Source organism: Molothrus aeneus, chromosome Z (genome assembly GCF_037042795.1).
Source record: "Molothrus aeneus isolate 106 chromosome Z, BPBGC_Maene_1.0, whole genome shotgun sequence".
Taxonomy (NCBI): Eukaryota; Metazoa; Chordata; class Aves; order Passeriformes; family Icteridae; genus Molothrus; species Molothrus aeneus.
Genome location: NC_089680.1, coordinates 58,153,368 through 58,225,456, shown reverse-complemented (window position 1 = coordinate 58,225,456; position 72,089 = coordinate 58,153,368).

The following is a 72,089-nucleotide window of genomic DNA, read 5'->3' as shown; positions in this document are numbered from 1 at the left end:
TGCAGCTGATAACAAAACTCCATGCTTCTTCTCTCCGCCTTCGCTCTCAGCCAGTTTTGAAGGCACAAAATATGGTATCCAGCATATACAGAACACACGATTGGGGATAGAAGCATCATAACATCACCCTCAGACAGATACCTACATAAACTTTATATAATTTAGTACTTCCTTCTTTTTAATTAAAATTTTGACACACATAATGTAACTCAGGAATATTTACTTAATATTCATATTCAAAACTTGCTGTCAAAACTTTAACAAAATAGTGTGTAGAGAGGTTGCTAGAGCATTATTATATAAACCTGCTAATGTAATCTAAATGTCAAACCCCAGAATAAATTTATTGGGGTTTTTTGGTTATTCGTTTTGTATTTTTATTCCTCTTCGTATTTTGTGAAATAGGCATTTAAAAGCTCCATTCAGACCTATTGGGAGAATTGCTCTGTAGCAGGATATTTTGTTTTGGTAGATTCTTGTTGTTCTCAATAGGTTTTTCCCCTGTAAATAGTGCTTTTTAATTGTTTTGTGTAAAAATGAAGAAAACAACTCTCAAAGACTCTGTGTGGTCATGACAGAATTCCCATTCTTGCCTTCACCATTTTATATTAGAAAATTCAGCTATAGCAGAATGAGGATAGAGCCAGTACTATACTAGACTTTGGACCATACCTATTAGTTTAGGATACATCTGACATTTAGTCAGAGAAAACGGAATCCTCGACGTGGGATCAGGATCCTCTGATATGTTTTTTTTCTCATTTTTATATTAATAGAGGGAAAAATGGGTGAATAATGTGCCAGTATTTAACCATGACAATTAAAGTATGCAATGTGTTCAGGCAGTCCTCATCAGTGTTTTTAAGTGTGTTTGTCTTGTTTATTTTATTGTGCAATTGCTGAAAGATATTTTTCCCTTTTAATATTACTCAGCTACCTTTAAGAATGGATGAAATGATACCTTTTTATTCCATTTTTCTTCTCTGCAACTTCTCAAAACCACCTGTCAGATTTCAGATGACTAATATTTAATTTCCTTGGCCTTCTGAGATTTATTTAATTCAAATTCATTAATTTGTAGAAATTGCCTTTTCTTGTATCTATCCATATCTTTCTTCTTCCTCTTTTTTTTTTTTCTTACATTAGTAGTCCTCTTACATTAGTAGCCATAAATGTTACTGTACATGTTCTGTGCATTGTTGATCAGCTCCACAGTCTATATAATAGTTTAAGGTAATTTTTACAGGACTAGAGAATTTGGTATTGGCTGTATTTCATTTTGATTCTCCATATCTTACTTTCTCAAGTGAGCAGTTTTGACTATGGTACTGTTTGTTTTACATCTTGAACTACTGTTCTCTTCTCCAGAAAGCCTATGGCTATTTTGCAATAAAATATTCAGAGCTTATCACACTGATTTTATAAATTTTGTGCTAGTAGTTTGGTTATCAGTTGCATTCCTAAATGTTTACAACAAAGTGTGATTCCAACACAAAACTAAAAGAAAAAGATGGAATTAATAAAAAAACCTTTGATGTTAATAAAATAAACACAAATCCTTTGACTTAAATACCACTGTTTTGCCTTTGGAGGAGATACATACAGAATTATTTGACCTGTTTCCCAGCAGAAACTGTCTACAGTGGCAGCCCTCTCTGGCTAGAGATCGTGGAAAACACAGATTGGAGCCTGATCATCACAAGCAGCTTTTGTGCGCATGCTCCTTATTTTAAAACATGTTAAAACCTCATACACAGTGCTTGGCAGAAGAGCATGGTGGTCTTCCCCCTTCCTACTGCCCAAGACAAGGACAAGGCATGCTGCTGTGCACTGAAGGGTGAATACTGCTGCCCAGCTGACATCCAGAGCACGGCAAATCCTTCACTTATTTTCTTGCCCAAGCACATATCTCATAGAGCAGATAGTCCTAAGCAGCTTGCCAAGGGGTGATTGAAAGAAACAGCCATTTCTGATATCCCAAATGTCCAATAACACCATTCTACAAATTACTTTTATCTCCCGTTCAGTGCACCACTTTGTTTGTTACAATCTCAGCAATTTATGTTTTACCCAGACCCTTTGCAGGATCATGTGAAATATTTATGACTGTCAAGAAGGATTTAGAAGACATGCTTTGCAAGTACCACAATATGATCTGTACAGTGGAAACTCACCATTTTCATTAGAATTGTGCTAAATATTGCTCTTTACATGAAACTGCTGGTGGGGAAGTTTCTATTTCTGCTGTCAGAACCTACATAGAATAATATTATTCATGCCTCAGGGACTGTAATTACACCAATGTCAAAAGGTTTACTGAAACAATTTTTCAGTTATTTGTTTGGTTTGATTTTTTGTTTGTGTTTGTTTGTTTGTTTGTTTGTTTGTTTGTTTGTTTGTTTGTTTGTAACTGAGGTCGATTGATTCAGAAGGTAAAAGAACCAGACTGGAAGGGGAAAAACCTGAATTCCCATCCATACAAACATTTTGTGACACCAAGAAATGTGTCAAATGACCAAGCTGTGGGGTCCCAGATGAATAGTGTAGACTTATTTACACTTGCAGGTTTAAAATGGTTGGGACCAGCATCTACCACTGCAGCCAGGAAGAAGAAAAAAAATCCTTATCCATTTGCTTAAACCCTCCAAGCCTTCAAAACAGGCAAATTGTGTAAAAATTGCTTCCTAACATTTTTCCTTTCCCATCTAACTCAGCAACAGTACCCAGCTATTGTCTGGGAAACCAAACCCATTGCTTTTGAAGTATAAATATTTGAGATTCTGTGCCCAGGAACATTGGAACATTTCCTCAGGAAGTCTGGTTTACAGAGGTGAGGATGCTCTGCAAGACTTGTGAGTAGAGGCCAAATCTTACAGCAGCAGTAGGAACTGGAGGATGGAACTGGCTTGTTTTGGGGGATAAGACTTTTGTAAATGATATTCTCTTTTCCCAATGCAGATAAAGTTTCAAGCCTGTCCATAAAAAATGCAAGAATTAATTTTAATGAACTATGACGATGAAACATTTAACATTTCACAATTTAAAATTTTGTTTTGTTTTGTTTTTTTAAAATGAAGCTTGTTTCATTCTGGTTTTCCTTTTTAATTTTTAGATTTTTACCTTTGCAAAGTGAAAGGATTGTATTTGAGGGCTAAAATTTTTCAAGGATTTTTTGATTTGAACCAACCAAATTGCTCTATCGTGTAACAGAACAGTACTTATACACCACTGTGTATCTTTTTATGGCATGCATTTATATAAGTTGGGATGAAAACATGCACCCAACATATCTTGAAAACTACTCTAAATACAGTAACACAAAAATAAAAACCACTAAATGGAAAGCAAGACAGCAGGTGTACTTTAGTGGCCAAAGAGATCCAGGCTTCTTTTGCTGGACTGAAGAAACAACTTTTGTTTAATATATAGCCCAGAACAAAAAATGTTTTTCTGCAACTCCACAAAACTAAAAAATATTTTTACACAACTTAGCCAATCTAAATTCAACACATGAGTGCTAGTGGCCTGGTTAGCAGCCACTTCTGTTCAGACAGGGTATCTTGTGCCCAACACAGATATCATAAGGAAAACAGTGGGACTGATATTAACATGTCATAACAGAAAAAATAGTTTTATATGAAACAAAGCTTCACATTTTTGTTTGCCATGAACATTTCAATAATATTCAATATTGTCCTCTAGAGAAATATTTTTGCAGTAATATTATCCCCTTTCCATCTTTTCAAGACATCTTTTGATGTTTATATACAGTAAATAAATACATATTTTTCCAAGCAGAGACAGGCCTTGGAACATAATGTATTTTTTTATAGCACTATTCACCCACTCAGAAGAGAACAATTCACAAACATGAAGTTTAAAATACAACATAAAATTCATGCTTCTTGCAGTATTGATTTAACTCCATACACCCCCTGCATTAATAACTGTAACACTTAGAAATAGATATAAAAGAATTTAAAATTGCAGAGTCCAAAAATATGTGCTCTTAATCCTAAGAGATTGGAGATAAGACAATCTGAAACAGGTCTGGGAAATAGGTTTTGTTAGCCAGTGACTTGACAAACAGACTTGGAGACACTGTCAATGTGAGAAATGTAGTATTTACAGGTCCTCATGCTAGTACCAGGACAAAGTCATCTACCTCTTGCTGAGCACCACACCAGTTTCCTCCCCGAAGAGCTCGGCATTTTATTGATCATCTTTCCAAGACACATCCTTTCTGAAGTCACAGAAGTCTTAAATGAAAACCTCTCCTTGCCTACCTTCAGGTCCACCTGATTACTGATGTCCACTGTGAATATAGTTGCACTTGCCCAGAATCTGCTCTGATCAATGCCCCACCAAAATGCTCCTGGGATGAAGTGAAAACTAGAGTCATGATCCCAAGGTATTTCCTAAATTGTTTCCTTGAGCAGAGAAATACCATTGCATCTTTTAAAAAGTAATTAAGCTTTTAATTCCTGCTCTTGAGATGGGCTATACATTTCCATAGCTAGGTGCTTGTAACTGCCTTTTTTCTATCAGACAATTCAAACAAGGTTTCAATCTGTCCAAACCTTGAAATCTGTGACAGAGTATCTCAATGCCTGCACTACATAAAAATGCTTGAGAACAAATTCCTTCCTCATATAATGAAGAAAATGTACTCAATCAAAAGAGGAAGCAACTTTCAATGCTTGTCAAGCTGTCTCTGTACAGGTTCCATTTCTGAAAATATTGGCTTGTAGGAAGGAGCCTTAGTCCTTTAATGAGCTGTTTAATGAGCCTTAGTCCCTTAATCCCTGCTGGTGGAGGCAAGGTAGGAAACATTTTCTGAAGGATCAGTTCTCCACAAGCACATGGCTTGTGTGAAGTGAAAGGGCAGCAATCTGTAACGGTACTGATAATTCTCACTTTGTAAAATTTTTTATTGGGGTGTAACTCACAAACCTTATCCTGTGCTCATTTGCAGATCTTCTCTGGAACCAGCATTTTTGGAGATTATGAACCATTGGAGAAACATCCTTCTTTTTTTCTTTTTTTCTTTTCATCTGATCCAGCAATTCTGTCTGTAGCTAAAAGCAGGACTCTGAGCTCCAGCATGAGACATTCTATGTGCATTAGCAAGTTTCTTACTCTTTCTCTTGTTTCTGAGAGTGGAAACAAAAGCAGTTGGCACCAATCCTTTGCTCTAAGGTTATACATAAGTGATAGTTCAATTTTTTGTCCTTATCTACAAGAAATGTATCATTTATAATTAAGTATATGCTTAAACATGAGTACAAATTTCTATATAGATGTGATCAGATACATTTGTATTTTTATTTTTTCCTCCTTTTTTTTACATATTACAAAAGCCATTTGATTTTCAAGAATAAAATAAGAATCCTGCCAAAATTCCAGGTAATTTCTAATGCACAAATCATAAGTAGTCACATTAATCATAAATATCACATTACTAACAGCCACAGATAGCTAGCTGATATGTGTACAACTAAACAAAAAACCCTAACCAAATGTTGAAGAAGTGCTTATACTTCATAAAAAGCCTCAGTGGTGAGGACATCTCTTATGCCAAATTTTAGCATATATAAAATAACATTTTTTCCTCTTGTATATTTGGGTCAGAACATATTTTATATTTTTTTTTTCCTTTTATAATGAAAAAATTCAGTGAACAGATAACTAACCTCCAAGTAGGTATGATTCATGACTATTATTTAAGAAGAAGCTATCCTTTCCAGGCACAAATATAGACACTTTAGGAAAAATCAAAAAAAGGTATGTTTTGTTTGGATAAGAATTACTGTGTGTGCATTTTTAAAGACAGGGTGTATTTCTTAGGCATTCACTTGATCAGGGAGCAAAAGAAACAGCCTCAGAAGAAGTATAGGGGATTTCTATGCTAGTCAATAGCTAGCAAAGGAGAAATGGCAACAACCATGTTGCATGGTCTCAAACCACTTGCATGCAGACATAGAGAGAAACAGGATACTGGAGTGGGATGATGCTTTGCCCTGAACATCCAGACAAAGATTTAGTCTTTGTTTAGAGAAACTTAGATTCCTAGTCTACAATAAGAAGCATCAGTAATCTATTTCCAAAGACACTAAGTAAACCTCATGAAGGCAGAAATATCTTGGCAAAATCTACAGGCATCATAGCTTTAAATAGATTGTGATTTGTAAAATAATGAAGACAAAGGAAAGACAAATTTTGTGTCCAAAAAGTAGGAGTGCTGGAGTGGTCACTAAAGGAAAACAGGAGTTTACACTAGGGTTTGTTTGTTTGTTTTGTTTGGTTGGGTTTTTTTAATAAAAAAAAAAAAGGTGTGGGTTAAGATGAACAGATAAGAGCACATCTGGAAAAAAAACCAGGAACTATGAAATGTTGCCAAGTTCAAACTTGGAAGAGACTTCAGTGGTGGACTTTGTGAATTTTGTTGCAGTATTTCACCCATTTGCAATTAACCTGAATCTATGCATCACATTGTTTAAAAGCTGTAAACTTCTTTAGGTTACGCATCTAAATTCTCACATATTTAAATATGCAGAACACTGACAATGCATGCTTTACATTACAAAAGTTTCTACCTGTTTCTGACAAGGAATTAGTTTTAAAAATTTTACTAGGTAGGTAATTACATAGAGATGTTTTATCATATTTCTTTTACTGATGTATTCAGTGTAGAGGCAGCTTGGTAGCATTTGGTGTTTCATAAAATTCATAGTAAGCAGAGTTGAAATAACCTGAACAGAGTAACACATAGTCTTTGTGCTTTGAAGTCAAATGCAGATCAGATTTTGCTCTCTGTTAAATCTGATCTTTAGTACTATTTATAAATATGCAATATGCTTTTCTACATCAGTAGTATTAAACATATTTTTTATTTGCACTTTTTCTTTTTTGCTACTGCATAGGTGAAATAATCATGGTTTAGATATACCCTGCAGCTTCATTCATCTGAAATTGAAATTGATCTCTAAAATTTATCTGTTGAAGGGTTCAACTTCAATTTTTTTTTAATCCATGTAATGGAATGAAGAACCACATTTGGGGAAACACCAAATGTCTGTTTTGCCTGTCTTTATCCAGGGCAGGAGGACAAAGGCATTGCGAATCCTAGTGGGGTGCATTTAAGGTTGAAACAAAGTTTGAGAAGAATTATTGCATCTATGTACTATTCTCTGAGCAGCTGCACTAAAAAAATAGACATGGGAGTGATGTGGAATGAAATTCATGATTCTAGTGATCTTAAAGGTGTCAGGCTGAGATAAAGACACCAAATCAGAAAACAGGTACTGTTTTTTTACAGACCTGAACATTGTCTTTTCATACCATTTTGGTGCATGAAGTTCTGAAGTAAATTGCAGTCCCTAGAAAGAGAAGAAATGGGGGAAGGGTGCATTCACCATCCCTGTATGTGTTCAAAAAATGTGAATACAATTGAGACATGATTTAGCACTGGACATGGTGGGAGTGATGCGTTAATCGTTAGACTCAATGATCTTACAGGACTTTTCCAACCTTGATGAGTCTGTGGTTGCCTGGCTTGCATGCTTTGGCTTGAATGCTTGAGTGATTTTCAAAGCAGTTTCAGATTACATCACAACTTTGCCTGAAGTTGTCCACATTTGGATAGAAGGTGCTGCAGCTGACATGTACACCTATATAATTCAAACATATATTATATCTTCCATTTACTGAAAATATATTGCTTTGTTTTTTTTCAAAATATCTGATGCCTCTCAAAAAGCTATATTCTTCCCTTCTAAGGAAATTAATCATTTTTATCACTACAATCGAAGAGTATTAAATTAATTCCACAAAGTTTGAGGAATTATCTAATGTACTTGGTGTCAGTTTTGCTCACTATCATTAAACATATTGTTCTACAGTACACTCCACTCTAAAATGTTAAATTATCTTCATATATGTTCTTTCAACTTTTCAAATGTGATGCTTCTAAAATTCCAATTACAGTAGCAGAGCTGATGGAAATTTCTTTAGCCCATCCTCAAAAATTCAATTTTTAGTTTAGAGACACTCCCATTAAAGGATTCTTTGCTTACATCCTTAGCAAAGACAATTTCCAGTGACAACATGGCTGATTTAGACTACCATGGAATGTTACAGTTGTGCTAAAGTTTTCTCAAATTCTTATTGTTTCCACCACATTCATCTTTCTTTTTTATTCAACCACTCCAAAATGAGGCCTAAGTAAATGACTCAATACTGGTTCCTGGGTAGGATGGAATTTTGTATGTTGTTCCTATCCTGACAAACCTCCATTCACTTATGCTATTGCCACCCTTTGATTTATGTTTGTTTAGCTCATTACAACTGTCACAGCCACAGCTTATGACTCAACTAGGCTACATGACACACACAGTGATCACAGCACCTGCAAATGTGCAAATACATCAAAGCTGCTAAAAATATTTCCCTGCCTTGAGTGGAGAATTTTTGACTTCCAAAGTCAGAAATTGAAATCAAGGGAAGTAAATATATCCCAATTTCCAATTACAACTGATAGTAATAAAGATCTTGTTGAGATTCAGACTAGGGTTTATGTCTACATGAGCATTGAATCCAAGCTTTTCCTCCATCTTCTCAATATTATCAAATTGTCCCTTTTCCCCCCTTTCTTTGAATGCATCAGAGACACTGAGAAATAGCATTAAGACTGACCATAAACATAGTAGGTATCATTTCCACCTACCTTCTGTCCACCTCAGAAATTGTGGAGTCTATTAACCCAGTGTACTAACTCACAAGGCATGGCTGGGTGTGCAGGGTCCTACATGCTTCAGAGGCTTGCCAGCCATGCTTAAAGCAGTCTTTGTAGTCTTGCAGTCTTCAAGGCTAACATGTATCTTCAAATGATCTGAGGACTGCTTTTAACACAAATTAGTCTGTGTCTCTATTCTGTTCAATGACGGCTTGGAAATACTAAATTCCAGAGAAGCTGCTTGTATATATTCCCTTCCAACACAGAGCTCAGCTCCCAGCAGTAACCTACAAATGCTTCCGGATCATGTTAGCACTTCAGCAAACTGCTTTCCACAGATGACTGTTTCAAGACTGATTCTTCTGCACTAGTGGCTTAGTGTGTTTCCTCTACTAGTGAGACAATCCAACACCTAATGCTTCTAACTCAAAATTCTCTCCTCCTGTTCAGACAGAAGGGTTTTCAGTGCTGAAATTCTACCATTTTGATTTTTTTTTTTACGTTGAAGCATCCCTTGCAACTTTTGCACACTGCCACAAAGCTGTTGAGTCAGTTTTTGTGCATCAGTGGGAAACAAAAAAAGACAGAATGCATACCAGAAGTTTTCAACAGTGACACCCACCAATGTGATTGCTTTTATCCAGTACACTGAAATACATCCATTATGGACTACAAGAGAACAAGTTTCTGAAAAGCAAATCCACACTCTTTAATTTGTATTAATAAGGGGATTTTTTTTCTTTTTGTAGAAACGTGGTGAGTCAACATTGTTATGGAGAAATTTCTTCCTGCAACAAATCAACAGTGATGAATTTTCTGTGGTTAGAAGTAACTAGTTCTAAATATAAACTCATAAGTATTCATGTCTCACTGAACTTAATATAGCTGTGTTCTTGCTGTTGTTACTGGACTTGATTTCTTGTTTCTTTCAACTTTTAGAAGTAATGAAAATATGCACACTCCAGATTAAGACTTGCATGAAAATGGCAAAAGGATGAGAACTCCGTCCTGTGATACATCTCCATTCTGTGCAAGACTGTGGGCTGTATTTATTTCATTTTTTCTTTGTCACAAAAGAATTTTGAGAAATCAACTTTCTTTCGTTCATTTTTCTTTTGCTCTGATTATTATTTTGTATTGCATTTGAAATCCTCACGTCAGCTTGATCTACTGCAGTAAAGAAGTGATGAAAATACATGTTCAAACTTAAAATCTTAATATCACTTTTAAATGAAATAACATTAAATAATAAATTTTTGGTCCATCAGCAATAGTCACAGTAACATAAAAAGGAGAAGTGCAAGCAGGGATGTCAATTCTCTGTCAGAGATATTTGGATTTTCATAAGTAAATGTACAGTATGTACTTGCTTTGATATCACTTAGGAAATATTAAAAAACAAACAAACAAAAAAAAAAACCAACAAACTCACCCCAAAACCAGCCTATACTTGATAGAAAATTATGTATTTATTAAAGATATTTTTGTACTTGAGTTCAGTGGAATCTAAACCTAGAACTTCACTGATGTGGATTGCACTCAGATTTACCAGCTGGTATGTTTGGGGGGGGGAGGGTGGGGTGGTTTATAGAAACAGCTGGCAAATCAGCAGGAAAATTATGATTTTCAACAACTATTATTTTTTCACCTTTTTAACATACCTAAGTCACAATGCAAAGCAGGAAAAATTTATGAATAACTTAAATACTTGTATATTTCTAAGGATGGACACAATTTATATTGGCTTCAACAAATCTTACAGTTTTTAAATTCTTTGAGGTAGGATTGTCAGAATGGGTTCTTTTCATGATATACACTATTAGTTAATCTGATTGGTTAATTCTTGTGCTGGCTATCAGTAATATGCCACTCAGGAGTATCCAAGAGACCCTTCTTTTTCTTCTTCTTCCTAAACAAACTTAGTGAACAGATGAAAGATCAACAGCTACAATCTATGAATGTAGTGGTTTTGAACAGATTGTTCTATTAAAATACTCTCTATTGTAATTTTTTTCAAGATCTTCATCTACATCTTGGCAATCAGTGATATGTTAGGAATGATGATTTGTTTTCTCATCTGAATAGAAAATTTTTTTCAATTGTTAGCACTTTACTAATTTATCTGTATCGACACAGTACCTGAACTCCTGGTTTTCTCTGCCAACAAAGATAGCTGACAGAGAAAAACAGGAGTATTAAAAGTATTAAAGCTTTTTTAAGTATTAAAACTTTTCAAGCATACAATAATTTATTATTATTGTATGCTTTAAAAGTTTTAATACTTAAGAAGAATATCTAAAGGTACACATTGAAATTATTTACCATTTGTAAGACATTTCTATGTATAGCAGGCACAAAAAAAAAAATTGGCTCTTGAAGTTAAATTAGAATGTATTTCTAAAGTTGCAGAGAAAATATTTCACCCCCATACCAAAAAGTATAGATGTTTTAAGTCTAGAGGTATCTATGATTTAAGCCAGAATTCTTCTCATGCCTAAATATTTTGACTTCTGCATCAGGGAAGTTTAAATTTAGTTAGGCAGAGCTGAGGCGCTAAGCTGATATCTGTTAAGTTTGACTGTAGACTCACAAAAATGCATTTTGCAGTTTAAGCTTCATGGCTGGTCAATCTACAAAGTGAAAAGGACCCACAAATACTGAGACTGATCCATCAAAGATGAGTGTCTGGAACCATCTCTAAAACACATGAAGAAATGTTTTCTTCAGCTTTTGATGGTTTAAGATTATTTTTCTATAGAAGTAGTTACAACAAAGGATGTTGGAGGAAAAAATCGAAGGAGAAAAGTGAAAGAATCACCTGCAGTCATTTCTATGTGGGAAAGGTTTTGCCTCTAGATGTATGTATAACTGATTAATATAATCTTGTTTGATGTAAGTGCAGTTTCAACATATTTTCCCAGTTACAAAAGGGAGCATTCAGGCTCTCCATTTTCCTCCTTCTTCTGTACATAGTCTACTTTGCAATTAATTCAGTCACAAGCCCAGTGCTCTTCTCAGTGTGTGATGATTATTGATCCTGGCACATGGGATAAGGACTTACTGCAGCTTTTCTATCCCAAAATATTTTATGTGGGCTTGTTACAAGTGGCTGAATGAGATTACTGCCTTTTGGGTTGTCATAATGGCTTATTGAAATGTTTTAAAATTCATTTTCCATGTACTGCTTTCTAACAAACGCATGTCACACGTTCGAAATGAAGAAATAAATAAAACACAAATGGTAATTAATAGCAAATTGTTAGTCAAATTAGCAGAATTTGGAAAAAACTGCTACTATTTTTTAAATAATCCTGTAGCTGGCCCCTGTAACTTTGATTGCATATTTGACATTACACCATAATAGCATTTCAAGGGGCTTTTCTCAACATGCATTGAAATCTTGTTGCCATTTAAAACTAAATCCCAACAGAGTTCACTTGAAATTGGTTTACTTTGATAATGGCTTTATTAATGTGGTCTCAGTGGACTTGAAATGAGATTGTTTGACTATTGTAATGTGGTTTTCAGAGGCTTGCAGTAAAATAATTTACTCATGTAATGTGGTTTCCATTAACTTGCACTAAAATCATTTCCCTCTGGTAATCATGTTCTTATGGATATTCACTTAAACTATTCTGTCTTCAAAATGTTAAAAGGGCCATCCTTATGGTAAAGGACTCAGAGTATAAAGGCAGATACAGCTATTGCTAAATCTGATGTGTCAGACAGGTCCACTGAAGCAAAGACAATATTTAGCACCACATTTTGCCCAGGTTCAACCACATTTTTCTTAACTGACATTTTTATTAACTGCCTCACAATTTCCCTCGTCTTTTTCCATACAACTTAATGAGGACATCTCTGAATCCATAAATCCCCATCTAAATTTTTTTTCATGTTTCAGTTGTTCCTGATTCTCAAGAAAAAGATACAAGGGACTTAGTAATAGCTATTTTTCCAGAAGAGGTGATTTCCAGGTCAACTGTTTGACACTCTAAGGCAATACAGAGTTCTGGGTTGTTCACAAATGGAACAAAATTACCATTGCTCTACAGGTTCATCTTCCACTCACAGATAACAGCAGAGAACAGCCATGTTCTTTTTTATTAATAATGTACCCTGTGTTCCAAAACCCATAGGAGATAACTAGAAATGGGATATACTGTTATATTAGGTGTTGTCTCACACTGGGAAAATTCACACTGGAAATCTCAGACAGATATGTAATGATTTTACACCTTTCAGATTTGTACATAAAATATGAGTACTCATTTTCCCCTTCCCTCACTCCCAGATACTTTTCCTACCTGTCACACAGTCAATAAAATAAATATCTTTCAACAGTACTTTGGGAGTCTTTATCTTGTGAACGTTCATTTCCTGCTCAGTGCAGTGACTCTATTTCTGTCAAAATTAGAAGCCAAGTGAAATTATTCCCATCAATGCCAGACAACATTTGGGAGATTATGTTACTGTTCCACTCATTCTGTGGGTACAGGAGGGTTCAGGACTGTCAATCTGGCACATTAAATGAGTAACAAAATTCATACACCATTTAAAAATAAAAAAAATTCTGTAATGTTTAACAGTGAACTAAGCTTTTCAAAGTAAGGCCAGCACAGCTTAAATTTTAATTAAAATTGGGTTCAGCAGGATGTCTAGAATTCCAGTGATGCTGGGAACTTCTTATTCATCCCTGAATATTGTGGTTTGCAGTCCAATAGGATCCAAACCATCTGGAAAAAATTGTATATTGTTCCAGATCATCATATTTACATGTCTTTTGTTCAAGAGTGAGAAATAAAAGTCTAAGTCCTGAAATTAGTATTACACACTCACTGTTACAAGTAAGATATTGTCTCATGTTTAAAGAAAAGAGCTGCAAATACGACAGGCTTCTTGCAGAGGTTTTCCACAGGATGGTATTTCTATTATAGATTTCATCCAAATAAGCATCAGGTTACTGTGTAACTAGAAAAAGCTGATTCATTTACTTCTTTTTATTTGCATAAATCCATCACTAAAGAAAGGAGAAAAGGCTGAGTTTAGAAGCTGATAGTCTATGGAGAAAAATCTTCTTTGCTGTTAAGACGAAAATCTTCTTTGCTCTTTCTGTAAATCTCCATAAAGAAATGGAATATGGTGTCTAGATGTCTGAACTACTGATGGCAGTTTTAACGATTGTAATGTAAATTATACTGGACTCAGTTTTGATTGCAGTTAGACTATTTCCTTGTGATGGAAAGATGAAAAGGAATAGGCAAGGCCTTCTTGGAATTAAATGCACAGAGAACTTAAGTTTTGACAAATATGAAATTCAATACCGGTTACAGTATTAAGTTAATGAATTATTTAAGTTGACATTTCTCTAATAAGCCAATATCATACTCACAACCAGTAGAGCATAATTTTGGGTGTGTAGATGAACACAGATTTCCTGTCCCTTTATATCCCTATGATGGGAGAACATTTCAGTGATATTGCAGGTCTGTCTAGAAGAAACTTAAGTGAGGACCTTAAAGCTTCATTACCCTTCCAAATAAATTAACAAAAGAGGGGGAGGAGTCTTATGCCTACGGCAGGGTGTGGAGGGGGGACTTGTGCTGTGATAAAGGATCCTCTTTCAAGTTTCTGATAATGCTGAATATCCTGGATTCCTGAGGATATATAACAGCACAGCAGACAAAGCTTGATAAAAGGTTGGGGATTACTAAGGGCAGGGAGCTTAAATGTTAGAGATGTCTAGCTTTTAAGGCCAGAGCACATTAAGTAAGTTAATGTGGCTATCTAAGGAGACTGAGCATGCCCAGTAAGTGGTGTTAGATTGTTAAGGACTCAGAGCATGCTTTTCTGCGCAGCTCCTTATGCCTCATAATCCCTAAAGATGCCATTTTATGCCATCTGGCTTTTGTTGTTATTCCCAGTCAGCACTTCTAGATTGTTTTGTGGGTTTTTTCCACTATGAAACATATTTCCCTTTCATTTCAGAGATTTTTTTTTTTTGCTCAAAGCTTATCCTGCATACTAATGAACCAAACCATATTTCAAATATTTTTTCTTATATTTTAGCTGTGTCCATAGATCTAATTATTTAGCACCATTAGTTTCCTTTTCCCCTTTTCCTTTCACTTTCTCAAATCACAGCTTCTACTGATGTCCAAGGATCACTGCCTCCAGAGGAATCTGTATATGTAACATATATCTCCCATGGCAAAGGAGTCCATAATTCTCCTCTTGTATTTTTTTCAGAATTCCTAGTTTTGTTTGCCCACCCATATCCATGAGTGCCTGTGGGTGATGTGTCCTATCTGCTGGAGTCCAGCAATGATGGTGATCTGGTACAGAAGGAAGGAGGCATTTGGCTTCAGACACCTCTCTTGAGGCTGATGGTCAGTGGATATAGGAGAACACAAAATTGTAGATTCTATTTTGATGCCTAAACCAAAATTCAGTGACGTTCTTGAAGCCACATAATTTCCATTTTACTCTGATTTTCATCATTTTGCTGTATACTAGCAAAACCCACAGCTCAAACTTGAGGCATCTAGATGCTAAAAGAAGACACAAATTAAAATTCATCATAAATACGCCGCTGTTTCAAAGTACCCCATGTGTATTCCATATGTTATTTTGGGGTTTGTGTGTTTAAGCCAGGGACACAGGGAAAACCAGAATCTTATAGAGACTGTGCCTTTGGGTGTCAATCATCATGTCGACATGATGTGTCGGTAATGCAATTGTTCATAAAAAGCATGATTACAAATAAAGCATTATTAAACATTATTCATTTACTTCTATGATTGGTTATTTTTCCCAGACATAAACAAAAAACACCACATATAAAATCAGAGAATACAAGTGGATGTGTGGGGGTTCTGTACCAAAAAGGAGATGAGTGCCAGAAAAAGATTTGGTTTTTCCCTGCATTAGTACTTGCCAGAGTGTACAGAGGGTGAAGAGGATGCTCAATGTGAATGTAGTACTGAGGTTCTCTGAACTGTTGGTGTTTTTTTTTTTTTTGTTTAATTAATTGGAATCCAATAATTCAGGCAAAAGAATGACATTGCTGAGTAAACTTACAAAATATATTTTATTTAAACATATATATAACAAGGGAGAAAGCCTCACTCATATATTCACCCCCTGCTCCCACTGAAGAGTGAACTTACATCCCTTTTTCCCCAGGCAAGAGGAATATGGGAGCAGAGAATATTCTCTACCATCACCTGCAAGGCCTCAGTGGCAGAAACTGTAAGCAGACCATCAACACAATCTCTGACCGTCAACACGTACAGAGAAGGCGTATAGCAGACAGTTCCTGCAGGAAGTGGAAGACTTTGGCTGATGGTTATCAGAAAAGTCCTTGCTAACTCATGCTTAGTTTTGGATTCACAGCTATGAACTCTCACCAACTCTTCCACTTTCCTTTCACTTCTATATATTCCTATTATCCACCATTTTTTGGCCATCTAAATGTTGAAGTGGTACTTCTAGGAAACAGAATATTTCCCTGTCTTGACAGACAATGCCTAGGTCATAACATCATAGGATCATAGAAAGGATTGGTTGGAAGGGACTCTAAAGATCATTTTATCCCAACCCCATGCCATCATAGGGATACCTTTTACTAGACCAGCTTGCTCAGAACTCCACCCAGACTGATCTCCAACACTTCCAGGGATGCGGCAGCCACAGCTTCTCTGGGCAACCAGCCCCAGTGCAATACTACTTACATATAATAAGAGATAATAGATATAGTCATGTGCTGTACTATTCCATTTTGTTTTTCTGATAGGGAAAAGGTTTGTTGCTGGGGTTTTTGGCAGCCTTCCGAAATCAGAAATCTGGGTTGGTTTAAGAATTTCCATGATGCTGGAAAGCTTTGGCTGACATGCTTCTCAGAAATTGTGTAGCAACCCACATCTCAGTGTGGGACAATCTGAAGATAAACTCCTTTACAACAGCTATTTCAGATGCATTAATCAGTTAGTGTATAGATCTGTACCATTCAAGAACAAGTAACACAAATTTTGTGTATTACTCACATATCAAAATGCAAAAGTGGGTGATCTGCTGATCTGAAATTATTTTACAGAGCACAATTTTAATTATCTAATAAACTTCAGAAAGATGTGAGTTCCTTGGCAACATTTTTGCAAATAGAAACAGAAATAAGGCCTAGATTTTCAACTCCAGTGGGACTCCAAACTAAGAACTCGAAAACTAAGGTCCTATATTCACATGTAGGTATCTGTTTTTTAAAAAAAATTCTTTTCAATTTGCTGTGCACCTAGTATCTCACTTTGATTTGCATTCCAGAAAATCAAGGTCAAAACCAAGCCTGACTTTCTTTCATCTTTTGCGGACTATTTATTACAAGAGATGTACCATTGCCTCTTGAAGTGTTAGCCCTCTGTAGGTCAAATTTTCATAATTTAAATCTGGTTTTTAGTCCTCTTGACATAATTTTGATACATATACACACACAGAGACATATATATATAAATATATCTCTCTATATATATGTAGCTAATAAGCAATTACCTGTCAGTTACTTTGAAGTTTACTGTGCTAGGTGGGAACCACATCATTACAATATTTTGGAAGAGTTGCAATAAAAGCTGAAGAAAAAGTGGTTTGAATTTCTAAGTGCTACTGACCTTTGGTGTGTAGGTGAAACTTTATTTGCAGTTGCTGTCCTGCCTGGGCTCTCTCTGAGGTGTGTTGGTGAGGAGGAAGTTTAGATGCATGTATTTTCAGTTACTGCCTGAGAGGAGGGAAAAGGAAGGAGAAGTTGTATGTAACACTTCAAGGCTTAAATTAATGTAAAATAAATCATACCTGGGATGGTGTTTTAGAAGAGAAACCTGTCAGTAACAGAGAGGAGATGTTGGATCTGGAAACATATTTGTCTTTTTTAAATGCTCACTTTCAAGTATGTCTGGTTTCCAGCCCAGTTTGCATCAGAAGGGATCAATTTTTTCCCCATTTTCCTGTTCTACTTTTGTGCTGGTATTGTCTGAATCCCAGAGTGAACAGTAATACATCATCCTGCTTCAACATCTGCTAGAGCCCCCTCTCTTTCTAATCTGCCCAGATCCCCAAAGCCTTTCCCACCTGCTATAGCACCAAATGCTCATTAAAGCACGGAGCTACACCCTTCACTGTCCTTTCCCCCTTACTCTCAAGGTTAACATGGCACAGTGACTATTATGAAATGGGGGCTTTAATAATATAAAGGCAGCCCAAACTAAAGAAGGGGGAGGGGGTGAAGAAAGGGAGCTGGGAGGAATTGGGTAGCATGCCAGCTTTTGCTGGCAGCAAAGATCTGCAAGAAAGCTGTGGCCAACTTTCCAGTCGAAACATGACTCACTGCTCAGAGATGCACCCAAAATAAATAGCTTCCCTGTTCTGCTCCCAGCAGAAGCAGGAACCTCACCCTCCTGTGGTTTTATATCAGGGTACTGTGGGGACCACTGCAAGCTGCTTGGTGGAGCAGCACAGATAAAAATGGCAATTTTAAAGGCTATAGTGCCTCTGGGGTTTTGTTTACCTCTTGGCAAAGTGAAAATCATAAGGAATTAGAAGACTTTTCTCTCTCCTCATTTCCCACCCCCCCACCCCCCACAATCAACCTGTCTGTTATGTTTGGATCATCAGATCCATTGCAAGTGTTGTACCTGGCACAGATGCATGTGGGTTGTGGGAGGAGATGCAAGTGAGCAGCAAGGCAGAGGGCCAGGCTCACATGCATTCCTATGAACAGGGCTTGATTCTGTGGTGCAAAATGACTGTTGTATTGGAGGATAGGGACTCAGCGTGAACGCTGCATTCCCTTGCTTTGCTTGTGTTCTGTCTTAAGATAACTTCAGTGATGTGGCATGTTGGAAGGTCTGGATAGTTTTGACCTTAAATAAATGAAGAGGAACCTTTTTTGGTGGTATCTTTCCTTGCATTCTAAGGAGTGAATTGGACTGCATCCTACCATAAGGATTTCAGATACAGTTTTGTGAAGTCTGAGGTGACTGCACATCTCTGCATTCATCTCTAAGGCACAATCTTGGCTTCCATTCGCATAACGCACATTATGCATTTCCATTTCTTAATAGATAACTCTACTGGCCTTCCCTCATTCTCTAAACCCCGTAGCATAGTATAACATGTCGAGCAGAGCAAGACTTTGGAAGCAGCACACACAGCACTGGGTTATGTTTTCTCATGTGCAGTGGCAGACAGAGGGGCTTGGAAAGGATAGGAAGAAGAGGATGGCTTGTGTTAGTGATAGCTGTTGCTGTCATATGTTATTGCTGTCAGATGGCAGCTTTCCTGGTCTCTGGGTAGATGGAAACATGCTATGTATCTTTTTTGCAACTGAGCTTTTGAGTCCATAGTTCTTTTAACAAGCCACTGAAGGTAACAACTTGTTGGAATTAAGAACTTCATTTATTCACTTGCTTGCTCATTCAAACTGAACTGTTTCTTCCACAAATGACTTAAAAATCCATTTTTAGCTGGACCTTATGTAAGTATAGCTGCACTGAATGCAAATACACAGAAAAAAATCACACAGGAAGAGGGCAGAACACATTGAGTGAAATAGATTTTTTTCAAAGAAATGTCAACAACTTATGCTTTCAGCTTACTGCATTGAAATTCATCAAAAGTGGTCTTATAGTTATCTGAAAATGGCACCTGAGCAGTGTTCTTCTAATGAAACTTAGAGCAGGCTAGCTACATACTTAGCTGAAAATATATTATCCAGCTAGAGCAGTTAAGCCTCTGAGTCTCACATCCAGATATCCAATGATAAGCTTTTAAATAAAAACTACGACAAAGAGAGCAAGAACAAATGAGGACTTGGCCCCAGACTGTAAAAGTGAAATACAGTCTTGATTATATTTCTGCTGATGCCAGCTGTGGTTGAGACCAAGGGCCCAAGATCATGGTATCTGTATTAGCCAAGTCATGACTGTGATTCAACTCCTCCTAGAGGAGGATGGACTTTTAATTCAGTATTTGTGTGGATGAAATTGTTTTGTGGGACATCTTATTTTAGAACAGGGACAGGATAAAGGACAAAAAGTACATATCTTCTCTCTCTCTTTATGCATTTATATAGACATATACATGAAGGTTAGAGCTTATGACTACAAGTCAAAAAGCAAAACAGGAGGGGAAAAAAACCCCAAAGCACTATTAAGAAAAACCTCACACAAATTGGTCTAATGACCGTTGTGGGTGGCTATGCTTCAGGGATCCCATAAACCCCCTTCAGCTGCATGAGGTTTTGGTGAAGTTGGGTGTGGGTGATGGCATATTTCCATATGCACTTCCTTTCAGTTAGAGTCTTCTGGTGAGACTTCCTTTATACTGCAAAGACCACCCTTTCCACTTTCCACCCACAGACTTGTTTCCTGGCATGAGTAGGACAAGTGGATTGCAGTCGGCATTTTGTCACACTCTCAACACCTGCAAAAGATAAGACCACTGCATCAGGCATGATGGCACACACAGAGGACACTGATCATTGCTGACACTGACACTGATACATCATGAAGGTAAAAGCTACCAGTGCCTAACAAACAAAAGCTTGAAAACCCACTTTTCATAACAAGCAATGTGAGATGCTCAAATTGTAGGTGCATATGTTTATGTCAAGGTTTGCAGTAATTATTGAACATTTCAGCATGCATTAAAGTACAAAACAGAGAATGTTTAGAAAGAGCAAGCCCTGGAAAATAACTAGCTGGCATTTAAGCACATGTTTTTTCACACACCTAGATCAAAAAAACGAGCAAGATAAAAAATCCTACCAATTAATCACGTGAGAGGAACAAGAAAAGAGGAGGTAGAAAGTCAAAGCAACAACCTGGTAAAAATCTGCCTGCCTTGCTGGCCTTACCACCTCAGAGGCTGACTCAGAGCTGCAGATCTTGAATCCCTTCAATGCTGCAAGAATTTAGATATATTTCTGTAATATAGATATATTACAAAATTCATAACTTTATCTCTTTTCTAAAATAAACAAAAAACAAACAAATGCACTTTAAATAACATTAACAGTACAACAAAAATGAAACAGCTCAAGAAATGCAAAATTATGTTAATAGAAGACCTGACACTAAATGCCCTTTAATCACCATCTGGCCTCCTCCATCTATCAAAGCTAGGAGTTAAGGTTAGGGTCACCCTCCACTTTGAGAGTCTGGTTTTTCTGTTTCTACCATATCTTCATGTCTCTGAAACATGTTGGGGCAAATATACCAGGATTTGCCCCAAAACTGAAGGGTCCTTGGTGTACAGACCACACCCTGAGTGACTGAGACACCCCAGTCCAATGGTATGTGCAGGTATACCACTAAGTGCGTGCATCCATACCAACATGTGTGTGCACTTCCTTTTATTTCTGCAGGAACAGTATCAGCCCTTAGGTTTGAATTAGATCAATTGAGCCATGGGATCAGCACTCAGAAATCTCTCTGTACCTCTGGGAGATCATACTTTACATTTAATTACACATGCATGTACATGCATTCATCCAAGTGTCATAAAAAGCACAGTGTTTAAAATACTGAATGATTATCAAAAAAGGTGCTGGAATAATTTAGGCATCTTATGAACATTGAATTCAATCAATGCAAATATATATAGGCATGCTATGGAACTGACTGAATGTCATGGACACTTTTTTTCACATGACTTCCACCTCACTTACTAAATCAAAGGAAGGATGCTTATTTAACGATGAGCCTCTTGATGTTTAGCTTTTCCCTTAATCTATGTGTCCTTATGCTCCCTGACTTCCCGCAATTCAGAATTCTGCTTTCTGCAATGCATACTTTCTAGCTGAGCTGTGCCACCATTGAAAAAAAGCTCCTACACATGGCAGTTGCCCGAAATTTGTTGTAGCGGTGCAGACTCTATCCCAGACTTACTCCTCCATCTCTGAGCTATCACAGTCCAGCGCCTTCCCACTTTCCTTTCCCAAATGCTTTTATTTCATCACCCAGTCAGTCACAATTTCCACTGCGGAAGCCCAACCACTCTTCTTCTCACCACCATCTGGTCATACACTAAAGCAAAAGCTTCTAAAATTCCACTCCATAAATCTTGCTATACTCTTATTACTTACTGGAAATATGAGCAGCCTCATTATCTGTCCTCACAGATCTTTATAATGTGCTAATTCTACCAAGTCTACTTTTAGACACAGAGCTAGAACCCTAAAAGAAACACCTTGCAGCCTTGTTCATTGCTCCTTTGGGACAACCTTACAGCATTTTCCCGAACTCTGTTGTAGTGGTTTTGGTTCACCAGTTTGAGATTTCCCAGCCAATGCACCAATTAGTGTGGTGGGTTCAGAGCTGGCCAATCACCAATGCACTCACTAGAATGTACTTACTTATTTCCTGCTGTGATATAGGATTAAGGGAAAGGCAAAGCAGGCTCACAATTTTAAAATGGTATAAAGAAAAATTTATTAACAGTAACTAAAAGAAAGAGTAATAAGAATCAGAAAAAAACCTTCAGGACACACTCCCCCTACAACCTTTTCTTTCTCAATGACAATGTAAAGAAACAAAACTTAAAATTTCAGTCAGTTTACCACCTCTAGAACAGTCTTTCTTCAGTTCACTTAAGGAGAGAAGTCCTTCTTGTTAATGTTATGGAGACTTCTCTACAATAAAACAGTTCTCTCATGGGTCTCAATTTCTTCAAGAATAGCAGCCACCTGGGGAAATCTGCAATTGTGAAATCCTTCCCATTTTCCACATGCTGTTCCCACAGCTGTGTTTATGGAGTACATCAACTTATGGGATACTGTTAAAGATGAGCTGTTCAAAGGCAAAGGTTCTCATAATCTATCTCTGAAATTATCTTCCTCTCTAGGAATAGAGGTCTTCTCTTCTTGCTGGCACAGGAACTTCATCATTTTCTCACCTTCTCTATTCAAACTTCTCATAGGATCACAGCTACTTTAACATCTATTTACTTTAGCTTGGAGGCCTTTGCTCGATATCTACAGTTTAAACACTTTTATTTCCCCATACCTTCATGCGTTATAGGGAAAAAGGGTCCTTCTCTATAGCTTTACAAGAGGACTTCGGCCCCAAGATCAAGGCATCTCCTCATCCCTCCATCTAGGACTTGGTCGCTGACCTTGGTGTCTTCATGTTGTTCCTTTACATTGCCTGCATTTTGTTCTTTTCTCTCACTCGTGCGAGGATTGAAGCACTGACAAAGTTTATATCCCGCCCACGGCCTGCAGGGGGTCACCTGACTCCGGCCAGGCTCAGCAGCTTGCTCCGGAGCTGGGGCTGGGGGGGCCGCCAGCTTCTCCTCCTCCTGCCCGGTGGTTGTGGAAAAATCTCAGTGGTGGTAGGATCTTGGCTGAGCCGGCCTGGTCCCGGGTTGCTCCTGGGGACTGGTGGACCCAGGTCAGCCTCAGGCTAGTGGCAGGGCAGGGCTTAGTAGCAGCAAGATGTTAGAAATCACAGCCATAGCCCAGCCTGGCCTCGGCCCGCAGCCTCTCCTCTCACTGCCCAGCAGCCGGTTGGAGCGGAGGGGCGGGGGGGTGCCCCAGGAAAGGAGTCCGGGCCTACGGCAGGGGCCCGGCCTTGCCCCTGTTGCCTCTTTGGCGACCCAATAAGAAAGCGAACGTTCCCAGGTTTCTTTCATCTTTAACATGTGTTTTTCACAGAGGCATTTAGAGCTTTCCAGTGGTTCATATTGTCAATCACACAGATGCTTTGCATCACTTCCATGAATGCCTCCCATGCAAAATCACCACATTCCACCTCACATCTGCAAAATACATGTCAAAAATTATTATCAAAACTACATTCCATATACAGCCTCTACATAAAACAATAAAAACTACTAAAATTACAACAGAAATTACACCATTATTACAACAGAAACTTTTCACTATCATTCTGCTTAATCTTATGTTGTAATATATACCTTGCCATTCATTTCTCCCAATAAATCCCTATCTTACAGCATTCTTCCATTGCCCGCATTCTCCACCCGAATGATGTGGTTGTTTCAGTTCGAAACTGAGCAGAAAAAAAAATTTTGTGTAGTGGTTTTGGTTTGCCAGTTTGAGATTTCCCAGCCAATGCACCCCTTAGTGTAGTGGGTGCAGTGCTGGCCAGTCACCAGTGCACTCACTAAAATATACTTGTCCTGGTGTAGGGCAAATTTGGGAGAAAACCTCCAAAGGCATTTCCTCTAGAAAGCAAATTCACGGGGCCCCTCCCCCAACTGGTTCAGGAAAAAGATTTCGTTGGAGAAAAGTGGAAAAAACTGTTTATTTAACAGGTAAAGTATTCACCAGCTCAAAAATTGAACGTTATTAAACAATAAAACCTCTTGCTTCTCCAAAAGAGATGACAAACTCAGAAAGTCCCCTTTGTGGGATTTAGCTTGGCTCACCGGTCTGTTATCAGCCCCTCCTGTGCTGGAAATACCACAGCCCAGACCCTGCCCAGTGGGCCAGAGGTGTGAGCTGCCAGTGCTTTTCTGGGTGTTCAGTCCAGAACATGTTTAAACAGGTCCAAAGAAAAAGAAAAACCACCATCCAGGGAACTTCTCTGCCTCAGCTAGCTAAAAACTAACTAAAAGCAAAGGAGAGCTGTGTCCCACTGTCTGTCTATGCTGCAGACAGCACAGTCCAGGAGCAGGAATGTGGAGGAATGAGTGCAGTGTCTGAAAACAAACTGCACGCTTCTTCTCTCCCCTCCCCCCCAGCCGTCATTCTCAGAACCAGTCTTAAAGATGCAAAACTAATTTCTGGGCTAAACAGATGAATGGGGGTACGAGCATCATAAAGTCACCCTAAGACATCTGTAGATGGGGTATGTTCTCAAATGTTCAGGTAGAGTGTCAGTTGTATTGACATCAGTCCAGGTAATAACAGAACTGCCCATACAGGTAAGGCTTGCACTGTCCAAGCAAAGTTAAAGAAACATACTCTTTTTATTAAAAAACCATATAATATTTATCTTTTTCAGATCTGTGGGATTTTTGTCAGACTCACAACCAGGCGTTTTGGCACTCTGTTGTTGGAAATTTCCCAAACACATGTAAGAAAAACAAAGTCAGTTTAATACAATTATCAGCTTTTTCTCAGTCTGTGTTGAGTCTGTGTTTGTCTAATGTCCATGTAGATAGTCTCTGCTTAATAAAGTCAATAAATCTGCTACTTTGAAGATAAAGGCACACTTCTTGTGACACTACTGTATACTGCTCTCTAACACTGCATCTTGTCCACCGTGTTCAACAGCAGAGAGCAAATAAAATTGATAGCATACCAAACCATTTAAAAGACATATTCTGAGGAAAAATCCAGGGGAACTATGTGTCCTCCTATTTTCTACCACTATAAAGCATGTATCTAGGAACATTATTGGACTATCTTCTTAGGTAGAAATAGTCTCCTCACAAGCAGATTCAGCAGTACTTGCATATTCCTGACTTTGCAGAAGATTAATTTAGACTTCTTAGGTAGAGCATTTATTCTTGCAATTTTATGTTAGTTACTTAAAATTGTCAGTTCTCTGTTTATCTTTGGATTTGACAATGCCTTCATCTTTATTACTTCTTTCACCTGTAACTAAGTTGTCACTTAAATATGTCACACTTGTATATTTTATTTTACTGACTATGACAAATTGTTGTTTTACTTTGAGCACATCACTAATCTAACAACATTCACTTTTCTTGGAACATACCTCCTCACTCTTATGGGTGTCTGTGGTCCAAATAGGTTTCTTTCTTTTTGTGTCCATGCTGGGAGAGCTAAGACATGCTAAGATTTGCTTCTGGATACAAGTCCTGTGGTATCAATAATGTAATGGAAATGACACAAATGGTCACTTTGCTTTCAAGTTTACTAAGATAAACAGGTTCTGTGTTGCATGAATGTAGAATGCATGTTCTCTGCATTCTAGCCCAGTTCCCATTTTTAACTAGAGAAGTACTTGGATATGTTGAAAACACAGAGAGATCAGCTTTTCAACTTTGGAGAGAATTATCCTGCTTTCTATTTAACATACTCTGTTAACATACTGTACTTCTCTCTGACTTATTTTTGCCCTCTCTTCCCCTCTGGCTTTCAGCTTGCCCTTTTCCTTCCTTTGATTTTTCCTCAACCCTTTTTCCTTTCTCTTCCTTGTGAATGCAGACCTGGCTTTCCCCCCCTTCTTAGCTTAAGGCTTAAGTCTTTTCTTCCCTTTGGCACTCGGTTTAACCTTCTGTTTCTCTCCTTTTTTTTATATTTGACTTTCACTCCCTGACTTCGCACACATAATTCATTTTCTCCTGGAGGTGGTAGGAGTGGTGGGGTCGGAGTGTTCAAATACCTGCCTTTCTTGAAGAGAAGGGCCATCATCTCCTGTATCACCATGTCTGCCAGATACTCTCTGCAACTCTGGTAACAGACCTTGCTAGCCACGCTTTCTCACTGACCTGTCTTGCATCTTTATAAGCAGTTATAGAGCCTTGACTGCAGCATCTCCTCAGGAAGCACAAAGAGGGTGTAGGTCTTTCCCTAGATGCTGATCCTCCCTCATACAGGTTATTTGTGCATTTTGGTCAAGCTTGTTAAGCATCCACTTTCTTTAACAATTGTATTGTTAAAGCCCTCCCGATATGTTAAGTCATCTCTATTTCACAGCCTGCAATATATACCTCAGGGTGTTTACTCAAAACCTCTTCCTCCTACTAACAAACACAATGGCTGCCCACAAAAAAAAAAAAAAATTTCTTGTATCCAAGGAAAGATGTAGCATTTCAGAGCGATTGTTGAAAATACTAAAGCCATTGCCCTTGAAAAATAGCATCTGTTCCTTTGCAAGTTTTTTTAAAAAAAAACATATTTCTATTATCTCCATGACCTAAGAGCAGCTTTCTCACTTTCTGCTGTTGAGGAGGTGGTTGACATACTCACCTCCTCAATGTATCTGCATTTCTGTCCTCAAGTCCTGCCAGCTTGATGTTTCCATTTAGCACTGGTTGCTTCCATTTCAGAGGTCTTATCCCTAACCATCCATTCAATGCCCATCCTCTATAGGAAGAGTACCTTGTCAGCTCTGTTCAGACTTGGGTCTCTCTAATCTATTTTAATTTAATTCTTGGTGGTGTAGCATAGGCATAGCATGGGTCTTCTCCAGTGATTTTTAGAAGGGGAAGTAACTTACTGGGCTATACAGAAAGTTTCACTTGGTCTTTTCTTACTTCTTCCTTTTCTCTTCTGTCTCCCCTGCAACAGATTCACCCAGCTGAATTTGTGTCTTATTCAAAGCACATTGACATGAAGCTGAGAGGAATATTTATTAAGGACAATGTAATCCTCAATACAGTATGGTGTACATGATAAAGGAAGTCGAAATAATATAGAAAATCCAGATTTTATCAAGGGCTCTGATTCTGACTTCTGACTCAATAGAAATTGTGAATGCCGATGTCCAGTAGAGAGCAATGGTCATACATGGAGCAATGGTCAGACATGGAGCCATGGCTGTGTTGAAGAGAAGTTGCAGTTAAAAAGAAGGAAAAAAAAAAGATAAAGAAAAAAAGGTCTGGATGGAAATACAATGTACAAAGCAATGGAAAAACACACACTAGTCTGTGAGAACTAATGCTATGCAAATTAATTCAATTCAGCATTAACTTCATGCAGATCCATCTGCATAGCATGTTGCAGGATCTTTAGAGGTGCTGTAGCCATTCCAGATTGCTGAACAAGACCCCGCCACTTTAGAAATGTTGACCAAAGTCAGGATTTCAAAAGTCTGGTGTTGCTGGTTTTGATGATGTCCTTGTGCTACTCCTGTTCCTGCAGTTGTGGAAGTTGCAGTGTCCTGCAAAGGTTCCAATTAGACTGTGTTTTCACTGAGCTTTTTCTGCATCTCTCCTGTAGATAGTTAATTTCTTGAGTTTAGTGTGTCTATAAAATTCTCTTTTACAGACACAAACTTCTTCCATGTGATTTTTGAGATCTGTGCCAAAATAGATTGTCAATGCAAACCTCAATCTATTATTCCCCTGAGTATATAAATTTTCACATGCAAATAAAGCTGCTTGTGTTCATTTAAAAATATACTTTATAATTATTTTTACTTTATTTCCCCCCCCCTCCCCAAAATAGAAAGCAATCAAAATTAAAGCAGCCAGTCAGGAAAATGTTTAATTGAGCGTAATAGCAATTCTTACCAGTTTCAGAATAGAGTCTGCACAAAATCTTTTGAAACACCATCACTTTTACCAGATAGATTGACAATTGTCTCAATCTTCATTCACCTTATGTGCATGGCTGTCAGTATCTGAGAAGTATCAGTTTAGTGCAGTGGGAAGTAAGCAAGGAATTAATGCCAGAATTTTCAAGCTTAGGGAAAAATATGAGAAATAATATCACTTTGCATAAATGTCATTCACTCTGCTGTGCTGCCTAAATTCAGTATCTAAATAAGAAAGTAAAAAAAAGCTCCGATTGCTCATGAGACACAGATGAGCTCCCTTTCACAAAGGAGCCAGGCAGGGAAGGTCAATGTTAAGATTACTTCCTACATGGTGAGGCTGCCCTAAGCTATGCTTGCCAGAACAGGATTTCTACTTACCTAGGTAGGCTGAATGAACAAAGAAAGACAGACAGAATGGTTCTTTACCATCACCCGCCTCCACAAACAAAGAAGCTCTAAAGTCATCTCAAAAGATTCGCTGCAACTCTGCAGTGGTGGACAGAAAAAAATGGACTATCACCTTCCTGCTCAGCCAGGCTGCTTCCATGCAAGACGTGGCTCAACTTCAGCTGTCTCCCATGGTCAGACACCCAAAAGCCCCAAAAGAAAATATAGCAACTCTGAAAAACTGCAGTCAGACTACAGGCAATATCAGCCCATTAAAGGCATCTCATCTTCATGCTTTGGAGTCATGCCAAAGCACATCAAGGTCCCTAAAGGGAACCCCTCCCTCCCTTACCCAACTGTAAATCAAGTACAATTCCTCTGCTATGAACCTTTCTTGCAAAGTTACATGAGTCATGTCCCACTTGTCTATTCAGCTTAACGTAGTCCAGGTATCTCACATGAGTTTTGCATGAGGAGAATGCTGCCTCTGATGCATCGACAACAAGACTGACAGTAAACCCACAGGTCTCACTAAGGAAAAATGGCACAAAAATTAGCTGTGCAATTTCCAGTGGAGAAAGTTTGTCAAGAATTTCTTACTGAGAGCAAAACTATCTACCAATGTGAGGCAATATATGGACCCACATCTACCAATGTGAGGCAATATATGGACCCACATAAATGGGAAACTCTGAAAAGATGTGCTACATGCTGTTCCTTTCAAGACCTCTAAAATAACTTGGAAAATATCTTTAATTTTCAAAGGTAAGACAAACCAAATAGCTTAATGTATTTTCAGTATTGCATCCAAGCTAGATAAAATTATCATGTAAAACATAACATCAATGCTGGCTTGTAAAGGCTTTTAACCGTTTGGTTTTTTTTTAATAATGACAAATTGCTAACTACCACTGTAGATGCTTTAGCTAATATTACCAAAATGTAAGCTACTTTTAGGAACCTCCTCTTGTGAATTATGTCTCTTTTGGGATGGAAGAGAGAAAAAAAAAAGGAAAAAAAGATAAATATTTTGAAATTTGGATTCAAAGTTTCCTCATGTAAGCTGCATGCAAAACATGATACAAGAGCTGCAGAAAACTACCTGAATTAAATCCCAGTCATAGTGCACATCATATCTGAGATTTTGCATTCTTTTTCTGGGAGAAGGGTGGTGGAATTAAGTCATTGCATATCATGGGGGCTCCGAAGCTGTGATTCCTTGCACCTGATGGCATTAAAGCAATGGGAAAAAAGAGCCCTGCTGAGCTTGAAGGCAATTTGTAAAATTTGCTTTTTCTGTTGAATAAAATCTATTTGACTTTTTATGGTCTTGTTTTCACCTTAACTTGGACAGAGGCCTCTCTTTAATAATTTTAATAACTGGATCATAAAACTTATTAAATTGAAAATAATTGAAAATATTCTTAATTTACATTTTGGGGTGCTCTAAAGCTTGGGATACCTTTATTTCTGAGTTACAACAAAGTCTGACAGAGATCAATTCTTTATGTTAAATTTAATACAACTCATTCTTAATTGGAGGTGTAATAAGACAAGTGCTGGAAGAACAAATATGTAACTATAGAAATATTGACTTTTGTTCTCTACCTCTAAGTGAAATGCTTTCCAAAATATGACTCCTCTCTGCACTTTGTCTCTTCTGGTCAGCTGCAGTTCACATAGACCTTCTCAGAGGTATTGGTTACCCAGAGACGGTTCCAATTTATATCCACTGAAAGAGTGGAATGATGCATATTCCAGGTATCATCAAGTTAACAGTGTGAGAAAAAGAGAAAATGCGGTATTCATTACAGCTGGTATCCTTTTTCTGTGGTACTCCAGATAAATAAATATGGTGCTGAGCTCTCAAGCCTGAGGTCATGGCTGTTTCTGAACCAACGTGGTTTAGAGTATTTTAGCCTGTATTCATTACAAGGTACCAGTGTTCAGTTAAGAAACATTCTTGTGACGGAAGTGTGTGATTATGGCAAGACAGACTGACCACTGGGAAATTGCTGAGCTAACAGGGAGAGGAGCCAGGCTGAGCAAGGCCAGAGCCAAGTTTGCAGGCAGCCATCATACCAGGACACCTTGTAATGGCAGATCTGCAGCACTCTGTCTTGGAATGCTGCTCAAAGGGATGGTGTGTTTTCCTAAGGGAAAGAGATCTTGTGTTTTCAGGGACTATTTATGAATCCTCTGCAATCCTATTTTTTTAAATCTTTGGCAGGCCTGTGTGGGGTGTCAGTGTGTGTAAATTGTCCTTTCTATCTTTCCACATCTCTGGGCTATTTCTTTTTCTTTCCATCTCTCTGCCTTTTTTTTTTTTTTTTTTTACTCCACAGTAGATGTTTGAAAGCCTAACCACAATGTAAAACAAATAAAAATATGAAAAATCAAGTTCATATATTAATGGCCAACCAACTGCACTCTGAAAATCCTTTTCAGAGTGACCATTTTGTGAGGCAGATAGAAGCCAGATACCTTTAAAATAGTGACCTTTTGGTCACAGTACACAGCCTGTTTGTCTATGGAGGGTTTTTTGTGCATCAAAAATGTTTTTCAGCCCCTTGTGAACATTATTCTCTGCACACAAATGCTCCCTTCCCGCTTCTCCCACTCCAGTTTCAAGCAGCCCATTTATTCAGGCTGAAAAAGGAGAGTACAAGAGTTGTTAAATAGGAAAAGCTTTTAGAGAGGATGTCAGATGATAACCATGACAGCATAAGGAGCAATAATGAGGAAAAAAGTCCAGGCCCTGGCAACCCAAGCTTCATCTCTCAAACCTGAAAATACATAAACTGAAGTGGACAGTGCTCTTCTGCAGGTACTTGGCCCTGAGACATTTATAGAGACATAGAGGCCTGTCTTTACATCAAAGTCTTGCAGTAGCAAAAAGTACTGTAGGTTGACGACAGGAAGCTTTGGTAGAGATACAGAAGAGATACAAAGATTTCCCTGAAGCTTTAGGCAAAATTCTTCTCCTAATTTGCTGTTCACATAGTGAATAAAGTATTTTATACACAATGCAGAAGTGCAAAAGGGAGTAAAACCTGGCATATTTGTTTAAAAATTGTTTCTTCAAATAATAGGAAACTTCCCCCCCCATCCCTCCCCTGCATCATTCCAAGTGTTCTGTTATAAAAAGTTGGGCTGCAGTAAGAGCCATATTTAATCTGACCACAAACTTCTTGTCCCCCATCCTTCTAGGATGGTGGTTTCCTCAGCCCAATTATATTTTTAAAACATTTTTTTATAAACTTCCTTCATGGTATTAAACCAGTCCCTCCCTTGCTTAGATGACTCTCTTGAGCTTACCATCACCACATTTTGATGTTTTCTGAGTATAGTTAAATCAGCTACTGATAACAAAATATGTAAAAGAGAATGAAAATGCTAAGGACAAGGCCATTATAAAAGCCTAACTCTCCATACCTCTAAGAAATCTGGCAAAATAATCTGTCTGAACAAGAATAGTGCAGTAACAGGGACTTCCTGCTTACTGACTCACCTCAAGATGTGTTGCCTCTAATAAGACTATTACCTTACTTTGGGCTTGGTTTTGCATTTGTAAATAAAACACACTACCTGAATATGCATTTTTGAGGCCCATATTGGTGTGGCATTTTGTGAGACAACTGTAAGACACTGGAATTGATAGTGTCCCAGCTGTGCTACTGCCATCTGGAAGATCTAGGGGAAGTCAAGGTCAAAAATAAATAACTTTATGTATCCATTTGAAATCTACCAAGGGAAGCTGGCCTCACAGAGCTTCATTCATAAAGCTTGGAGAACAACACAAGGCTGTTAACAAAAGCAAGTTTTAGAAAGCTTTAAAAGCAAGCTTTTAGCAAGCTTAGACTATTGAACTAGGGTTTGTAAAATTCATGCTGAATTTGATACATGTAAATTTATTCTTCATTTTCAGTGCACAGAGGGCTAAACAACCCTCAAATGCAATTGAAACATCCTCATGTCACCTATTGTCACCCACGTCTTTAGTCTTCTTAGCATCCTCTTCAGAAATCTCCTCTGCCAAAAGCAGGTCCTCTGTCCTCCCCCACAAAGTTCTTCTTTTCATCTTCTTTTCCCCTTATGCTCTCCATGTATCAAAGAGTGTCTTCTGCTACCCAGTTAAAGGCTTTACAATCAGAAGATTTTCAGAATCCCAGAAGTTTGCTGAGGCACAGTTCTTGAAAAAGCTTTAGTTGTTTTACTTTTATCCAAATTAAGCAACTTTAAAGGGTACTTTATTATGTGTTTCGGTACTTAAGTGATCCAGGTTTTGGTGCATAGCTCCTAAATGGCATTAACAGCACCTAGACAACTAATTCTTATTTTTACATTGCAGGGGTACATAGAGGTAATCCCAATGGACTACAAAGACTCCTCCAATTCATAACAATTTCCATCTTATTCTGAAATTTCTAAGTTAGATTTTTTTTAATGCTGCTGCCATGAAAACTATTCTGAGCTTTATTTTAAATAGGAAGGTTTTTAATAGTGGAATTCTTAGTTATTTAAATTGGAAGTCACAATCTCTATTTTTCACAACAGATGCTCTGTGAATTGTATGAACTTGTGAATTTCAGAGCTTCTCTGAAGAATTCAGAAGCACAGTTAAAACTTGTAAAGTTTAACGTGATAAAAGTGAAAATATCCCTGGGTCCTGACAGCTATTTTTTCTAAACTTTACTTATGTAAAAAATGCCAGGCATTTCTTTTTCCAAGCACTTTAAAAGCTATGAGGTTTTGTTAGTAGGGCAAACATAAGCCATTTATGTTATATAAAGATGGCATTTTAAAGCCCTGCACAAACAAAAAGTTCAATAAAAATTAGAATTACCTGCACAAGGACATTGCCATTGATAAAAGTCCTTTAGGAACAACGGTTTATAATGCAAGGATCCCAATAGTTGCTGCTGTGAACAGGTAAGATGTGATATTTTTTGTGTACAGCTACTTCCTCTCCTAACATATTCTCTGCACTGAAAATCATCCCTTGCCTGACCACAATTCAGTTGGCTTGGAGCGTTTTCTTAATGAAACAACAGCATGTAGTTTTGTGTTCACTCTGCATCATTTTTGTAGTATGTTGCTTCTGTGAATTTTTCTGCTCCTAACACTGTAGTCTACTTCTCTAGGGAAGAGATCTGAAGTCTTTTCTTTGCCTTCAGCCCCAGAAGCGATTACAAAAGCCAGTTCTCCCTGTAGGATGTCAGAGTGAGATGGAAAGTGGGTGTAAGAACAGCCATAGTGAGGAAGAAATGGAGTGTAGGAGTCATGTGGGACTGCTGTTTTCCTAAAACTTCCCTGAAGTGATAAATGAGGCTGTGCAATACTTGTTTTCAAGTGTTGTGTTGGTACCTTTTACACCCAAGTTGTTCCATGAACCCTTACTGGACCCCTTTATTTATAAGTTATTTATACAATTATTTTTTTCCAGTGGGCTTTACTCCCTTCTCTCTGCTGTCTGAATTCCCCTGTCTGCAGGATTACTTTCTACTTGCTGCAGTAAATAAAGGAACAAATAACTGCTGCCACTGCCATGCACACAGCTGCCACAGTGACAAACACAAGAAGGACCACGTCTCCTGTTACAGCAAGCCATACAAGGGATGCACTCAAACAAATACTTTGATTGTCAGATTCTCAGATGTGTCATATATTTCTCTGGAGTTTCTTTGGAGCTGTTACAACAGCTGTTTGTAAACACTGTGAATCTAGCATTAAGACTGAAGAAAGGAAATATTTTTTTCACTTCTAGCTTTCTGAACTATCCTTTAAAATGTTGCAAATACACTGGCATCTATACTGTTGTTCTAAATAGCAACCAGTATTGGTTTTCAGCTGCACGGGCCAGTGGCAGGCTTGGGCTCTGTCCCAGAGTCCTCTTGTGTCTGGTGACTCATCAGCGAGTCTGAGAATGTGCATCAGGCTGTGGCTCCAGCAGGAAAACCCAGCTAGCAGCTAGAAAAGCACTTGTGAGTTGGAGGATATTTGATCATATCCAGTCTGAGGCTAAAAACAAAATTTAAAAGTGTATTGCTAAAATTGGTGAGCAGCATTCCACAGGGGTATGCTAGGCAATGAAAGATGGGCCTCCTCTGATTCACAGAGGATTACTTGGTAAAGAATAAGCATGTAAAAGGGCTCAAATGATAAAATTTAAAAATTTTATCAGTAGCTTTGTAGGTGTGTATAAAATAACTCACAGGCCTGTGATAGCTGTTCTGCAGGCTGCAGGCTTCCCCCTCGCCTTCCCAGGCAACAAAAACTATGCAAAGGTGGAAAACAAAAGTCTCATGGGATTGACTGAAAAATGGTCTTCTCCCACTCAGTAAATGAGAGTGTGCAGGTAGGAGCCAAAAATGCCACCTTTTGCTTGTTCCAGATACACTTTGACTGATGTAAAATTTTATTGATGTTTAACTCATACATCAGAGCTAGACTCAACTTAAAAGACAGTCTTTTCTCTGGGTTTGTGCTTGAATGAAAACTAACCAATCCTAGCCCCTTTAGTGCTATAATGTTTAGTAGGATTTTTCTCAGAGGCATGTCAAGAATAAGGTTAAAATTCCTGTCCAATCTAACCAAATAAAAATCTGAAGCTATAAGAAGGAAGGCCAGCTTCCATCATAACATTTTTTTGTCCCAATGAAGTAAAAAGACCTCAGCTTAATATTGTAATTTGAAAACCTTCCTTTGGTAATATTTTCCTGGACCAACTACTGATATAGAAAAACTACTTCTCCAGCTACAAGGTAATGTGTTTCAGTGTGGGAAATCTGAAAACAAGCATTAAAATATGCTATTACATAGGTACCTAAATAAACAATTTTTAGGAGAAAAGTTAAGAAGAAATATAGGGGTTGACATTTCCAAAATATATCATCATAACAGATATAGTAGTTTCTGCCAAATACATTGAATATGAGCTTATAAAATTTCCTCAAGTGTTCTGCGTAATCCACACAGCACTAGACCAACATCAGAAACAGGGACAGAATCTGAGAGCCTTAATTCACAGGACTGATTTTAGAACATGTTTCACTTACAAAGGAAATATTGTTAACAGTTGTCTGTAGCAAATAACTATAAATATAAAGAAAATTATGATTGGTTAGTGAGCATGGTTCCATTTGGTTTACCATGACATCTTTTGGGATGAATAAACCTGAAGGAGTTTTGATCTCTCTGGCAAATACCCCTTGGAGATACAGTTTGCTCTTTGGCAAATTTAGAGATGTTATGGATTCTAATGTAAAAGCTTGTGGAAAATGAGGAACACAGATTTGATCAGAATAATCACTGGAAGGAAAAAAAGATCTATACTTAAAGGCAAGGTGTTTTATGCTTGCTAGTATTTTGCTTGTCTCCAGTATGTCACACTTTAACAGAATCCACTGAGAAAGGAAGCGCTGATCTACAAAGGAGTAATATTATTACCTGCATAGCATCCAGCTATCCCTTTTTCACCAATGTGTAAGGCAGATGCTTGTCGCAGAGCATATCAGTCAAGATTCCCCTACTTTCTCTCTGTATTAATTCTCTTGTCAGGGCCCTAAAAATCAACCAGTTATCTCCATGCTTGCCCATAAAGCAAAACATCTCTCTTGTTCTTAGCAGCATTAGTAGGGGTTTCACTCTTAACAGTGGGAGCACTCCATCAGCAAGAGGAGAAAGACCTGATAAATCTAAAATTGTATGAAGCGTGGACTCAGTTACGATCATTATTTTTGTGTGAGTCTATATTTTCTAATACACAATTGCTACAAATATATAATAATTTAGGCTTATACACCACACTGGTCCCAAAGTAATATTAAAGTTAGACATACAGAGATTGGGAATCTACATATACTACTTAAGCTCAACAGAACCCACCTACAGTAAATACTCTGTCTTCATTGATTTTTATAAGCAGCTAAACTAATACACATCAAGGCTGCCATTATTGGCCAAATAAGATCTTTATTGAAAATATAGGACTACTGACTTTTCACTGTGCCTTAATAGCACTGCAAATTCTATTGTTGATTCTTTTTTTAACATAATGAAAACCATCATATTGCCCTTGATGACCTAAGAAAAAAATAAATAAAAATGATAAGAAATACTGTTAATATGTTAATATGACAGGAAATACTGGAAATACTGTTAATACGGTTAATACTGTTAAAATACCTAACTTGACAGTAGACCATTCTATTTTTAATTACAATTGGATTCTTCTGAGAAAGATTTGTAGAGAACTAACTTGACTACAATAATAACTTACATACATCCTTTCTTTTTTCAACATATTTACTTTTTTGTTTTTGTGTTGTTTTTTTTTACTTCAGGATACACCATGCAACAAGTCAACTGATTAGAAACATTTACTGGAGTAAAAATTACAAAAATGAATTTTTAATTTGGACCACAGCCTGGTCCCAGCACAAGATATGCTTTGCCATCTTGTTTTCTCTTGTCCTGATGCTTCATGGATTAAATCTTGGTGTTGCATTAGAGATCCAAGTCTTCTCCAAATCTTTACGCTGTGTTGCTGAGATGGCAACAGCAATCTGTGATTAGGACATTTTATGTTTAATACTACTCTTCTATGGAATACTAGGCTGGACACGATGTGATGTCATTCTCAAAGTCAAATTGGTAGCCATGTTTAGCTGCCAGGATGCTGCCCGGTCACTCATGCATGCTCCTATCTGAGAGTCCCGTAAATTTCATATATAGATGCAGTCTGTAAGATGGCGAGATCTACAAATCCTGAAACAATTTCGTCCACATTTTCAAGCTGCACTACCCCTCACAGGTCATGAAGACACCCACACCAGCTTCCCTGTGTTAAATTCTCCGAACAGTTGAGACAGTCCCTCCATCTGCCAAGACAGGGTCCACATAAAAAAAAGGCATGTTGAGCATTTAGAAAATGCAGACACTGCTCCTAATCTCTAGCCAAATGCAGACATCTTGGTGAAATTGGAGGAATGAATTGAAGACCACATGAATATGGTTTGGTGGACATTTAAAAACTTAAGACTGGTTCTGAGAAATTATTTTCAAAACTAGTATAACAAAGTTTGGTGTGTATGCACACACACACACACATATAAATATATATATAAAAATTTATATGGGAAGTTATTTCAAATATTTGCATTGCAATTTTTGTCATTAGGATTTCCAGCAAGGTGGATATCTAGTCTATGTATATTATTTGTTAAAAAGCTCCAATTCAACCAAATTACTTATGACCATCAGAAGACTTTTAAAAATGCAGAGTTGATCTTTTATGTTTAGTGAATCTTATATTTTTCCAGATTGCCTAGTGATCTTGCAAAACTTCATCGGATGATACAATTAGCTGTAAATTTAAAAACTGGTCCCTAAGCATACTTCAAAATTGCATTAACACTTTGCTTTATCAGTTGAAAAAAGTGTTAACTCCATGTTTTCATCCCATTGCTATTTTCCTTCTTTGAGTTGTAAATCCCAATTTTTTCTGATTTTTTTTAATTTTTAACTTCTTTTGAGTGACAGTAAATTCCTCTGCTGAAGAGTAAACTTTCTTTTTTTGCTATATTATGAGAGGATTGAATTGAAGCTGATTATGAACATATTTCATAAACCCATGATAATTTGATCTTTTTTCTTTCCTTTTAAAGTTAGTAGTTTAGCCTTGATGGTGCCAGGTAGTGATCCAATATGACATAGACTTCCTATAGCAATAACATTTGGCAGATTCACTTCCTGATTGGAGGGAACTATTCGTTTTTTTAGCCACATTTTTTGATAGAACCATAAATATAGAAAGCTTTTCTGCTAGAATTCTTAAAAGGTAATACACAGTATAATGAACCCTATTTTCTATGTTTACTGAATTTTGTAGTTGTGAAGTGGAACAGAAAGAGAGGAATGAAAAATACCAAGAACATATATATTCTTCATGTAACACTTATTTGAGGCTTGAAGAGAACAAGATATTCTGCTGTATACTTGACTCTTCATTAGTTTTAAATGGATTTGGTTCTCCCTTTATTCTCTTGTAGAAAACATTAATTTATCTTGGTGTCTGAAATTTGCTTCTTGCAGTCACAAATATCAAATTGGGCCTTCCTGGAATTTCACTGGCATTACTCGAGTTCCCCTAGATCTGAATATAGTTCTCTATCACAAATGGACTATCACAGTCCATTTATGCATGATCCCTCCATGCTGGACCCAGGGTAGCCTTAGCTGTTCTCATAGCACACCAGAAATATACATCAACAGTCATATTGCTGGTGGATGGAAAAAAAAAAAAACAAACCAAAGGAAAAGTTCTAGTGCACAATACAGAGGGAAGGGAAATCAATGAGCTAAAGTGAGAGTGAGATAAATGCTAACTCTTATGGAAGATCGTTGGATTATTTAATTTTTGGGGTTTTATTCTGTCTGTCATACAAAGTGGCAAATTCTATTTCCTCTTGTAAGCTGAAAGGAACTTGAAGATTGCGGTGATGCCAAAACAAAGGTGAACTGACAGAGCCCTTGTCATGAATAGTACTATTTTCATACAGACGTACCTTAAAAGAAGTGTGGCCAGCAGGTTGATTGCAGAGTACTGTCTGGTTTGGTCCCAACTTCAAAAAGACTGTGGAGAAACTATAGTGCTCCAGTGCAAGGACTCTAAAGGAGTCATCATGCATGAGGAAAAACTAGGGAGTCTGAGTTTGGTCTGGGAAAGAAGACGCAAATGGACAGTATAAAAACTGCCAGGGAATATGTGAAGAGCAATAACAAGGACCCCACAGCCAAACTCTTCTAGGTATTGCAAGGCTATATAAGATAGCGCAATGGCCACAGGTGCTGAGTCAGAGGCTTCATATTGGACATCAGGAAAACTTCTTCACCAGAAGGCAAGTGCAGGTTACCTGTGACCCAGACAGGCTGAGGAAATCTTGTCTTCAAAGGTTTTCAAAACTCAGCTAGGCAAATCTATCACTGACCTAATCTTGTTAGCAATATTCCCCTTTCAAATGGGAGGCCTGGTGAGCTTGAGAAGTTTCATATAACTAGCATTTCTATGACTCTATTTGTCTAAGAAAGTAATAAAAAAAAACAACCAATGATTAATAGATTAATTTAATGTATTATCTCATTGAAGAGTCCCTTGGATTTATTCCTAAGTGCTAGTTAAGATGTAAACAAACCAGTATGATCTGAAGCTGTAGTTTGTAATTTCTATTCATCAGAAAAAATTATGTTCTGGATTTAGCACACTTTCCACTGAAAATGTTTTGCTATTAATTGTTTTGCTAGTTTTCAGATGCTTTGGAAGAGGAAGTCATTTATCCTCTATGGGATTTCAAGCATGGAGTACAGCACAATATGCCATGTTTTGCTTCAGACAGTCACTCAGTAAGGGCCATGCAAGTGGAGTAAGCAAAAAATACAGTAGGACTTGCTTTTTCCCAGCATGTCCTTCCAGTTATTCAGGTCTATTTTTTCAGGCATCTTTTTTTCAGATCTAATTCCTTCTTTCATAACTATTTTATACCCATTCAGAAATGGATTTCATAAAGAGACTCTGTAGAAAGAAGTTAGGATTTATTTGGTACAGAAATAAACAGGGAAAGTCACAGACTAGGGTCGCAAACATCCTATTTCCTCTTTCATACATCAGTTCTGTCTCCATTAAAAGCAGCGACCTATTATGAGAAAAGTCCCATAGATGATAATTGAGGGTAAATATACATTTTTGTGTTTGTCACAATAAGACAGGGAATAGTAGTCAGGAGCTGCACTACATGGAAATAGTTAGGGAATCATCACAGAAAGCTGTCATGGTTTAATGCAGTCTGGTTTTCAGTTAAGGGGGGTGGTTCCGGGGGGGGTGGGGGGGGGACGGGGGACGGACACCTAGTAGAGCCAATCAGCTGTCTAGGTTTGAAGAATGACACCCATTTAAAAGAGTTGAACGCGTCTCCCTGGAAAAGCACATTTAACAGGGAACAAAGCTGAGGAAAGCTCTCCTGGCGTCTGGCTTTTGAAGAGGTAACTGGCCAACCTGGCCCCACACAGCTGTGCAGCCAGGTCAGCCTGCACTGGACGGTGCTGTGGTGCTGGCCCTTCCCCATAGAGCCCACCAGGTCCCATCCTGGCGAAGTGGCTGGGCCATGCCACTGGGGGCCATTCCAATAGCAGGAGCAACCTTGTGGCGAGGATTAGTACAGTGCAGCTGAGGCAGCACCACGTGGCCGGGTCCACGCGTCACAGCCAGGGCAGTGCCACACGGCTGAGTGACACCACACAGCTGCAGCAATTTTGGCGCGGCTTGCAAATGAACTTTGTTTACTCCAGGACCAGTGCTGGGAGTGGCCCCATGGTCAGGGGTGAGGGCAGCCCTGAGGCCAAAAGCAGCTGGGGCTAGGAGTGGCTTCCACCATCCTGGACCAGGAGCAGCCACATGGCCAGGACTGCACAGCTGAAATTAGGGTGATCACGGCGGCGCTGTGTGGCTGCAGCTATCTTGTCATGAATCACAATGGACTTTGTTTACTTAACCGCTTTAGCCAGGTATGCTGTGGACAGAAGCACATAAGCAGCAGCTGCAGGTTTCTTTCTTCAGGTGCCCCGTATGAAAGAATGGCCCAGGAGTGTCGCTGGAAGCCAGTGTGACTCTCATGGTGCCAGCAGGGACTACGTGATCAGCAACGAGAGACGCAGCGATTCCCTGATTGTGGAGCCTGGACAAGATCAGCCTTTAAATATTGCAGAACTCTATAAAACTGTTTGAATTGATAAAGCTTGAGAACAAATGATCCTATAAACACTACTTCTCTCCCGAGTCAGAAAAAGGAAAGGGTGAAGACACGTAGAGAAAACAACGTGGACACTGAGGCCAGTAAAGAAGTCAGATTCTAGATGGGAGGGGATTGAAGAAATGCCTTAGTCTTGAAATTCTTTTGTAAAGCTATGATGGAGATACATTTTTGATCTATCAGACTTCACTTTTTCCCTGTAATTCATGATGTGCATGGGAGAATGCAGCATTCATCTATACCCCATGAGAAGGGGGCACTCGTGCTGGACTGTGTAGATGCTGAAAAGCTGTAATCCAATGAGAAGCTTGAACAGAGTCAGAGAGAGGTGAGAAGCTTTGCCCTAGGGGTAGAAGAAGAAAAACCTCTATTCCCAGAAATAAAAGAAGACAACTTGTTTTTGTGATGGAACAACTCATCCTTAAAGTAATAACCCATAAGTTAACATGGCCCATGAAAGCAGCTGTTGGAAAGCTTCAAGGCATGAGAGGGACTTTTCACACTGCGAATAGATTTTCCTTTCCCAGACAGCTGATTCACTGTGACACTGAAGCCACAAGAGAACTGTTTCTTGTGGATAAAAGTCTCTATGGCATAGTGAGAGAGGCTCCTATCCCTAGGTGGACTGAAAAAATATTATTTTAGTGGGGGTAAACTGACTCAAAGTTCTAGGTTTTAACTCTTTTGTCAGTGGGAAGGGAGGGTGTGGGGCAATAAGGTTTACTCTGATTTTTCTATCATTTTTCTGTTAATAAAGTTTTCTTTGTATCCTTTAAGTTTTGAGCCTGTCTTGCCCTCCTCCTCCTCCTATTCCGTATTTTATAGTAGGAAATTAGTAAATTATTTTTAGTGGGTGCATAGGAATTTGGCCAGCATTAGATCCACTCACTACAAGACCAACGCAGGGAGAGATATGTCATCTCCTACCCTAGAGAATAAAATATTTATGAAATGTTTCAATGAAATGTTTCAGCTCCAGAGCTGCCTTTTAACAATTTTCTCTATAAATAGCATCATGAACAACATCTGAAAAAATTCCTTCTTATGGTACCTCTAGAAAGTGTTTGCCAGTGACCAGGTGGTGGAGTGTAGAGACTGCAATAGCACAGTAAAAGTGCCCAGACAGCTTACTCTATCATATTGGCATGATGTGGCATGATAGATGAAAAATATGAAGTATGATGGACACCAAAACATCAAATGTAAGCTCAACTATTCTCATTTCAATGGCAACTGAGTGAGCGTTCTTGCTTGCAAACACTTCCCAAGAACCATTTCATGGCCAAGATCATAACCGCAACAAATGCCTATATCGGCTAGAAAGATATGACCTCTCTTATTTTCATAGGAAAAAAAAAAAAGTAAAAAAAGGAAAGAAAAAGTTTGGAAAATGGCCTTCCCCTTTTTTGGAAAAAAAGGCTTTTTTCAAAGTCTTCATTCATCATCATGGAGCATGTTAGTTTGCTGCCCTTAACTGAATTTCTAGCATTTGACAGAAGTGCTCAAAGGCTAGTTCTTTATTCTGTTAAAGTGTTGACTCAAATTTTTATCTGCTTTTTGCCAGTTTACAAATATGGAAAAGTAGGGAACAATCAAATGAAAAAGCTTAAAAACTTTTAAAGGAGTCAAAATATTATTAAACTTAAATATATATGAATTATATGAAACCACCATATTTGTGCACACAACAAGTGATATAATTACATGAATCTCATATCTTTTGTTCAGAACCGAAGTGGTTTGGGGTTTGAATCTGGTGTTTTGCTAGTGCCACTGTAAAACTGCTTCAAGATACATCCACATACATGCAGATAAGGATAATCTGCAACATGCTTTTCCATTTTTACCTTTGTTTTTTAGATCTCTGAAAGTCATATCTATGGTTTTATTGTGTTAACCCCCATATTGTATAATACACATGTACCTGATCGTCAGTGTTTGTCCAAACCAGAAGTGACTGTGAATAAAAATTTTTTCTTGTTTTTTAAAATCTTGAATGTTTTTTTTGTTTTTTTTCTGAAAACAACAGATATTTTGAAGAGTAACAGCACTGACATCATTAAAACCACTGACTTACTAGCTGTTGTGTCCTGCACTGGAATAGTTCTAATTTTTTTTCCTGTTTTACTAAGAAATTTTAGTGGCAGTGTCCTTTTCCAGTGAAAAGACATGTTTCTGTGTCATTTTCCAGGTGAAATTTCAAAATTCCTGTCTATACTTAAAGCCCTGTCTGTGCCTTTTAAAAACGTATTTCTTTACACTGAAAAGCCCAAGACAAAATCATCCATAAGGCTGTCTTGGAGCAATCAAAGTAACCACAGCTGTAACTCAGGCAGAAAGAGACAGTGATGATGCTCAAGGTAGACTGTACTTGGAAGAGCTGCATTCATTTCACATGTCCATTGTAACCAGCTTCCATAACCTTGGGTAAGAAACAATTTGTAAAATGAAGTTGGTCTAGATGAAAGGTGAAAACTACCACAGTGAATCAGATGCTTCTGGTAGGAAGTGTACCTAGGAATGAATTCTACCAAAAGGAGCATGTCAAGTAGAGAAACTTTGGAAGGGTGGACTAGCTCCTTTTTTAAATATGAGTAGGTGGTGGTCTTTCGTTAAAATTTTGGGTTTGATCCTACTCCTAAAAAAACATGGTAGGCCCAGACCTTTCTTAAAAATATGTCCAGAGAAGTAACAATTCTGTAATTTTTTAAAATTTTTATAATTTTTCTCCCCAGTTAATGTAGGTGAATGTTCTTACCACTAACATACTGAGAAAATGAGATTGTTTATCTGCCTTTTAATTGGATAGAACCATGAAAGATAACCAGAAAAAAATCCAAACAGATTTCCTGCTGAGGTGTGAGTTGGATCTTCAGTTGCTGAATAATACTATGAATTAGGCAGTTGTGAGTATACCCAGATTTTACTGTCAGAAAAGATTATATTCCTTGTGAGTTGCCCAAAGATGAGTGGGAGGTTTGTGTATCCAAGTTGTGATGCTAAGAATGATAATTTTTACTGCCTTTTGTGCACTTGCTTAATTTAGGTACTCAGTGATTCAGGAGTCATATAATCACAGACCATTAGGTCAGAAAAGACCTCTAAGATAACTGAGTCCAAGCGTTGACCAGAATTCCTTGTCTACAAAACCAGCATACAGGAAGTTTCTACACTATAGTGAATCATAAGAAAAATGGTCTTTGGGTGCTATAGTCTTAAGTTGCAGAAGGTCCTATAACAAGGAGTTTTGGGAACACAAAGCAGAGTTATATCACATCAGATGACAGTAGAGTTAGGAACTGTAGTGAATTCATAACCACTGCTGTTATAAAAGTACAACCTTTTCCTCACTACTTCCCTCTGTGTTTCTGGCTGTATCAAACTTCAAAATAATTTCTTCTTAAATCTAGCCGTCTGTATATAATATCCCTTACTTTTTCTTCAATCCCTGGTCTGCTTATTACAGATAGTATAATTATTAGCAATTACTGCTTAACTCAAGCAATCAGTAGTAAACACCCATGATACTCTGGACAAGAATGCATCAGTAAAATAACAGTGGCATAATTTAAAAAAAAATTATAGTACAAAGAAATATCAGATTGCCTATACATTTTTCTTCTGGCTTTTTTTTTTTTTTTTTTTTTTGCTTTGCATATAGCTTTGAAAGCTGAAACCAAGTAACGGGTTTACCCAGCAATAAATTCTGGGTCTCATTTTTGCAAGGTGGGATACACTGTATTTCTAGCTAAACTGAACACAGCTGGTAACTCTGGAGGGAAACATGGCAGTATGAGCCAGTGCCTCACAAGGCCTGCTGATCTTTGCTCAAACACCTTTCCTTGGAACTCCCTTGGTGACCCATAGTGAACTTAACTTCAGGCTGAGGGAGGTGGGAGGAAATCAGCACTTGTGCCAACTGCCTTTTTTTACTACGCTGTTTGCTTGACTTGCTTGTCACAGGAACAAAGAGAAGGAGAATGGCTGGAGAAGGGCTCCCTTCTCCATCTGGAGAAGGGCTAACAAGCGACATAGAAGTAGAAGAAAAAACCTCAACAACTCTAAAAATAGAAGAGGCAATCAATAACATAACCCAAATACATCACACTGTAAAATGAGTAAAAGAAAGTTCTTTTCATTTTACCACTTGCTGCTTCTAGTGGGTATCATCTCCACCATACCTCCATCTTCACAAATGAGTTTAGCACCTAGAAATTATGCAGAAATTATGTGGGATTGACATATATCAAGCAGTCAATATGCCTGAATAGCCTGGGTTCAGATGGGTCGACTTTTGTGAGGACATTATTATGTGACGGAAAGTGTACACAGAAAGATTTATTGCAGCTGTATGCATACATGTCCTGCAGAGTGTGAAGAAATTGAGTTCTAAACAGGATCTGACTTATCTGATTGACAATTTTGTCACCCTTTGGATTCTTGATATGTGATCCTGCCAGCAAGCTAAATCTCTCAGCAACATTTTCCGTGCAACCAAGAGCTTCAGCATCCAGCTACCTCTGTGCTCCCTTTCAATGTAAGGGAACCTTAAGTTTCTTCCTGTTTATGTAAAGACATTGCACAACTAAGGTCATTTGCAACATCATTCAATTAACAATTTTAGGGAGGAAGGAAACTGACAACTTGTTGAAATAAATCTGTGTTCAGGCAAGCAACATTTCCTGTTTAAAATGCTATTGAAAGTATTACTTTCTTAGTAATTAGAGCAACTTTTTTAGAAATACAAGTTATTATAGAAAAATAATAAACAAAGTAAGTTCAAGATGAATGATCTCATTGCTCACAATTCATTTTTCCCCTCCTTCCCCTGATTCTATACTTGCCAGTTTTCTACTCTTAATAAAATTAATTATGATGCAAGAAGTTTTCAAAATGTCAGTTTGTAGAACTGGGACTTTTACATTCAGCTGGCAAAACTGTGTTTGTGCTTTCAAAGAAGGTGACACAGGAAAATGACACATCTTGCTTTTGACATGATGACTGTAAAAACCTCTTGAAACTGTGTGACTTAAGGGTTGTATTAGAGAACTGACACAAAATTTTACCATGGGAACATGCATGTCCAACCCCTTATATTAAAGAAGAAAAGTATTAAAGTTTTTGGAGAGATGTTCCATAATCATCTTGAACTCAATCACACTGCAAAATGTCATTAAATCTGCAGAAAATACAGATGCCCAGTGTATTAGCAATGAAGCCTTCTTAATTACAATGCTGTAAATGCTCTACTTCAGTAGGAACAACACAAATTGGTTTCTCCTGATTACAATTATGTGATGAGTACATCTGAGGAAAAAGTCAGTCAGAGTAGATGCTTCTTAGCCTGCTAAAAACTCACAGGCACCAGGAGAGAAACTGTAGTGCAACCAAAAATGAGGCCCTGTGTCTCAGAAGCTCAGATGCTGTATTGCACTGGTCATAAGAGTAATGGATAACTGAATATGACCAAGCTGTGGTCTTCAACTCAAGTTGGATTTATAGACTTTTTTTTACATTATTATAAAGCTTTTTTGAAGAAAATTATCTTTAATTTTGTACCTATGCTTGTTCACCATGTTGGTTGTAATAGATTTTGAATAAATATCCAGAATACAAAAGCTCAGTTACATGATAGTTTAATTTTAGAAATAGAATCTTTCCCAGTGACTTACTGAGCTATTTTTTGTCCCATAAAATGTAGGAATTTCAAAGCTTTTAATGCAGGATGGCAAAAATACAGAAAAAGGTTGGTATGCAAAATCTGAAAGGGTATGAAAGAGGTATAAAATTATTTTTCCCCTAACGTATTAGTTTCACTTCATTATTTGAACAATATAAAGCTTGTTTTATTCAGGCAGAAGTAATATGATGCCAAGGTTGTCTGAATAAGAATGATGGTGCAATGTTACTGATTATAAGAAAAGCTAAATTAGCTAACTTTTTCCAATATGAGATTTCAGTATTTGTTTTCTTCATTTGACCAGTGAAGGCAATTCTCCTGCAGGAATTTTTAAAGGCGTTCAAAGTACCCTTATTCAAAAACTTGAGAGACAAGAACCAAGGAATGTAGGCATTTGAGTCACACTGAAGTCACAGGATTAAACACATATGTATGTTTAATTAGTAGGACTATATACTCTAGGCAGATGAGGCAGATATACTAGCATGATGCAACCAATAAAACCAATGTTATTTTGGCAGAATATGTTGTTTAACTTGTTGATACAGGAATAATAGGGTTATTTAAGTTAGAAATGGTAGTAGGAATTAGAAATATGCTCAGAATAAAAATACATGAAAGCAAGCAGAGGAAAAGAATAGGTAATTATACAATGAGTTTGAAGTGAAGAAGTCACAGGACAAAAATACTGGAATGTTAATTCAGTACATTATTTGAATAGTATAATTTTGTAAGTTATAAAAGTATGACATTGTTTTGTTTCAAAGTTCACATTATGTAATATTATATAGCATCATGCAGTGGTATATGGAAGTACTGCTGTGGTATTGAAGCATAAGCAATTTTTTATTTAATAGAATGATGCAGAGAAAAAACATAATTTGAGGATACCTGTATATTTTCAAAATACATCTATCAGGTTTTTGCTTTGAACTTCCATAAAAAGTAAGTAAATTACATTTTAAGTTACTTTAAATTTAAAAATAGAAAATGTAGCCTGTCGGTCAAATTATGTGTTTTGTTCAACCAAGACAAAGTATTTTCTTCTATTATTTAAAATTTACTTTGATGCAGAAAACTGAACAGAAATTAAATAATGCCAAAATTAAAACTTTCCCAGAAAAAAGAATTCCCCTTCCTAAACCTCAAAAGCAAAATACTTTTGCAGTCCTCTGATTGTCCAAGACTCTATTCCTGACTGCTTCTGCAGCTGCTACCACTGAATGAAGTCACATTACATTGTGCTGATGAATGTTTCACTCACAATCAGGAAGAAGATCTAGACTTGTTAAGGGCAAAATACACACAATTAGTTCACTGGGTAAAATGAACCAATGGACAAGGGATTTGATTTTTTTTTTCCCTGTGAAGCAGCAGGAAAGGGGCTGCTGACATGGTATTTTGGAACAACTTGCTTTTAGGAAGGAAGTATGAGTGGGTGTAGATGAGAAGTAACTCACATTCATATGACACGCATATTGCTCGTACGTTGAAGTCTTGCTCTAAAACAGAGTGGGACTGTCAGTTTAGTAGAAGGGATATAGAGGTAGCTGTTTATTCGCTTGACTTGCCTGTAGTCAAAGATTTCAGGTGTTTGCCATCTGGGCTGACAGAGTATGATCCCTTTAGTTGGGATTCTGGCTGTTAGTTCACTTGAGAGTCATCACTCTTCTAATGAGCCAGATGTCTCTCTGAATCTTTGTAAATTTTATAATACAGAATATTAAGAATATCAGAGACACTCTCAGATAAGTGAGATTTTGATTGAAGAGGCTGTCAGAAATATCCAGCCAGATCTCACTGTCCATCATACCTTAGATCTTTAATCAAGGTAGATCAAGAAACTGTCAAGAAGCTTAGGAGCTCATAAAGAAATCCAACAGAACCTCAGCTAACTACCACAGACATTTAAGGTTTTTAACCAAACTTTGAAGTCAAGAAATTTTAATTTGATATGAGAATTTTATGATGTCTTAGTATATTTGCAAGGCAACACAAAGTGTCTTTTCAAAATCCAAACCTCAGTAAAAATCCATAGAAATTATTAAAAGGGGAAATTACATATATTTCCCCTTTTAATAAATATATATATTTTATATATATATATATATATATATATAAAAAAAATATTAAATTGTAGATGTTAAGAATAAAATATTATCTTGGTTGTTATTCCAGTGAATGAGATCTGTGGCTGTGGCAATTTGCTAACTTATGAAGAGAAAAATAAGAATTAGCTCCAAATTAGGATGCACTTTCATGAAATGAATCAAGAGAATAAGAGGTAACTAGTCAAGTTGTCATATCAGATACATAAGAAATAATCGAAATCACCATTGCTTTGCTCAAATAAGGTACGGTTATAATACCTTGCTTACATTGTAGGAAACCTGAGGCTTAAGAAAGTCAGTTAGAGACACACTAGATAGGTAGATAGATAAGTATATAGATATAGATAGACATAAACTTATGTTTCAGTAAATAGTTAAAACTGAGTTAATATTAAATGGTAAGTAGTTTAAATTGTTGAGTTAACATTTTTCTTTGTGGCTTTTTTTTTTTTTAATGAAAAAGTGTGCTTTAAAATTACTAAGGCTACATCCTGGCTTTATTCAACCAGCACATTTGTACAATTAAAAAGAACAAAAGAACTCCTCTCTTCTTTCCCTTACACATACCCACACATTTTCTATCAGAGGAATTTTCAAATGGAGAGTCCCTGCAGTCAAATACTGCAGACATCCAGGAAGTCGGTCCAAATGCCTGCACATGTGTATCAAAGTTTAAAACTTTTATAATTTTTTAATAAAAATGGAGTTAGATAAATACAGAGGTATAAATATATAGAAAAGTGAGAGTGATTGAGAAATCTTGCTTCCTTTTCAGAGAGGAAGCAATTTTGCCAGATTTGAAAGTGATGCATAGATAGCATAAGTTAAACTTGTGAAAGTAGAAAATATTCAAAGAGCATCCATTTTTGTTCATTGAGAGCCTTTTAAACAAATGGAGTTCAACTGCTGCTGCATAACACAGGTTTTGTAAACTAATGAATTATTCCTACAGGGAAAGCTAGTCTTACCTTAATTGGAAGTTAATCTAGAATTTAAAAAGAAAATAGAAGGATAAAAAGAACAGCCTGGAGAGGGGATCTTCTTCTTCTTTCTTCTCATCCTTTTTTCTCTTTTCTGTGGCAGTGGAGTAAAAAATGTATATTATCTCTCCACAGACATTTAATATAGTTTTCAAACCTGTCATAAAAATAGTAAATGTATAAATACAGTACACTCCCATGTATCTAGATCTCTCTATCCATTCCTCAAAAAATATTTATATCTTTTAGAAAGAGACATAATTCTCCTGGGTCCACAGCAGCAGGCACCATCATGATGACATCAGGAGTATCCAGATAGTTTGGGTGGGTCATTCAAGTATTTATTCTTTTAAATTTCAAAACTCACAAACTCACTCATGGGGAGTTAAATGTGAGCAGCTTATATAGTTTAAACACTCACTGACAGCTAAATTACATTCCATCCTAACTAGTCTACAGCTCACTAGAAAGGCTGAATTTCATCAGGTCCCATTGGTGTTGAGGCTTGGACTACTCAGGTAATGAAACATTCCTCTCACTCAATGATGAACACCAGGTTCATATGTTAGAATGTTGGCTGCAACTCTTTTCTCAAATATGAGTTCTGAAAAATCCATTCTTTGAAAGTGATTAGTTTATATCTGGAACTGGTGCATGTTTTGCCACTTTCATTTACCTGTTGTCTTTTTAGATCTTCAAAAGCTTTTCCAGAAACATCTTCACTCCATAGTAACAAACTATTTTTTCTCCTTTAAAAGAATCATACACACATGGAACAATTTCAATTGTGTTGTTAAACATAGGGAAAAAACCAGCCTGTAACCCTCCCAAATGACAGTCTCCTATAGAGGCTTCAGCAAGAACACAACACCTAATAAAAGCCTGCAAGGAGCTGCCATTGTAATATTTGTAAATATCAAGATATAAAGTTCATGGAGATACCATAACCTTCCTCCATGTATTTAAGTGTAGGTGTCTTTCCCATCTTTCAGGTGTAAGTAGCTGCCTGCCTGTATCAAGCCTGTACTACAAGCAAAATGTATCTTTCTAAGGGCTAAAACATACTACGACTTTCTAAACACAGCAAGAACCTACTGTAGGGCTGCTGTCACTTTCTTTCAATATATAGTAGTAGGAGAGAGTAGAGTGGGAAGAACCCCTTGACCCTGGAGGCCAGAATCAGGTCATGAAGGATCTCATTGGCTGTTTCCTTAAGGACAACCATGATCACATCACACATTATTCATGCTGAGTTTTTCACTTTTTGGAAAGACATGTTGCACTATTTGTCATGATGATGTGCTGTTGAGCCACTGCCTGATGTAGTTTGTAATCTACTAAACAGAACAGTCACATTGGAGATCTCAATCCTGAGCTGCACTCTTTCAATAGCTGCATATTGTAGGGGGTATCAGGCTTCTTTTTACCTCATTTTCAGGACCAAACACAAATATTTGCCAAATGTGTCATCTGCAGAATTTCTGTACACTAAACATCTATGCAGAAGATACAATAGCAATGGCATACCCTTACACAGGAGTGAAAGCAGGTTGATGTAGTAGGAGTAAATAACACCAGATGAATAAATAGAATCCTGGAGTTTGTGCTTTAGAAACTGCAGGGACCCACATTTCATTTTACAACTAACTTTATTCTGTGCGTCTGCAAATGCACAGAATATGCAAACTATAAAACAATAATGGCACAATAATTTTGTTGGGATTCTATGTTGTCTTTTACCTATGGGGCCTCAAACAATTTTCTAGTCATTTACTACTCAGAGATGTAGGATGACTAGTATTTTGTTCCTTCTTAAATATAGAAAGCATGGAATTGCAAAGGCAAAAATTATTCAGGTTTCCATAAACATTAAGTTTCTGCAGTCCTGTGTGTCCCAACTAAACTACTCCCTCATTTTCAGGAATTATATCCCTCTTTGTTTCTTAATAAGTTTAGTGAAAACTGCATTTCACTTGAGTTTGAGTGAATTATCGGCTGATAATTGTGCTCTTTGGAAAAAACACAGCTCTGAAGTGGTTATGGGAATCCATTCAAAAAATAACAGTCCCATCATATGCCACTCATGAAGATTTTGATTGAGTAGGCTCAGATCAGCAAGTGGAAAACAGTGCATGAGAAGTCCTGTACATTTCCAGACAGAGAAAACAATGAACTGAATGCCCAGAGACAAAGTCCCAACCCATGACCTTCATCCGTGGACGATTAACTTAAACTGTACCTAACACATGTTAAGTACTTGATGTTTCATTGCACACACTAAATCCAGCTACGAGGAGGGCTATCTTGGAGTTGCCTATGTGCTGTATCTAAGGACTGTATAGGAGTCTGAGCTTCCTCTTCCTCATTCATATTGAAACCCATATTTTAAATACACTCTTCAGGTATCATATTGGAGATAAGAAAAAAAAAATACTACCAACTATCCATCCTTTCAAAAGCTTATGCACTATGTCAGCTGTATAGAAAATATATATAGAAAGATATTTACAAAATTCTACCCTGATTCTGGACACGCTGCATAGGTACATGGAGCGGTGTGGCCGGTGGAAAACACGCCCAGGCTAGAATGACCAGCCCGTCTCCAGCCGAAGGGGCGCTTCCCCAACACAAAGCCGGGTATTGCGCCTAAGGCACTAAACTGCCTTCCGGACGTTGGCCACTGTAAAACTCCGAGCCGCAGGAAGAAGAGGCGTCTCTCAGTCTCTTAGTATGATCGGGTTTATTGGGTCCCGAAGGACCAAACACTCCCAATGGAACCAGGAGATGAGGGCTGGGAGATGAGAGCTGGGAGATGAGAGCTGAGAGCCCGGAGGTGAGGAAAACCCCCAGGTTTTAAAGAAGGTGAGAGGGGTAAGGGGTAACAAATCAGGAGAGGGGAGGGAAGGATACATTGGGGATTGACATAATGACAAAACCAATCATGTACAACTAAGGGAGGGGCCCCGGCCCCTGAGCCAATCACCCGACACCCTGGCCAGAAGCTTCTGGAAAAGGAGGCAGGGGTGCCGAGTGACAGGCAGGCAGCCGGGGGTGGAGAACAAAAAGATACATGTGATAACCATAGAAACTTGGGAGGGGTTTGGGGATTGACAGTTAACTGGGATAGGGCAGGACCTTTTAACATGACAAAGAAAGGGGGGAACAGAACAAACGCAAAACAAACCACAACAGGTACATGTGAAAATCATGTTCCTGAATGTTGCAGTAAGACTCCTATGTCCTAGTCTTGTCACACCAAAATGCACTGCCTGAAATTGAGCCAATAGGAGATCTGGGTGCCTTCAAACGTAGAATTTTTTTTTTTAAAAAAATACTTTGAAAACCAAAATCTTGTTTGAATATCTAAATGTATGCAATTCAGGCTTCCTGTACTTCGCCTGTTGTTCCCAGTTTAGGTCAGTATATTGCATTTGAGTATCAGATCTCCAAATTTATAATAGCTATGACATAGCCACTCCCCTCAGGCTGAACATCTCATATCTGAAAGAGAACTTCAGCAGATCTGTTTATCTTCAGCAGATCTTCAGCTTAGGGTGGATTTTCTCCTTTTTTCCACTGCAGTAATTTTCACTGTGGCATTTTTAAACACTGGACAAATAGCTCACTCTGATTTATTAGCAACAAATATGATGCTATCGTTCCTTGAGAGCTGTATCTAAGATTTGAAGATTTAGAAACTTCTTGGCATAGTAAAAAAAAGGTTTTTGGTTTTGTTTCCTTCTTCCAGGGACAGAGAGGGAAAGACATTGCCTGCAGGTGATTTGGTTGAACTATGATGGCAGAGCAACAAGAATGTCTTCAGTATCAACTGTTGGGCTGAAGAGATGTCTGGTATGCATTTTGTTGAACTAACTAGTCTGTGTGCAATAATAATTTGCCTGTGGGAGAAAAGAAAGCAGAATATTCTGACAGAAGGTTACTCTATGAAGTTCACCCAACCAGTGAACAAGAGGCGTTTATTACCGTGGTTGAAATCATGAAAATCATAAAAAATGTGGATCAGATAAACCACACCTATCACAACCTGAGGCCACTAACTCTTGTCCTGTCACCTGTTACTTGGCAGAACAGACCTCACCTGCCTACACCCTCCTTTTAAGCAGCCAGAGAGATTGAAGAGGTCACCACTGAACCTTCTTTTGCACAGGCTAAACCACTCTAATTCCTTCAGTTGCTCCTCACCCAACTTGTGTTCCAGGCCCTTCCCCAGCTCCATTTCCCTTCTCTGGACTCACTGAAGCACCTCATTGTCCTTCTTGCAGTGAGAGGCCCAAAACTGAACTCAGCCCTTGAGATGCAACCTCACTAGTTCCCAGTACAAGGGGATGGTCACTGACCTGGTACTTCTGGCCATGCTACTGCTGACCCAAACCAGGATGCCATTGCTTTCTTGATCCCCTGGGCCCCCACTGGCTCATGTTCAGCCCCTACTGACTGGCATCTCAAGTCCTTTCTGCTGAGCAGCTTTCCAGCAGCTGCCTCAGCCTGCAGATTGTTGTGCAGGTTGTTGTGAACCGCAGGCAGAAACCATCACTTGGCCTTGTGAGATCTCATACCATTGGCCTCTCTGGATCCCTCAGCAGAGCCTTCCTACCCTCCAGCAGATCAACACACCCACCCACAGTGGGGTCATCCACAAACTGACTGAGGATGCCCTTGATCCCTTCATACTGATCATTAATAAAAACGCCCACAACTGGCCCCAATACTGAGCACTTGTGATCCTCTGATAATTGAATTGGGATCTATTCACCACCTGGCCCTCAGTACCCTAGGGAGCATTCCATCTGCCCACATGGACTTCTGTGGATCTCAGTGGCATAACAGGCTGCTGACCATTTCCTCTTGGATTATGGAGGTTTCATTTTTCCTCCTGTCCCTGTTTTTTTGCTCAGAAAGCTGGGTACCCCCAGAACGATTGGGCTTCCTAGCAAAGACTAAGGCAAAAAAGCCTTTCAGCCTTTTCTGCATTCTTTGTCACTATGTTTTCCTGTTTTCCTCACATCAAATAAAGACTGGAGATTCCATTTAGCCATCCTTTTGATGCTAATGTACATATAGAAATACTTTTTATTGTCTTTTATGACAGTACCCAGATTAACTTCTAGTTGGGATTAAGCCTTTCTAATTCTCTCCCTGCATAACCTCACAACACCCCTGTTATTCTCCCAAGCTGCCTGTTCCTTCTTCCAAAGGTCAAAAACTCTCCTTTTCTCCGCAAGTTCCAACCAAAATTCTCTGTCCAGATAGGTTCATCATTTGGCACCTGGGGACAGCATACTCCTGCAGCTGTTCCTTCTCAACACACGCTGGGCCTTCCCGGACTCTCTGACCCTTCAGGACTGCCTCCTGAGGTACTCTGTCTGTCCTCCAGAAGTTCAAGGCTGCAGCTCTGCTGACCTCTCGCCCTACTTATCTGAGACTGAAAACAATCTAGTTTTATTACATTGCTATGCCCAGGCTGTGCTTGGACTACCACATCACCCACAAGCCCTTCTCTGTCCATAATCACCTAGTAGTACCTTCCCCACTTGGGTCATTCACCAGTTATGCCAGCGGTTTATCTTTCACATATTATAGGAACCTCCTAGACTATTTTGTCTCTACAGTATTGTTTTGCCAGAAGACATATCGTAAGTTAAAGTCCCCTGTGAGAACAAGAGCTAATGATTGTACCAAATACCATGGGAAAACGTTGTATTTTCATAACAGCTACTTTCAAATCCATCTTGAATAGGTTTCCAGTAAACAGCTGCTGCATGGCTAAATTTCTGATAAAGTATATTCTATAATCTTGAAGACAGGATTGTACAGGATGCTGTTTAAGGAAAACATGTATAATTTAAAACAGGTTTTTTTGACAGATGTCAGTGTTCTCTCCAAGTAAGTAATTAATTATTTCTCCTAAATAGAATTTTGACTGTTTCTTTATATGATATATAAAAGTGTAGACTTGACTATGCAGGGCCAGAAAATATTCCATTACATGTATTGAAGGTCATCCAACCTGCTTACCAGGTTGATTAATAGAACATACTCATCTAGTATGCCTTATTATTTCAGTTGAAAAACACATTTTCATGCTCTGTCATCATTTACAAAAACTAAACAATATGTTTGATTTCCCTTATTCATTTACAGGTAGTTGAAGTCAGTGGTGAGTGCAGAAACTTAGGGTAAATTAGAAGCTTTACTTATGCTAGAACATTCCTACTGTTTGCACTTATAGTAATGGAGGGGACAGGGAAAAGATTAAAATTCTGTTACTGTGGTTCTGGGACGCAGTATCTGTCAGAGAGACCACTGACATGGTTTAATTCAAAACATCAAGTGGCAGGAAGGAGATATCAAAGAGGAAAAAGCATTCTACACAGGGTTGACTAGCCTAACTATGAATTACCAGAACAGACTCCTGTCTCAGAAATAATTTCCTTATCTCAGAAAATAGAAAAATGAGCAAGGGCTAAATATGTCACAGAGAAATAACTTCTTATGATCTACTAACATGCCTCTGTGTTCCACAATGTACATTGATACTCCTCATCAAAGGAACAGGTAACAATCTTTGCAACCATGCTCGCCTTTTTCATAATACTGTGAAACACAATACACTGCAGTTTAATTGGAACCAGAGCCTTTTGGACATTTCTACCCACTACCAACTCACGTGGTGAAAGTAAATCAAGCCCTATATAAACAAAACAGATGGAAGTGATGCTAATAGTACAATGTCAGCAGTATCCACAGATTGACAGAGCTAGTTAAGTTGCCAGATGCACAGAATGTTGCACTACTTGTTCCTTATAAACTAGATTTGATGGAGTATGTCAATGTCAAACTCCTTGCTGATTTACACACGAACATACAAAGGCATGCACGCTCACAGATACTCATGTTCCTGTGATCTATACTAACCATACCATCTGCTTTCTGCTTTGCATGTGCTAGCTAACTAACTATCCTACTGTGCATGGGTATCACTGAGTACATGCTGTGGAGGCAAAGAACAGCATTTTTTTCCTCCTTCTACCCTATTTAGTGTTACAAAAACGGCTCATTAACTTTTACCACCTAGGCACATATATTCCCCATATATTTTTGAATCTTATTTCTCATTTGTATTTATTCCTTTGGCCAGTGGATATTTCAAAGAAATTCACTCTTTGTGAAAACTACAGTTTTAAGCATATATTGTAGCCTTCTTTTACACCTTGAAAAAAACACAAACCGTTAAGCTCTACATAGATGGCAGCAGTTAAATAAAGATAACATTTCAGTAGTTTTCATAACTAATACATTCAGCAGAGAGGCTATTGAAATTTGAAATATCTTCATCAGTCAGCAGCCGTAACGGTGCAAAATGTCAGGAGAAGTGCTACATGGAGAGACAGAAAGATGACCTAGCTAAAGCCAGTACCTAAAGTCTCTTTCTGACCCATTTTATTGTCTGACACCTGCCATTATAACAGTTTTTCCAAAATATCTGCGGAAATTACATTTACCCTCTGGTAACTAGGTAACAGCCTAGTTCCCAGAGGCTGGCTAATTGCAGCCCATGATAATCTCATATATAGGAACTGTTAAATTTTTAATTCCTTTCAAATTATTATGGATCAGTTGAGAGGGTATTGATTTGATTCATTAACTGATTCCCAGTCTGTTCCAAGGTTAATGATTACATGTATCTCAATTACATCCTTAACAGGTTATACTGTACAATTTGTTTTAGCTGCAATGTGCATTGTGTGTCTTCCACAGCTGAAAGAATTCTTAGCACTTGATGATTTAATAAGGCCTTTTTTTTCCGTTTTTTTCATTTTGCTGAACATGACTACAAGGCACAAGCACATCTGAGACAGTGGCAAAAAGAAAACTTTTCCCAAATTCTTTAAAGGATATATGCAATTCACACTTCAAAAAAGAGTCTCAAAAGGCCACAGAGATAACACAAGATTCTTTCAAGTTTAAGATTTGGGAAGACAATTCAGATGATACTGGAACTGATGACTGATTCTCTCCGGTTTTATTACTTCACCGCCACTGAATGTTCATATTACCTGTCAATTAATTTTTAAGCTGCTTTGGGTTACTTGGCAAAAAATGACTTCACAAGTCTTGGATGAATTTTTGCCACTCTCACTTATCTCTCAAAATTAATAGCATTTTTTACTAGTAACACAGTGATTTCATTCTTAGATGTTTCAAAGGATTCTTTCACCTTACAAGAGCTCTCCAAATTTTTATAGAGATTACTGCAACTGCGACTGCCGGAAATTGTTGTTTTTATCCCATTCTAACCCTCATACATTATTCTTTGTACTTCTATCAGATTGCAGCGACGGTGGGCAGCAGTTTCGCTGCCAGGACTGCGGTTCTGAGCCATCCCCTGGTGGGGCTGTCCGCCGGCTTGGCCTCAGCGGTGCCCCGGGGCCGCCGGTCTCTACCGCCCGCCCTCGGCTCCCGTGCAGCAGGCTGCCGCGGGGAGGTCTAGACAGCGAGTATCGGCCGGCTCACTCTGGCCATGCGGAGCGCCAGCGGCGCGGCCGCGGGTTTTCTGCGGGAGGGAGAGCCGCAGCGGGGCACGGAGCGGCGGGAGCCCTGTGCGAGGAGGTACGGCTCTCGCCGCCCGTGCCGCGCCTCAAAGCACTACAGCAACCGAGGTGAACACGTCCGTGGGAGGAGGCGTGGGGACCAGAGGGAAAGGTAAGACCCCCGTGGCTCCTGCCATGCTGTCTCCGCCATCTTGAGCACGTGAATGTGACCATGTGGCCGCGGCCATGCGGTGAGCGCCAACGTGGTCAGCAGGAGTGAGGACGAGAGAACCCGAAATCTTTCCTTGCGACAAGGGAAGGCGGGCAGGGGCACGAAAAGGGGAACACGGAGTAGGGCTTTTCAGCTGGGGTTCGCCGTTTTTAAAATGTTCCTCAAGATTCAGAACACATTTCATCATCCTATTAAATAAAGGACGGAATTCTGTCTTATTTTTAAACTTTTCTCAAAGTGTTTCCAGAAATTCATCGGTTAGGACTGAGTTCCATGAAAAAAAAAACAAAAATACTCTACATAATACTTCAACTCCCCCTCTGAAAAACAAAAATTTTCTTGAAGAAAAGACTTTTTAAGGTGGAGGTAAACGTCTTGTTGTGTGTGGATGAGTGTTGTTTCCATCTTAGCCCAGTCTCTTCCCAACACCCGAGAGTAAAAGAAAGGAAGGAAAAAAAAGGAAGGAACAAAAATTTCAAACTCACCACACTGGGGTAAAAAAACCTCAAATTCTCGAGGTGGTCTAGTGCCGTTGTTTTCCAGAAGAGGTCTCAGACTAATCAGGAGGCCTCATGTTTGGGCGCCATTTGTTGCATCTTTGAATTGCTGCTAGTAAAGTTCAAGGTAAAGAAGCAAAAAGAGCCTCTGCATAATATCCACAGATGTTTAGTTCAGCCGCACAGCGAGACATTCAGGTCCCTGGCACACAGAGGGTCCAGCTTTTTCTCCCCAGGGAGCTGGGGGTGTCCCTGGTCCCGGGGCAGTACAAAGATCAGGGCCAATTGGGGAATAGGGAGGGAGTGGCTCAGGGTCATAGCAACTGGGGAAGGAGCCATATGGGTCTAACAGCTCTTTGAGGGAAGCTTCCTGTGCCTCCCCAACTTGTGGGATGCCCCCCAGGGCCTCCACATTAAGTCTCCTGTACCTATGGTTAGGTGGCTGGAGAACAGTAAGACAATGCTTTCTTTACCCATTATTTTACTTCTTCGTCCTGTTTCTTTAATTGTTTGATACTGTTGGCAGATTTGGACAAACACTAGCTTATGAGAGAACTTTTCCTATATGATGTGGAAATTTAATGGAAGAGTAGTTCGCTTTTCTTTTACTTGACACCACTCTCAAAGTACAAATACACTCACTACTTATCTTTGGATTGGGTAGATATTGTTAAACCCCTTTTCAGGCTGGGAAATTGAGAGCTGGAAGGGCTGAGTTTAATAACTGAAGGCATAGAGAGAGTCAGTGTCAGAAATGGAAATACTATAGAAGCTCTTGACTCTCAGTCACTTTTCTGACTCCTGAGCCACATTATTTCCAGTAGTTTGCAATCTGTGCGTATAAAAACCCTTTCATCCTTTCATCGCTCTCTTTGAATCCTTTGCTTTGGAACACCAAGATACTGTAGTTTACTTTGGAAACACGGAAGCCAAATGAGTATAGTCATGAGGAAAGACTTCAGTTATACAATCCATTAAAGAAAACAATAGAGCTTGCAGCTGAGCTATTAAAAAGCGTAGAGCAATTTTTATTTCAATGGCTACATTTTATTTCCTCTTCTGAGTGACTGCTAACAAAGGGCTGCTGAAAGGACTGGATAAAAAGTAGACGTCAGATGCAAGATCCATGAGTTAAACAACATTATTAGATACAATTTCATAAAATCTAGTTGCTTTTCTGCTACTAGAAATCATGTCCTTTTGTCAACTTGTGGTCACATCAGCACTTCTGTTGATATAATTTGCTCCAGCTGCAGAGCGTAGCTGGCCTACAAATCAAGAACTAGAATAGGGACAGTCAGGAATAACTCAATGGCTTGGATAATGTGCAAATCACCACACATCTTGCTATTCATATAATTTATTTTCTCTCAGAATATTTGGAACATGAAAAATTTATCTTTAGCAAAACAGCCGATCTGACACTACTGAGAACAGAACTGGCTGGCTAGCATATTGAAACACCCTCCTCCCCTCACATAACACACACACATACACCCCCCACTCTGTAACCATTTAAGTGGGATTATCATATCAAAACCCTTCATTATCTTTCATTGAATTCAGACCAAACACCTAATGTCATATATTGTTCAAGGTCTCCCTATAATATTGCACACAATCCTCTACATTCACTTTTTAAATCTTTGGAAGAGATTGTGGGTTTTTTTTCTTTGGCTTTTTTTTTTAGGGGGGGGAGGTGTTTTTGGTTTTTTGAGGGGTTTTTTATGTTGCTTTGTTTAGGTTTTTCTTTTTTTGGTTTTTGGGTTTTTTTTTAATTTCTACTTAGTTTTCCACTTTCATACTTTCCTACCTTTTACTCAAAATGAGTAGCAGCCCATCCCACAGTAATGAGATCCTTCAAAGTCCAGCCTTCTGGACAGATGGAAAACCTGGTTGAAAATGAAACATTTGCACATCTGGTAGAGCACAGGATGAATGAATATGGTGCAAGACCAGTAAAATACTTACTAAAACAACCACTTTCTTTGTCTCTGCATGAATAGGAAGCATACAGAATCAAGATGGTGTTAGCAAAACCCTTATTTCATTCTACTTTTTAAATACACTTTTCATTTTCTACAAAGCAGACAGTCCAAACTTTTTAAGTTCACATTAATATCAGACATTTATACTTCTGATAAACATTAGAAAAGGAAAACAATAGGATATACAGCAGGATGTGCCCCTGTGAACAACAGAGGTTAATCATCTCTGAAAATGCCTCAGAAAATGCCTATTTTGCAGTGCAAGCATACAACATTTATGCAGAAAGGAAGTACCTCAGTGCAGGTTTTAGGAGCACTGGAGACCCTCAACCCAAGTTCCCTATACCAGTGACTGTGGACACACAACTGATGCTAAAAATGGTAGCAAGCGTCAGCACTTTCTTATTCCCCAGTACAACTTTTTATGCCTTTTTTCTCACATGCATAATACCTGTGTGCTCTTTTCCACTTTTGTGATTAGTCAAGACACATTAGCATTCCATGCTTCTTCTCCTTCAATGCTGTTTACCCATCTTATACAGCTGTACCCCATTAGGAATCAGGCTCGGCCACAGTCCCATTCCTATTCTCCCACAATCTATTCTCCCACACACCAGCCCTGACAAAATAGGCATTTTCCTGTTTAGTGTGCTCACCTTAATTAAAATCCCATTTAGTTCCAATTTGGCACCATGTAATACCACTGGTTTGTCTTTTATCAGAGGATGACTGATGTTCAGCAATATCCTCTGCTCTCCCTACATTTTCCGCATTAGTCATTTCATGATAGAAAACTGTCAGACAGGTATTCACATGCATGTAGTGTGACTCATTTGCTAGCATCTTTCAAGTAAAAATTTCCCTCTCTTTTTGAAATCAAGAGACAATTCAAGAAGCCAGCAAACAACTTCTTCTGAAAGAAAGCTATTTGACTGGAATAAGACTACTTGGAGTGAGTGAAGGCTAAGGTAGAGCCAACAGCATCCTCCCATCATGGTGGGAGGCACAGGAGCACACCAAGAGGCTGACAGTTCAGGAATGGTGGTGTACCTTTACTCTGTGGACACAAAGAAGCTCTCATCCATCAGCTATCACCACAGCCTAACTTTGTCTGAGACAATCCAGAACTCTGGCTTCATGCAAGGACATCTTGGGATTAGTATACCTGTGGAACTGATGGATACAGTGCCAAAATATCAATGCCATTTCAGTGATCAATGAGATTTAATCAGCTATCTTTAAACAGGATGTGTCTTTTGTAAAGTAGTGATGAGTAGCAGAAGTCCTACATTTTTTTTGCAACAGGATGAAATATGTGACATTTTAGAACTGCCTAGCCAGTTCCTTTCTCTTTAGCTAAATTAATCTATACTATTGTTTAGGCCAAGACCACCAAATTCAAACTGATTAAGGATTGGTATTTGTTTGCTGTTATTGGCAAAATGAAAGATTACCTCATTGACAGGAAAAAACCCCTCAGATTTGGAGAAGGTAGATGATTAAGTAGTTCACATCCCAAAATAATTTTGAATCTTGATTTTACAGTATCTATGGCAATTTTCTAACTTCATTTTAGCAGGTCTTACTTGTGAAAGTTTCTTGTTTTTCATGACATTCAGAATACAAAACTACTCTAGAATTTTAAAAATTTATTCTGTAAGATACAAATGAGTTACAATTGTCTGTGCAGACACATTGAATTAAGTGCAAAGAAAAAAAGATGCCAGGGAATTGTTATTGTTGGTCACATTGCATCAAAAAAGATGCATTTAAGGGTTTTTAAGTTTGACTGGGATACAGATCTCCAAAATATGGTGTCAAATAAAGAGGTCAAATCCATTCCCTATTAGATTTTGTTGACTGGATCAAGAGATGTTATAGCCTGCTATAAGACTGCTACTTTATTTTCCAAAACAAAATGTACGTCGTTTGCCTTAAAAATCAGGCTATGAACATGTCATGTCCTACCTGTGGCAATGGCTAAAGGAAATAAAAGCTTTCCACAGCACACTAGCCTGACAAAACAAAGTTCAGAGACAGTAGGAGGTAAAATTTTTCTGATGACCTTTGTTAGCCATAGTTTTACACCATGAAGGAAAAAGTTTTCTACATGTAGTCTGAGAAACTACTGATCACAGTTACCCAATATAGTTTTCACTCTGGCCTTCTATGCAGTGCACCCTTTTGGGGCATCAGTGAATTTTACAGGCTGAAGCAATGTGTCTACAATGAAACACAAAGCATACAATTGCTGTGAAGCCTACCACTGTCTGAGTTTCATGGAGCACTTCTATAATGCTAGAAGAAGCTTAAACATTTTCTTCGCTGTCAAGAAGTACAACTTTGACAAATGCAGGGCAATTTGTATTTTTCACATAATTACCATGCTATTGGCATTGGAAAAGGCTCTAAGGTTTCCTTGTAGCCTTCTCTTTTCCGGACTGAACAACTCCACCTATCTTAACTTGTCTCCATAAGAGAGTCGCTCTGGCCTTCAGGTCTATGTCCTCCTTATATTGGATACCCCAGAGATGAGCGCAGTACTCAATTCCCCAATTTTCTTCCAATTTCAAAATACTAAGAGATCCTACTTAGCAGTTTTTGAAGCATGTAAAATCACACACAGAATCACAGAGTAAGCTGGGTTGGAAGAGACCCACAAGGATCATTGAGTCCAACTCTTGGCTCAGCACAGCACAGTCTTCAAGAATCACATGTGTCCAAGAGCATTGTCCAAACACTTCTTAAACTCTTTCAGGCTTGTTGCTGTGACCACTTCCCCGTGGAACCTCTTCCAGTTCTTGAGGGCCCTCTCGGTGAAGAACCTTTTCCTGATATCTAACCGAAACCTCCCCTGACAAAACTTCAGGCCATTTACTTTAGTCCCATTACTGGTCACCACAAAGACATCAGTGTATGTCCCTCCTCTTCCCAAGGAAGGTGAAGACTGTGATGAGGTAGGTGTTCCCTCAGTCTCCTCTTCTCTAGGTTAAACAGGCCAAGTGACTTCAGCCCTCATACGACTTCCCCCTCCTGGTCCTTCGTCATCCTCACAGACATTCTCTAATAGCTTGATGTCTTTCTTATGCTGTGGGGCTCAAAACTCCCCCAGGACTTGAGGTGAGGCTGTCCCAGTGCAGAGCAGAGCAGGACGATCCCTCTCTTGCCTGGCTGACAATGCTGTGCTTGATGCACCCCAGGACATAGTTGGTCTTCCTGGCTGCCAGGGCACTGCTGACTCATACCCAGCTTGCAGCGACCAGGACCCCCACCTCCCTTTTCACAGCACTGCTCTGAAACCTCTCATTCCCCAGTTTGTCCATACATCCAGGGCTGCCCCATCCCAGGTGCAGAATCCAACAGTTTCCCTTGTTGAACTTCATATTGTTAATTGCCTGTTCCTCTAATCTGTTGAGGTCTCTGTAGTGCCTCTTTGCCTTCAAGAGAATCAACAGCTCCTCCCAGTTTTTTGTCTATCCCATCAGAACTAGTGAAATTTCCTGTGTTTTCAGGAATAGTGGAGATGAAAGGGGAAAGAAGCTCACTGTTCATGTTTTCTGCATCTCACGCTTGTCTAAAAAGTCTTGTATTTATTTTACTCTCAAATTTTCTCTCTTAGACTGAACTCCACATTATTAACAATCAGAGGATAAGAGAGTGTCTCTAACTTCTTAGTCAGTCTCCTACTGTTCATAAAAACATGTTGGTGGCAAGGGAGGATTTGGTGGCATCAGAAGTGAAGTTCTGGTTTAGACAGTGTGGGAAACTGAGATCTTCTGCACCCTAAGTCCACTACCCAACAAAGATACTACGACCTTCTGCTTTTGCTGCCACTATGAACAGAAAAAAAAAACCAAAACCCTACAAAAACACCAAACCCAAAATAAACAAAAACCAAAACAAAATCAAAAACAAACTGAAAACCAACACCAAAACAGTACTTTTCATCCTGGGCTTTAATTTGGAGATTATAATCTTCACAAAGTGGCTAGATCCATGCAAAAAGGTCCTTCAGTGCTCAGCACTGTGCTACTTGCCTTTGAAGATTTGGCCTAGTTTTGTAATAACAGCTGCCACCTTTTGGGATTTTTTTAAGGATCCATGCAATTAGGTGAAGCGCTACATCATCAAACTGCCTTTCCCAGAGCCAAGTAACTTGTAATTTGTGAAGTGCCTCCTGAATGGGGATCAATTACTTTCCTTCTGCTTTTATTGTCCTATACTTGGTTGGGTATGTATTGAATTTGTGCTTTATCATCCTTAAACAAAGAATTGGTTATAGGCAGTCAGCAAAATTTACAAGGCTTTTCCTAAGTGATAGTGAAACACACACACTTCTAAGGCCTTCTTCATCTGTGTCAACTCTTAAATTATTATCTGTTATGTTCAATTTGGTCTATGTCTAGACAGAGTGGTAAAAAAAGTGTGGGGGTTTTCCACAGCTTCCTCTCTACTTCTAAAAGCAAAACATTTTTTTTGTAGAGTTGGAAGAGGCAGAGGGGAAGGAGGGGAATGGGGGAGATGGAAAACACTGCTTTTCAAACTGTATTTTTTCCTTTAGAATATCATGGTTTTGATAGCCCTTACAGAGCTGGTGAAGTCATAGTGATCCGTAAGGTCATTTGAAGGCAGGGGTTTCAGCAGCACACCCCATAAAGGCTGGTTTTACGCAGTGAATGAATGTCCTGCTGCTGGGGTTCAATTTCATGGAGTGGCAGTTGTGGAAGTAAGGGAAATGCTTTTTTGGCAACAGCATTTTCTTGTTTGAAAAAAATGGGAAAAAAAGAGGGGGAAAAAAGAAAGAACAAAATTCAAAATGGTACCCCAAAGAAGATGTATTTTGTGGTTTGGGTTTTTTTTTTTTTTTAGTTCATGGATATCCTTTTTTTAGATGGATATCCTTTTTGTAAAGTCTCAGAAATGTCTGTGAATTGCAGGGACATGCTGGGTGAGAGGGGAGCCCTAGCAGCAGTTTTTTGAGGTCCAGAGAAAGTGAACTAGAACTGCTGCAAGGCTGCCTGGGTAACACAATTCCAGATGGGAAAAAAATGAAGGGCCTGGTACAAATCTTGGAATGTTTTCTGTTGAATTCCATATTTTAACTGGCTTAAATGGTTTACAGGATTGTTCTCATTTTGTTTTGCCTAAAGATGTGTTTTACTAGTGTGCTGTGAGCAAAGCAGGGACATTGAGAGAGTGCAAGGGAAGAATAAAAATGCTGCAACTAACAGAATTAAAAGGTTAATTTTAAGAAGTGCACTTGAAATTTATACAGCTGACATACATGCAAGGAGTTGAGACCTAACTTATTTCAGTTTCATTTTCTTGATGTTTTTCATGGAGTTTGATCCAATTACAAGGGTATGTACATGGATCTCAGGACTACAGAGCTATATTCCTGCTGTGCCACTGATTCATTGTCTGACTAGAGAGCAGTTTAATCAACTTCTGTCTAGATTGCCTGTTTGGGAAAAAGGATGATATAATTATTTCACTAAGAATTATATTCTAGAAGATGGTCTAACATGCTCTGATTTAACGCTTCATATTAGTTCAGAGAATATTATAGTCTTCTTCCTGTTCTACAGGATAAACAGCAACACCGCTTTTCCCTGAATAATTCTTAGTCATTCTTCTCTTGTTGCCTCAAATGAATACATAAATAAAATTTACACGACAATATTGTGTGTTATAGCCTAACAACAAAAATGTCTACTGATATTTGCATAGGTGTGATGAATTTGTTTTGGTGTCATCACAGAAATATTTTTCCTCCTTTTTTTTTCATCTGCTATGTGTGGATCTTAGCTGCTGTTTTATCTCATTTCATTACAGCATAGCATTAACTCTGTAAATTCTGTAGCATTTGAAATTGAAGGCAGGTTGCAATCATGAGCCATATTTTCCAACTGCAGGGAAGTTTTCTCTCCCAGATCCATTCTGTGTTCTCTGAAATTCTATTCCACAACAGTAGGACTATGTTTTGGGTTTTGTCAACTCCTATATGGAAAGGACTCCAAATCAAAATCTACTTTGGAAACAAACTCTTTGGATCTGTTCTTCTAAATGAGTCAAAGTGAAAGCCTTACTGAAAATCATAGTATTGGAGTAACTAGGAGAAGTGAACAAACACACTGTACCAAAATGTTGAAAAAAGAGAGATGCCTAAGTATTTAAACACCAATACAGGACAAAATATCCTTTCACTACACAGAAATATCAGAGCAAATCTTAAGGCTGTACAAAAATACTAGTTACAAAAAATTTAGGGTAGAAAATATTATTCAGAAATTAATGAGTTTTACTACCTTTCTTCTCTGGCAAACTTGCTTGGCACATTGGTGCTTCTGATATTGTTATTTGATCTCTGATAGATGACAAATTTGTAGCCAGAGAGACCAGGAATAGCAAAGAATTTGAAAAAAAAAGTCTCTTTCTCTTTTTTCATAAAAGTATAGGATTTAGATTATGATGGATCAGATCACAGGATAGAAGAGGATTAATGTAGAATGTCAGGGCTAAATTTTTTTCCAGTGTGGAAGTAATGGTGAATGTTTGACCTAGAGCAAGACAATATTAATATTCTGTAAACACCAAACTCCAAACAAATCACATAGTCCCGTCCTCAATGGAAACCTCTTCCTTAAAGATATCCAAAGGGCTCATGTGCTTTTGCACATTGGAAACACTTGTGAAGCTTGTCATGCCAAGTATAATTGAATCAAACCCAGCTGAATTTGTAAGAGCAAAACCAGAAGCAGGAGAGGTAATTTGAAATCTCTTTAGCAACTTTGTCATTTATAATTCATTAAACAACCTCTAAATATACAATACTAAGGGGTTCCATGTCTGCTTCATGTACTGTCTTCTGCATCCTGTTGTTTATTGCCTTCATCCTACATCCTGGGCAAGAGTAATTTCTACACAATTAACATGAAATGCAGAAAATCCCAGCCTAAGGATCTGGTCATAAATATATTTCATTACATTCTCAGATATGTGAATCACTTCCACTGCTATTGCATTTTTTCTCATCACCTTCCACTACGTTATTGCTCAGATGCAGGAAGAGCAAGGAAACTCCTGAACTTCAAAAGCATATCTTCAGTGACAGTCTTCATGCAGGTCTAACATAGTCACATAGTGCTTACATGAGACAAAATTTAGTCTGTGCCTAAGCAAATCTTCCTAGCTCAGAGCCATACCAACATGTTTATGTCTCATTTTTTATCAACTCAGTGTGTGATATAGTAAGATGATAGAATGTAACTCTATTAAAACCATATATAAGACATTGGTCATCACAGGAGCCTATGCAGCCATTATGGCCTAACATCTTTTTTTATGAACATTATTTATTTTCTTGTTTTTACAGAATTATATAATTTTTTCACTTTTTATTTTTCTGTGTTTAATTTTAGTCCACCAATAATCTCTTCTCAAGGCCTGAGGAGCTGAATCACTATTTTCTTGAGAGTTTCTTGTATGAAAAAGAGTAAAGCAGCTTTCTCTTTTCAATACTGCTTTCCTGGATGTGCTAGCAAGCATAACTGCTCAAGGTACTACTTGCATTCTCCTGATTGCCATTGGCATTTTCAAAGGATTACTCACAAAGGATAACTTTAGCTTGAAGGAAGCACATTTTTCTCCAGTCAGGAAAGACAGCGAAGGTCTCTTGAAGAGGGTTGTGTTGGGTACTTAGTGCCCCAGAAAAGAATCACTGACTATAAGGGGCAACCTGGCAAGGCTTTCTGGGCTGAAGTAATCCTTTGTGCATAGCTTTAGCTGGGATCAATCCTAAAGACAATTTTGAGTAAAGAATAGACCAGGAGCAGATGCAATCAAATTGAGGAGAGTTACAACTTTGTGAAGAATCATTAAGGTGTGAGGCTGGTTTATGCAAATCCATCCCTTCTACTTCAGAATGAATCAAGAATGAGTTATGATAAACACAACGTCGGGAAAGAAGCCAAGTCTGAAATATGACATTTCACAGATTAGATGAACCTCAATCACGTCATTGACCATGACAACTCCTCTCAACTCAGAAGAGATGTAAGAAGCAATTAAATATTTTCCAGAAATACAACAGATTAAAGAGTAAAAGCCATCACTGAATATCATCACTGATGTCCTACATTAGATTTTTTCCCTCAAAAATAAATACATGTTATGTTTATATATTAATATATGCATAATGCTATATACAAAGTTCACATGAAGCTATCAGAAAAGAATTAAAGCTAGATAATCCATTTTCATGGTTGTTTGACAGGGATTTAATGGTGAAGTTCATCAATTGAGTTTAAAATATGTTTCAGGAACTACTATATTTTATGCACTGATGAATATTAATTTCTTTTTTTTAAATACAGATTTAACTTCCATCTCTAGGATATACCTTGATTGGAAAATTGTTTTAAATAGATTGCACTGATACATTCCAGAAACATTATGCTCATATGAATGGAAAATTGTAAGCATGATATCACACGGAAGAAAGAAAGAAAACAGTAAGGTTGTTCTCTATTTATACACTACAAAAAGTGAACTACTTTGTTTGATTTTACATTTTAAGGTTTGGATTTGACATTTTAAGATTCATCACAGAATCACAGAACCACAGAATTAACTAGGTTTGAAAAGACCTTTGAGGTCATCAAGTCCTACCAATGTCCTAACACCACGTCATCAACTAAACCATGGCACTGAGTGCCACATCCAGTCTTTTTATAAACATCTTCAGGAACAGTGACTCCACCACCTTCCTGGGCAGACAATTCCAGTGCCCAATCACTTTTACAGTGAAGAATTTTTTTTCCTATTGTCTAGCCTAAACTTCCCTTGGAACAGCTTAAGACTGTGCCCTCTTGTTCTGTCAGTTGTTTCCTGGAAGGAGATCAGTCACCACCTGACTATAACCACCTCCCAGGTAGCTGTAGAGAGTGATAAGGTCACCCCTGAGTCTCCTGTTTTCCAGGCTAAACAACCCTACCATCCTCAGCCATTCTTCAGAGGGCTTGTGTTCCAAGACCTTCACCAGCCTTGTTGCCCTCCTCTGGACCTGTTTGAGTATCTCAACATCCTTCCTAAACTGAGGGGCCCAGAATTGGACACAGTACTCAAGGTACTGCCTCGCCAGTGCTGAGTACAGAGGAAGAATATTTCCGTGGTCGTGCTGGTCACACTATTCTAGGCCAGGATGCCATTGGCCTTTTTGGCCACCTGGCACACTGCTAGCTCATATTCAGTTGGCTGTTGACCAGTACCCCCAGGTCCCTTTCTACCTGGGCACTGTCCAACCACACCATCCCCAGCCCATAATGTTGCAGTGGATTGTTGTGGGCAAAGTGCAGGACTCGGCAGTTGGACTTATTAAACTTCACGTTATTGGACTCTGCCCATCTATCCAGCCTGTCCAGGTTGCTTTGCAGAGCCCTCCTACCTTCCAACAGATTGACACATGCTCCCAGCTTGGTGCCATCTGCAAATTTGCTAATGGTGGACTCAATTCCCTTAACCGAATCATGAATGAGAATACTGAACAGGACTGGCCCCAGCACAGACCCCTGAGGAACACCACTGGTGACAGGCCCCAGCTGAATGCAGCACCATTCACCACCACTCTCTGAGCCCGGCCATCCAGCCAGTTCCTAACCCAGCAAAGAGTGCACCTATCCTAGCCATAGGCTGTCAGCTTTTCCAGGAGTGTGCTGTGGGAGACAGTGTCAAAGGCTTTGCTGAGCTCCAGGTTTTTTCCTGTGTTTTCACTGCAACTTCTATTTTTAGAACTTTCTATTTTTATGCCCCATACTCTGCCCTATTTCAGGCCCAGTCCAGAAGATGTCCTTGGGTTGCATTTTTTCATACTCACTCTTCTACATTTTTGCAAAATCCCATTCCCACTTTTTTAACCCCATGAACCTTTGTTTGAACACGTCTGAATTGGCTAGACTTGGTGTCCACTTGCAAATAGATGTATGGAAACACCAAAGTTATTCTCCAGTCTTGTGCTGTTTGCATTGAGCCATGAATGCTGCATCCCCCATCATTAAACTGCACCCGCAGCATCTGTCCTGTCATAACTGAGGATTGTGCAAATCTAGCTATTTAATATTTTAGTAAAGAAGGATTAAAAGGAGTGAGACCAGAGCCAGTGAGAGCCACGTATGTATATATTCACCCTAGAGTACGTGAAAAATTTAATAAATGAATAAAAACACTGTCAAATTCAATCATAAGTTAGCAATGGTGTAAGTTACATATCATGTATTTGTTGGTCAGGAAACAGGTGTATGTGGGTGTAAGCTGTTCAACTTGCAGCAACTTGACATTTAGTAGAGTGCAATTTGTACTCACAAATGTGGGATAAGGAAATAGAAGAGGAGCAGTGAAGAAATCAGATAATGGAAGGATTAACAACTGTGTAACATCCACTGAAAGAGAAATTTCCTCAGGATGCTTGCATTTTTCCTTTTTTTTTTTTTTTTTAATTTATTGTGTATGTTCTTTGGATCAGATCTCCTGCAGATTTCAAGCGAACTACTGTGATGCTCTGCTTCTCCCCTGCTGAATTGACAGACAAAAGATCCATTAGGTATTTTGCAAGCAGGCTCAAGTTTGTTCTTCCTGTGCTCTGAGCCAGCTAGGCATAAACTGGCCTCAAAACCAGGAGCCATGTATCTGCAGCTAGCAGGCATGCAGCCCAAGCTTATAAGCCTTGTTGAAAAGGCAAGATGTATTTTCTCAGGCTCCACACCTTGCTAGTGCAGCTATACGGCCTCCACTTAGGTACTGGTGCAGTCAGCATGTGCTCAGGATTGCCAAGACGGCAGGCAAAATGAGGTCTCCTCCACTGTTGACAGGATTGACCCCACT